Source organism: Salmo trutta, unplaced genomic scaffold (assembly GCF_901001165.1).
Source record: "Salmo trutta unplaced genomic scaffold, fSalTru1.1, whole genome shotgun sequence".
NCBI lineage: Eukaryota > Metazoa > Chordata > Actinopteri > Salmoniformes > Salmonidae > Salmo > Salmo trutta.
The window spans coordinates 5,566,932-5,639,020 of record NW_021822911.1 but is presented as its reverse complement, the minus strand read 5'-3'; the positions used below and the strand labels follow the sequence as shown (position 1 = coordinate 5,639,020).

Sequence of the window (72,089 nt, the reverse complement as noted above, 5' to 3'; positions counted from 1 at the left end):
AACAGAGTGTTCTACTCCGCTAGCCAGCACCTCTCCTAAACAGGTGTTCTACTCCGCTAGCCAGCACCTCTCCTAAACAGGTGTTCTACTCCGCTAGCCAGCACCTCTCCTAAACAGGTGTTCTACTCCTGCTAGCCAGCACCTCTCCTAACAGGTGTTCTACTCTGCTAGCCAGCGCCTCTCCTAAACAGGTGTTCTACTCTGCTAGCCAGCAGCCTCTCCTAAACAGGTGTTCTACTCTGCTAGCCAGCACCTCTCCTAAACAGGTGTTCTACTCCTGCTAGGCCAGCACCTCTCCTAAACAGGTGTTCTACTCCTGCTAGCCAGCACCTCTCCTAAACAGGTGTTCTACTCCTGCTAGGCCAGCACCTCTCCTAACAGGTGTTCTACTCTGCTAGCCAGCACCTCTCCTAAACAGGTGTTCTACTCCGCTAGCCAGCACCTCTCCTAAACAGGTGTTCTACTCTGCTAGCACCTCTCCTAAACAGGTGTTCTACTCCGCTAGCCAGCACCTCTCCTAAACAGGTGTTTCTACTCCGCTAGCCAGCACCTCTCCTAAACAGGTGTTACTACTCCGCTGGCCAGCACCTCTCCTAAACAGGTGTTCTACTCCGCTGGCCAGCACCTCTCCTAAACAGGTGTTCTACTCCGCTAGCCAGCACCTCTCCTAAACAGGTGTTCTACTCCGCTAGCCAGCACCTCTCCTAAACAGGTGTTCTACTCCGCTGGCCAGCACCTCTCCTAAACAGGTGTTCTACTCCGCTGGCCAGCACCTCTCCTAAACAGGTGTTCTACTCCGCTGGCCAGCACCTCTCCTAAACAGGTGTTTCTACTCCGCTGGCCAGCACCTCTCCTAAAAAGGTGTTCTACTCAACTGGCCAGCACCTCTCCTAAACAGGTGTTCTACTCAACTGGCCAGCACCTCTCCTAAACAGGTGTTCTACTCAACTGGCCAGCACCTCTCCTAAACAGGTGTTCTACTCCGCTGGCCAGCACCTCTCCTAAACAGGTGTTCTACTCAACTGGCCAGCACCTCTCCTAAACAGGTGTTCTACTCCGCTGGCCAGCACCTCTCCTAAACAGGTGTTCTACTCCGCTGGCCAGCACCTCTCCTAAACAGGTGTTCTACTCCGCTGGCCAGCACCTCTCCTAAACAGGTGTTCTACTCTGCTAGCCAGCACCTCACCTAAACAGGTGTTCTACTCTGCTAGCCAGCACCTCTCCTAAACAGGTGTTCTACTCCGCTGGCCAGCACCTCTCCTAAACAGGTGTTCTACTCTGCTAGCCAACACCTCTCCTAAACAGGTGTTCTACTCTGCTAGCCAGCACCTCTCCTAAACAGGTGTGCGTTACTTTCGCCTCTAGATTGGATGCATTGATCCATTGTTAACGTTCTGTTTAAGACTGTACTTACTGGTGTTAATCCGATCTTCAGTCTCCTCTTTCACTCCAAAAACTGCATCCTCCTCCTCCTCTTTCACTCTGAACGCGTCTTTCTCAGTAACAGCCTCACCATCTACTTCTTGTTTTACAGTAACATCCTCCTCTTCCTTCTCCTCTTTCACGACAATGTTCAGCCCCAGAGCTTCTTTCTCCGTCCAGCAGACCTCCTCTTCTTTAACAGGAGGGGAGTAGTTTAGGGAGCTGATGTTAGCTAGCTAGTTAGCATTAGCTCAGGGCTAGGTTAATTTAGCTGACTAACAACGTAAATATTACATTAAATGGGTAACTAGTAGATACGACAGAAGTGTGTTCAAAACACAGTGGCAAATAGACACCAAAACATTGTAAAGAGCGTGAATGTTGTAGCTATGTTTGCTAGAAAGCTACCGAGGTGTCTGACTAGCTGTTGTTGTTGAAGGAGCGTCCCGTCCACTAGATTATACGTCACACTGGCAGCATCACATGGGCTGCGTTCAATACATACAAACGTAATACAACGTTCAATCGAACAAAAACGGTACTGTACTGAACGACCAGTTGTAACAACGGGGAGGGGTTGGGTTGTGTGTTAAAAATGCACAGCTCCTTTTAAATACATCACTCATTGATTAAAGTCACACCCTGGCACACCCACCGAACGGTGCAAGCGTATCTCAAAGTCTGTTCAATAATGTTTTGGCAAAATATGAATGGCGTCTTTTTGTAGGCACTAACTCCGCCATCGTTCGTTGGAAAAAGCCTATTGGGAAATTAAACGTTTTTTGTAGGGTTTTTGGATAAACGCGGAAAATAAGGTCTGACCCCATTTAGTAGACTGTACTGGGACTGACCCCATTTAGTGGACTGTACTGGGACTGACCCCATTTAGTAGACTGTACTGGGACTGACCCCATTTAGTGGACTGTACTAGGACTGACCCCATTTAGTGGACTGTACTAGGACTGACCCCATTTAGTAGACTGTACTGGGACTGACCCCATTTAGTGGACTGTACTAGGACTGACCCCATTTAGTGGACTGTACTAGGACTGACCCCATTTAGTAGACTGTTCTAGGACTGACCCCATATAGTAGACTGTACTGGGACTGACCCCATTTAGTAGACTGTACTAGGACTGACCCCATTTAGTAGACTGTACTAGGACTGACCCCATTTAGTAGACTGTACTAGGACTGACCCCCATTTAGTAGACTGTACTAGGACTGACCCCATTAGTGGACTGTACTGGGACTGACCCCATTTAGTAGACTGTACTAGGACTGACCCCATTTAGTAGACTGTACTAGGACTGACCCCATTTAGTAGACTGTACTGGGACTGACCCCATTTAGTAGACTGTACTGGGACTGACCCCATTTAGTAGACTGTACTAGGACTGACCCCATTTAGTAGACTGTACTAAGACTGACCCCATTTAGTAGACTGTACTGGGACTGACCCCATTTAGTAGACTGTACTAGGACTGGGACTGATCCATTGCGGAGGCCTGCCTGAGTGGACTGATCCATTGCGGAGGCCTGCCTGAGTGGACTGATCCATTGCGGAGGCCTGTCTGAGTGGACTGATCCATTGTGGAGGCCTGTCTGAGTGGACTGATCCATTGCGGAGGCCGTGGGGATGGCACAGTCCATCACTTTAAGACATTATAGTGATGGTTATATTACATAAGAACAATGGTGCTAGTGAATGTAGCCAGTAAATGCAGCCAAAAAAACAAAAAACAGATATCTTATTTACATAAGTATTCAGACCTTTGCAATGCGACTCGAAACTGAGCTCAGGTGCATCCTGTTTCCATTGGTCATCCTTGAGATATTTCTACAACTTGATTGGAGTCCACTTGTGCTAAATTCAATTGATTGGACATTATTTGGAAAGGCCTCCATCATTCTTAAATGGAAGAAGTTTGGAACCACCAAGACTCTTCCTAGAGCTGGCCAACCGACCAAACTGAGATCTCGGGGGGGAAGGGGGGGTGGCCTTGGTTAGGGAGGTGACCAAGAAACCGATGGTCACTCTGACAGAACTCTAGAGTTCATCTGTGGAGATGGGAGAACCTTAAAGAAGGACAACCATCTATGCAGCACCATCTATGCAGGCCTTTATGGTAGAGTGGTGGCAGCATCATGCTGTGGGGATGTTTTTCAGCGGCAGGGACTAGGAGACTAAGATGAATGGAGCAAAGAACAAAGAGATCCTTGATAAAAAACCTACTCCACAGCACTCAGTACCTCAGACTGGGGCAAAGGTGCACCTTCCAACTCGATAACAACCCTAAGCACACAGACAAGACAACGCGGGAGTGGTTCGGGACAAATCTCTGAATGTTCTTGAGTGGCCCAACCAGAGCCCAGACTTGACCCGATTGAACATCTCTGCAGAGACCTCAAAATAGCTGTGCAGCAACGCTCCCCCATCCAATCTGACAGAGCTTGAGAGGATCTGCAGAGAAGAATGGGAGAAACTCCCCAAATACAGGAGCGCCAAGCTTGTAGCGTCATACCCAAGGAGAATGAAGGCTGTAATCATTGCCCAATGTTGGCATGTGGACTAATATGTTGTTGAGTTGTGTTCTTACACTGGTACAGTCATGCCCTATGAGAGATGTATGACTGCGCATGTGCGAAAATAAATAAAGTGCATTTTCCCCCGTTCTGGTTAAAACACCAATGATGAACATGTGTGTTTATTCCTCCGTTAAGTAAACCGGTATTCCTGTCCTGAAGATGTCAGCACCAACAGGTTATGGGCCCAGGAGGGAACATGGAAGCCGATGGAATAGATTATATTTCGACGGAGATGAAAAAAACTACGAGTTATGGGAGACAAAGTTTTTGGGGCACTTGCGTTTGCTTGGGCTAAAGGCCGCCATATTGAGCGTGGATGAAGATGAAGAAGACAGAGAGAAAAATGAAGAAGCCTACGCCGAATTGATACAGGTTTTGGATGATAAAAGTCTTTCCCTGATAATGAGAGAAGCAGCAGATGATGGGAGAAAAGCGTTGAAGATATTGAGGGAACATTATGCAGGTAAAGGGAAGCCACGTGTGATTAGCCTCTACACTGAACTAACTTCTCTTCAGAAAGCTGACGAAAGTGTTACGGACTATATCATTCGTGCTGAGACGGCTATTACAGCACTGAGAAATGCTGAAGAGACTTTAAGTGACGGGCTGTTGATTGCAATGATTCTGAAAGGTTTGCCCGAATCATTTAAGCCGTTTGCCATCCACATAACCCAGAGTGACGAGCCGATAACTTTTGGCAAGTTCAAAACCAAGTTGAGGATCTATGAAAGCACCGAGAAGTTTAGCGCCATTTCCACTGACGACAACGTGATGAACGCAAGTAACATTAAAGTTAGCTGGCCAAGAGGGAGAGATAAAGGGACCGAGAGAACCTGCTTCAACTGTGGCCAGAAAGGGCACAAGGCCCGGGAATGTACCGTTACTGGAGAGCGCAAAGAACGGAGACAGTGGTGTAGTTTTTGCAAGAGCTCCACTCATGCTGACGCAAATTGCAGACGAAAAAGAAGAGACAATGTGAAACAAGCAACAGATGCTGAAAGCCACACATTTGCATTCAGAATAAGTGACTGTCAGGTTAGTGGACTGAAACAGAAAGGGCTGATGGTTGATACGGGAGCAACGTCACATATAGTCACGGACATCGGGAAGTTTAAGGAGTTTGACGAGACTTTCAAACCGGAAAAACATTCCGTGGAGCTGGCTGACGGAACAAGAACGAATGGTGTCGCGGAGAGGAGAGGTGCAGCGGAGGTTTACCTGAGAGACAACACGGGTCGTCGGGTAAAAACAACGCTGGCGAAGGCGCTGGACGTGCCGTCGTTTCCACAGGACATTTTCTCTATTAAAGCAGCGACAGCCAACGGAGCTTCAGTCAACTTTCGACAGGGGTGTAACAAGCTCATCCACAAGAACGGTACCATTTTTGACATCGAGGAGTGCGATAGACTTTACTATCTTAACACTGTAAGCGATGAAAATGATGATGGATGTCATGGGTGCTATGATATTCACACATGGCACAAAATTCTTGGCCACTGTAATTTTGAGGATGTGTCAACGTTAGAAAATGTGACAGAGGGAATGAAAATCACAGGTAAGATTGACAAATCTACCCTCAACTGTGAAATCTGCACTCAGGGAAAATTTGTTCAGAGCAGAAACAGAGAGCCTGATGAAAAGGCAAAAGCGGCTCTTGAGCTTGTGCACACTGATTTGGTTGGCCCTATTGAGCCAGAGGCGAAAGATGGGTTCAGATATACTCTAGCATTTACGGATGATTATTCAGGGGCAGTTTTTGTGTTTTTCCTAAAAGCAAAGAGTGATACTGTAAAAGCTACTGAGAAGTTTATTGCTGATGTGGCCCCTTATGGGAAAATAAAGTGTGTCAGGTCAGATAATGGCACAGAGTTCACAGCCAAAGAGTTCCAGTCACTGCTCAGTAAGAACGCCATAAGACATGAAACTTCAGCCCCTTACTCACCCCATCAAAATTGGACCGCTGAGAGAAATTGGAGAACACTGTTCGAAATGGCAAGATGCATGCTACTTGAAAGCAACCTACCAAAGAACTTGTGGACATATGCTGTAATGACTGCTGCAGTAATTCGCAATAGGTGTTACAATAAGCGTGTAGGACAGACTCCACACTACATGTTTACTGGGAGAAAGCCTGATCTTTCAAAGATGAAAGAATTTGGATCTGTTTGCTACGCATATAGACAGAACAAGAAAAAGTTAGACTCAAGATGTGAAAAGGGTATTTTTGTCGGGTATGATAAAAATAGTCCAGCATACCTAGTCTACTACCCAGACACTGGGAAAGTTCTTAAAAACAGATTAGTCAAGTGTGTTACAAAAGGTGTAGTCGAACACCAAACTCAGACAGATTTGGAAATCAGTGATGATCTTCATGGGGAGAGATTTGAAAACCCCATGCCGAAAGCCAAGATGGCAGATCAAAACTCAGAAGAGACACAAGATGTGCAAATTGAGACTTCAGATGGTCAGAGTCCACGCTATCCAGACAGAGCGAGGAAGAAACCCCAGTACTTAAAAGACTATGAGTGTAAAGTGAAATGTGATGACCAGATACCACCTAGTGTTGACTACTGCTACAGAGTAATGTGCAATGCACCACAAACCTTCAAAGAAGCAATGATTTCACCAAAATCAGAGATTTGGGCTACTGCTATGAAGGAGGAGATGGATTCCCTTCGGGATAATGATACATTCACATTAACCACACTGCCAGAGGGTAAAAATGCAGTGGGGGGCAGGTGGGTCTATGCGGTCAAAAACAATTCAGATGAGACTGAGACATACAAGGCAAGCTATGTTGCAAAGGGGTATAGTCAAGTGGCAGGAATAGACTATAAGGAGACTTTTTCTCCAACTGCAAATATGACATCAGTACGCTGTTTGATGCAGTTAGCAGCTCAGTATGACTTAGAGTTACATCAGATGGATGTCAAAACAGCATATCTACATGCTCCTATTGACTGTGAAGTGTACATGGAGCAACCAGAGGGTTTTGAAGTCAGGTCAGATACAGGTGAGCAACTAGTCTGCAAACTGAACAAGTCACTGTACGGCCTGAAACAGTCAGGAAGGAACTGGAACAAAATGTTGCATGATCACCTTAGTGAAAATGGTTTTACACAGAACCCAGCTGATCACTGTGTTTATAACAAACAAACTGCAACAGAAAGGATCATTTTGATAATTTGGGTCGATGATCTAATTATCGCTGCTAGTGACAGTGACTCACTCACAAGTGTAAAAGAAATGTTAAGTGAAAAATTTAAGATGAAAGATCTTGGGAGGCTTGGACATTTCCTAGGCATTGATTTTACACAAAGTGAAGGGAAAATAACGATGAACCAAACAAGGTACATAACCAAGATACTGGAAAGGTTTGGTATGTCAGACTGTAAAACAAGGTCAACACCATGTGAACAAAAACCAAACTTTGATGGTGATGGTGAACTTATTGATTCAAAAAGGCATCGTGAAGTGATAGGCAGCTTGATATATGTGATGACATGTACAAGACCGGATATCAGTTGGATTGTCAGCAAGCTGTCACAATACCTATCAGAACCAAAAGAGCAACACTGGATAACAGCTAAACATGTGTTGAGGTACTTGAAGGGAACAATGAATCAGGTTTTAGTTTAACTAAATGTGGACCTGTCATTTCATGGAGGTCTAAGAAGCAGCCAACAGTAGCTTTATCTACATGTGAAGCAGAGTACATGGCACTGGCACAGAAAGTTTGTACCTTGTACAGTTATTGGGCGAGATGGATAGTGAGTGCCAATATACACCAGTAACAATCTTTGAAGATAACCAAGGTGCAATTGCTCTGTCAAAGAACCCAGTATGTCGTCAGAGATGTAAACATGTCGACATCAGATATCGTTTCATTCGATCTGCACTCAGTGATGGTAAAATAAGTATTGAATATTGTCCAACGGCAGACATGGCTGCAGATGTTTTGACTAAACCTGTAACGAAGTTCAAAAATGAAAAAATCTTGGGTTACATGTTTGGAATATAAACTGCCATTTGTGAGATGAATAACTGTAAGCTAAATGTGTTGATAAAGTTAGGTTGAATACGACTTGTACAGTATAAGAGCAAGTGGGGGTGTTGGCATGTGGACTAATATGTTGTTGAGTTGTGTTCTTACGCTGGTACAGTCATGCCCTATGAGAGATGTATGACTGCGCATGTGCGAAAATAAATAAAGTGCATTTTCCCCCGTTCTGGTTAAAACACCAATGATGAACATGTGTGTTTATTCCTCCGTTAAGTAAACCGGTATTCCTGTCCTGAAGATGTCAGCACCAACATATTTAATACAACCATTGTTGAGAGACTTCCTTTCTTTCTTTGGATACTGTTTACACTCCGTTGCTCAGCAACTCTACAAACATTTAGCGGTGTGCCTCAGCCCATGCTTTTTAAGGGACTGCTGCTCTGACAGCTTGGTTACTGGGGCATTGAACTGGCAACATCTAGTTTGTGTGTGTTAGTGTGTAGTGTGTGTGTAGCATATATGTTGATGGGTAGTTCAGAGTGGGTCTATGTTAACATATATGTTGATGGGTAGTTCAGAGTGGGTCTATGTTAACATATATGTTGATGGGGAGTTCAGAGTGAGTTTATCTGTGGTAGTTGTCCAAAATGATTGTATGCTGCTGGTACAGACATTGCACATTTAGGTGCATTAATGTTTCCCTGCACTGCATATTTCAGAAGTGAATAGACTATCTCCTATTTCAGAAGTGAATAGAGTATCTCCCATTTCAGAAGTGAAAATAGAGTATCTCCTATTTCAGAAGTGAATAGAGTATCTCCTATTTCAGAAGTGAATAGAGTATCTCCTATTTCAGAAGTGAATATAGAGTATCTCCTATTTCAGAAGTGAATAGACTATCTCCCATTTCAGAAGTGAAAATAGAGTATCTCCTATTTCAGAAGTGAATAGAGTATCTCCTATTTCAGACGTGAATAGACTATCTCCCATTTCAGAAGTGAAAATAGAGTATCTCCTATTTCAGAAGTGAATAGAGTATCTCCTATTTCAGAAGTGAATACAGAGTATCTCCTATTTCAGAAGTGAATATAGAGTATCTCCCATTTCAGAAGTGAATAGAGTATCTCCTATTTCAGAAGTGAATATAGAGTATCTCCTATTTCAGAAGTGAATATAGAGTATCTCCTATTTCAGAAGTGAATAGAGTATCTCCTATTTCAGAAGTGAATATAGAGTATCTCCTATTTCAGAAGTGAATATAGAGTATCTCCTATTTCAGAAGTGAATATAGGTATCTCCTATTTCAGAAGTGAATATAGAGTATCTCCTATTTCAGAAGTGAATATAGAGTATCTCCTATTTCAGAAGTGAATATAGAGTATCTCCTATTTCAGAAGTGAATATAGAGTATCTCCTATTTCAGAAGTGAATATAGAGTATCTCCTATTTCAGAAGTGAATATAGAGTATCTCCTATTTCAGAAGTGAATATAGAGTATCTCCCATTTCAGAAGTGAATATAGAGTATCTCCTATTTCAGAAGTGAATATAAAGTATCTCCTATTTCAGAAGTGAATATAGAGTATCTCCCATTTCAGAAATGTCACCTATGTATTTATTTACCCAAGTTATCTTTAGATTGTAAACAAACTTGGAGCTTGACATCACCCTTCGAGAGAGTCACACTAACAATGTACCGGCAAAGTAACTTTCAAACACACACATCTGTATACTAATTGTATATATATATATATATATATGTATGTATGTATGTACCTGGTACAGAGCACATCCTCATGGAGAGAGCCTTGACATCGATAGAAGCGCTCCTCCAGCGTACTTAAGTGGAAGATCTTCACGACCTAGACAGTCCTGAAGAGGAAAATATTTGGTATGGGTCCTCAGATCCTCAAAAGGTTTTACAGCTGCACCATCAAGAGCATCCTGACGGGTTGCATCATTGCCTGGTATGGCAACTGTTCGGACCTCCGACCGCAAGGCACTACAGAGGGTAGTGCGTACGGCCCAGTACATCTTCCTGCCATCCAGGAACTCTATACCAGGCAGTGTCAGAGGAAGGTCCTAAAAATGGTCAAAGACTCCAGGCACCCTATTCAGACTGTTCTCTCTGCTACCGCACGGCAAGCGGTACCAGAGCGCCAAGTCTAGATCCGAGAGGCTTCTAAACAGCTTCTACCCCCAAGCCATAAGACTCCTGTACATCTAATCAAATGGCTACCCAGACTATTTGCATTGCCCCCACCCCCACCACCCTCTTTCAAATCAAATCAAAGTTTATTTGTCACGTGTGCCGAATACAATAGGTGTAGACCTTACAGGGAAATGCTGACTTACAGGATCTAACCAATAGTGCGAAAAAAAAGGTGTGTGTGTGTGTGTGTGTGTGTGTGTGTGTGTGTGTGGGTAGGTAAGTAAAGAAATAAAACAACAGTAAAAATACATTTGAAAATAAAAGTAGCGAGGCTATATACAGACACCGGTTCGTCAGGCTGATTGAGGTAGTATGTACATGTAGATATGGTTAAAGTGACTATGCATATATGATGAACAGAGAGTAGCAGCAGCATAAAAAGAGGGGTTAGCGGGTGGTGGGACACAATGCAGATAGCCCAGTTAGCCAATGTGTAGGAGCACTGGTTGGTCGGGCCAATTGAGGTAGTATGTACATTAATGTATAGTTAAAGTGACTATGCATATAAGATAAACAGAGAGTAGCAGCAGCATAAAAGAGGGGTTGGGGGGGTTTACGCTGCTGCTCTCTGTTATTATCTATGCATAGTCACTTTAATAACGCTACCTACATGTACATATTACCTCAATTACCTCGACTAACCGGTGCCCCCGCACATTGACTCTGTACCGGTACCCCCTGTATATAGCCTCCACATTGACTCTGTACCGATACCCCCTGTATATAGCCTCCACATTGACTCTGTACCGGTACCCCCTGTATATAGCCTCCACATTGACTCTGTACCGGTACCCCTGTATATAGCCTCCACATTGACTCTGTACCGGTACCCCTGTATATAGCCTCCACATTGACTCTGTACCGGTACCCCCTGTATATAGCCTCCACATTGACTCTGTACTGGTACCCCCTGTATATAGCCTCCACATTGACTCTGTACTGGTACCCCCTGTATATAGCCTCCACATTGACTCTGTACCGGTACCCCCCTGTATATAGCCTCCACATTGACTCTGTACTGGTACCCCCTGTATATAGCCTCCACATTGACTCTGTACTGGTACCCCCTGTATATAGCCTCCACATTGACTCTGTACCGGTACCCCCTGTATATAGCCTCCACATTGACTCTGTACCGGTACCCCCTGTATATAGCCTCCACATTGACTCTGTACCGGTACCCCCTGTATATAGCCTCCACATTGACTCTGTACCGGTACCCCCTGTATATAGTCTCCACATTGACTCTGTACCGGTACCACCTGTATATAGCCTCCACATTGACTCTGTACCGGTACCCCCTGTATATAGCCTCCACATTGACTCTGTACCGGTACCACCTGTATATAGTCTCCACATTGACTCTGTACCGGTACCCCTGTATATAGCCTCCACATTGACTCTGTACCGGTACCCCCTGTATATAGCCTCCACATTGACTCTGTACCGGTACCCCCTGTATATAGCCTCCACATTGACTCTGTACCGGTACCCCCTGTATATAGCCTCCACATTGACTCTGTACTGGTACCCCCTGTATATAGCCTCCACATTGACTCTGTACCGGTACCCCCTGTATATAGCCTCCACATTGACTCTGTACTGGTACCCCCTGTATATAGCCTCCACATTGACTCTGTACCGGTACCCCTGTATATAGCCTCCACATTGACTCTGTACCGGTACCCCCTGTATATAGCCTCCACATTGACTCTGTACCGGTACCCCCTGTATATAGCCTCCACATTGACTCTGTACTGGTACCCCCTGTATATAGCCTCCACATTGACTCTGTACTGGTACCCCCTGTATATAGCCTCCACATTGACTCTGTACCGGTACCCCCTGTATATAGCCTCCACATTGACTCTGTACTGGTACCCCCTGTATATAGCCTCCACATTGACTCTGTACTGGTACCCCCTGTATATAGCCTCCACATTGACTCTGTACCGGTACCCCCTGTATATAGCCTCCACATTGACTCTGTACCGGTACCCCTGTATATAGCCTCCACATTGACTCTGTACCGGTACCCCCTGTATATAGCCTCCACATTGACTCTGTACCGGTACCCCCCTGTATATAGTCTCCACATTGACTCTGTACCGGTACCACCTGTATATAGCCTCCACATTGACTCTGTACCGGTACCCCCCTGTATATAGCCTCCACATTGACTCTGTACCGGTACCACCTGTATATAGTCTCCACATTGACTCTGTACCGGTACCCCCTGTATATAGCCTCCACATTGACTCTGTACCGGTACCCCCTGTATATAGCCTCCACATTGACTCTGTACCGGTACCCCCTGTATATAGCCTCCACATTGACTCTGTACCGGTACCCCCTGTATATAGCCTCCACATTGACTCTGTACTGGTACCCCCTGTATATAGCCTCCACATTGACTCTGTACCGGTACCCCCTGTATATAGCCTCCACATTGACTCTGTACTGGTACCCCCTGTATATAGCCTCCACATTGACTCTGTACCGGTACCCCTGTATATAGCCTCCACATTGACTCTGTACCGGTACCCCCTGTATATAGTCTCCACATTGACTCTGTACCGGTACCCCTGTATATAGCCTCCACATTGACTCTGTACCGGTACCCCCTGTATATAGCCTCCACATTGACTCTGTACCGGTACCCCCTGTATATAGCCTCCACATTGACTCTGTACCGGTACCCCCTGTATATAGCCTCCACATTGACTCTGTACCGGTACCCCCTGTATATAGCCTCCACATTGACTCTGTACTGGTACCCCCTGTATATAGCCTCTACATTGACTCTGTACCGGTACCCCTGTATATAGCCTCCACATTGACTCTGTACCGGTACCCCCTGTATATAGCCTCCACATTGACTCTGTACCGGTACCCCCTGTATATAGCCTCCACATTGACTCTGTACTGGTACCCCCTGTATATAGCCTCCACATTGACTCTGTACCGGTACCCCCTGTATATAGCCTCCACATTGACTCTGTACCGGTACCCCCTGTATATAGCCTCCACATTGACTCTGTACCGGTACCCCCTGTATATAGCCTCCACATTGACTCTGTACCGGTACCCCCTGTATATAGCCTCCACATTGACTCTGTACCGGTACCCCCTGTATATAGTCTCCACATTGACTCTGTACCGGTACCCCCTGTATATAGTCTCCACATTGACTCTGTACCGGTACCCCCTGTATATAGCCTCCACATTGACTCTGTACCGGTACCCCCCTGTATATAGCCTCCACATTGACTCTGTACCGGTACCCCCTGTACATAGCCTCCACATTGACTCTGTACCGGTACCCCCTGTATATAGCCTCCACATTGACTCTGTACCGGTACCCCCTGTACATAGCCTCCACATTGACTCTGTACCGGTACCCCCTGTATATAGCCTCCACATTGACTCTGTACCGGTACCCCCTGTATATAGCCTCCACATTGACTCTGTACCGGTACCCCCTGTATATAGCCTCCACATTGACTCTGTACCGGTACCCCCTGTATATAGCCTCCACATTGACTCTGTACCGGTACCCCCTGTATATAGCCTCCACATGACTCTGTACCGGTACCCCCTGTATATAGCCTCCACATTGACTCTGTACTGGTACCCCCTGTATATAGCCTCCACATTGACTCTGTACCGGTACCCATGTATATAGCCTCCACATTGACTCTGTACGGTACCCCCTGTATATAGCCTCCACATTGACTCTGTACCGGTACCCCCTGTATATAGCCTCCACATTGACTCTGTACCGGTACCCCCTGTATATAGCCTCCACATTGACTCTGTACCGGTACCCCCTGTATATAGCCTCCACATTGACTCTGTACCGGTACCCCTGTATATAGCCTCCACATTGACTCTGTACGGTACCCCCTGTATATAGCCTCCACATTGACTCTGTACCGGTACCCCCTGTATATAGCCTCCACATTGACTCTGTACTGGTACCCCCTGTATATAGCCTTTACATTGACTCTGTACCGGTACCCCTGTATATAGCCTCCACATTGACTCTGTACCGGTACCCCCTGTATATAGCCTCCACATTGACTCTGTACTGGTACCCCCTGTATATAGCCTTTACATTGACTCTGTACCGGTACCCCTGTATATAGCCTCCACATTGACTCTGTACTGGTACCCCCTGTATATAGCCTTTACATTGACTCTGTACCGGTACCCCCTGTATATAGCCTCCACATTGACTCTGTACTGGTACCCCCTGTATATAGCCTTTACATTGACTCTGTACCGGTACCCCTGTATATAGCCTCCACATTGACTCTGTACCGGTACCCCCTGTATATAGCCTCCACATTGACTCTGTACTGGTACCCCCTGTATATAGCCTTTACATTGACTCTGTACCGGTACCCCTGTATATAGCCTCCACATTGACTCTGTACTGGTACCCCCTGTATATAGCCTTTACATTGACTCTGTACCGGTACCCCCTGTATATAGCCTCCACATTGACTCTGTACTGGTACCCCCTGTATATAGCCTCCACATTGACTCTGTACCGGTACCCCCTGTATATAGTCTCCACATTGACTCTGTACCGGTACCCCCTGTATATAGTCTCCACATTGACTCTGTACCGGTACCCCCTGTATATAGCCTCCACATTGACTCTGTACCGGTAACCCCTGTATATAGCCTCCACATTGACTCTGTACCGTAATACTCTGTATATAGCCTCCACATTGACTCTGTACCCCTGTATATAGCCTCCACATTGACTCTGTACCCCTGTATATAGCCTCCACATTGACTCTGTACCGGTACCCCCTGTATATAGCCTCCACATTTACTCTGTACCGGTACCCCCTGTATATAGTCTCCACATTGACTCTGTACCGGTACCCCCTGTATATAGTCTCCACATTGACTCTGTACCGGTACCCCCTGTATATAGCCTCCACATTGACTCTGTACCGGTACCCCCTGTATATAGCCTCCACATTGACTCTGTACCGGTACCCCCTTTATATAGTCTCCACATTGACTCTGTACCGGTACCCCCTGTATATAGTCTCCACATTGACTCTGTACCGGTACCCCCTGTATATAGCCTCCACATTGACTCTGTACCGGTAACCCCTGTATATAGCCTCCACATTGACTCTGTACCGTAATACTCTGTATATAGCCTCCACATTGACTCTGTACCCCTGTATATAGTCTCGCTATTGTTATTTTACTGCTGCTCTTTAATTATTTGTTACTTTTTTTTTTTTTTTTCTTCTTCTTAAAACTGCATTGTTGGTTCAGGGCTTGTAAGTCAGCATTTCCCTGTAAGGGCTACACCTGTTGTATTCGACGCAGGTGACAAATACCATTTGATTTGATTTGAGTCATTTCAGTTTTCATCAACAGTCTCGGCTTGGAGGGAGAGACTGTGTCAACACCATGTACAACGAGTGACTGGAGGCCCATCTCTTTAACTTCATGCCTTGGAAAAATGCAGAAGAGCTTCATTATAAAAAAAGTCATGCCAACAGTTTTATCTGAGTGCACAAATCAGTATGCCTACCTCCCAAAGTCCAGCAAATCAAATCAAATGTATTTATAAAGCCCTTCTTACATCAGCTGATATCTCAAAGTGCTGTACAGAAACCCAGCCTAAAACCCCAAACAGCAAGCAATGCAGGTGTAGAAGCACGGTGGCTAGGAAAAACTCCCTAGAAAGGCCAAAACCTAGGAAGAAACCTAGAGAGGAACCAGGCTCTGAGGGGTGGCCAGTCCTCTTCTGGCTGTGCCGGGTGGAGATTATAACAGAACATGGTCAAGATGTTAAAATGTTCATAAATGACCAACATGGTCAAATAATAATAATCACAGTAGTTGTCGAGGGTGCAACAAGTCAGCACCTCAAGAGTAAATGTCAGCACTACTACCGCCCTTGTGAAACACAAACACTCCAATGGTGAGGGTGTTACTTGCTGATATGTCCAAAGCCTTTGATGGAGTAGATCACGCAAAGCTCCTGCAACATCTGTCTGACATTGAACTGTGTCCAAGGTTACTAGCCTGGTTCCACAGCTACACCACAGGAAGAAGGCAGAGGGTGATGGTTACTAGCCTGGCTCCACAGCTACACCACAGGAAGAAGGCAGAGGGTGATGGTTACTAGCCTGGCTCCACAGCTACACCACAGGTAGAAGACAGAGGGTGATGGTTACTAGCCTGGCTCCACAGCTACACCACAGGAAGAAGGCAGAGGGTGATGGTTACTAGCCTGGCTCCACAGATACACCACAGGAAGAAGGCAGAGGGTGATGGTTACTAGCCTGGCTCCACAGCTACACCACAGGAAGAAGGCAGAGGGTGATGGTTACTAGCCTGGCTCCACAGCTACACCACAGGAAGAAGGCAGAGGGTGATGGTTACTAGCCTGGCTCCACAGCTACACCACAGGAAGAAGGCAGAGGGTGATGGTTACTAGCCTGGCTCCACAGCTACACCACAGGAAGAAGGCAGAGGGTGATGGTTACTAGCCTGGCTCCACAGCTACACCACAGGAAGAAGGCAGAGGGTGATGGTTACTAGTCTGGCTCCACAGCTACACCACAGGAAGAAGGCAGAGGGTGATGGTTACTAGCCTGGCTCCACAGCTACACCACAGGAAGAAGGCAGAGGGTGATGGTTACTAGCCTGGCTCCACAGCTACACCACAGGAAGAAGGCAGAGGGTGATGGTTACTAGTCTGGCTCCACAGCTACACCACAGGAAGAAGGCAGAGGGTGATGGTTACTAGCCTGGCTCCACAGCTACACCACAGGAAGAAGGCAGAGGGTGATGGTTACTAGCCTGGCTCCACAGCTAAACCACAGGAAGAAGGCAGAGGGTGATGGTTACTAGCCTGGCTCCACAGCTACACCACAGGAAGAAGAAGACAGAGGGTGATGGTTACTAGTCTGGCTCCACAGCTACACCACAGGAAGAAGGCAGAGGGTGATGGTTACTAGCCTGGCTCCACAGCTACACCACAGGAAGAAGGCAGAGGGTGATGGTTACTAGCCTGGCTCCACAGCTACACCACAGGAAGAAGGCAGAGGGTGATGGTTACTAGCCTGGCTCCACAGCCACACCACAGGAAGAAGGCAGAGGGTGATGGTTACTAGTCTGGCTCCACAGCTACACCACAGGAAGAAGGCAGAGGGGGATGGTTACTAGCCTGGCTCCACAGCTACACCACAGGAAGAAGGCAGAGGGTGATGGTTACTAGCCTGGCTCCACAGCTACACCACAGGAAGAAGGCAGAGGGTGATGGTTACTAGCCTGGCTCCACAGCTACACCACAGGAAGAAGGCAGAGGGTGATGGTTACTAGCCTGGCTCCACAGCTACACCACAGGAAGAAGGCAGAGGGTGATGGTTACTAGCCTGGCTCCACAGCTACACCACAGGAAGAAGGCAGAGGGTGATGGTTACTAGCCTGATCATTGAGAGTATCTCTAGTAGCTCAATTACTTGTTCATTATTTAACCCTCTGTTCCCCCATGTTGGTTTGTGAGTGATTGTTTGTTTGTAAAACGGTCCGTTATTGTGGGCTCGTTTCTTGTGTTTGTGATGATTTTGAGTGAATTACGTTTATTACTCACATCTGCTGTCCTGCGCCTGACTCCTCTACACCTGCTACACACAGGCCATATTACAAGGAGCCAGGCAGCATCAGCTGCAGAAGTTATTAATTTATTTAAAGATGACAATGGTGATCTAGATATTCACATGACAATATTTACACAATAATCTACATTGATGATGGTGATCTAGATATTCACATGACAATATTTACACAATAATCTACATTGATGATGGTGATCTAGATATTCACATGACAATATTTACACACTAATCTACATTGATGATGGTGATCTAGATATTCACATGACAATATTTACACAATAATCTAAATGGACTTGCCTAGTTAAATAAAGGTTAAATAAAATATATTTACAAAATCCACAACTAACAGGTCAATAAAAAGACAATACTTTAGAGGAAGCAAACCTGTCTATTCCATTAGACTCTTGGGGAATATCAGGCTCAAGTCAGGTTCTCCTCACCATGACATCAATAGTAAATGACATGCAACACTGGCCTGTATCACATCTAACAATTAAACAGAAATGTGCTTCTTTCAACCCCAAAAGAGCAATAAAACATACCATTATAAACAAAGGGCAGGAATACAATGACATCAATTAAAAAGCAATGGACATGTTAAAAACAACACACCATCAGCCTCATTCATCTGTTCCTCCATCAATATCACCATCGTTGTTGTAGTCATCACCCTCAGCCTCATTCATCTGTTCCTCCATCAATATCACCATCGTTGTTGTAGTCATCACCCTCAGCCTCATTCATCTGTTCCTCCATCAATATCACCATCAGCCTCATTCATCTGTTCCTCCATCAATATCACCATCAGCCTCATTCATCTGTTCCTCCATCAATATCACCATCGTTGTTGTAGTCATCACCCTCAGCCTCATTCATCTGTTCCTCCATCAATATCACCATCGTTGTTGTAGTCATCACCATCAGCCTCATTCATCTGTTCCTCCATCAATATCACCATCGTTGTTGTAGTCATCACCCTCAGCCTCATTAATCTATTCCTCCATCAATATCACCATCGTTGTTGTAGTCATCACCATCAGCCTCATTCATCTGTTCCTCCATCAATATCACCATCGTTGTTGTAGTCATCACCCTCAGCCTCATTCATCTGTTCCTCCATCAATATCACCATCGTTGTTGTAGTCATCAGCCTCATTCATCTGTTCCTCCATCAATATCACCATCGTTGTTGTAGTCATCACCATCAGCCTCATTCATCTATTCCTCCATCAATATCACCATCGTTGTTGTAGTCATCACCATCAGCCTCATTCATCTATTCCTCCATCAATATCACCATCGTTGTTGTAGTCATCACCCTCAGCCTCCTTCATCTGTTCCTCCATCAATATCACCATCAGCCTCATTCATCTGTTCCTCCATCAATATCACCATCGTTGTTGTAGTCATCACCATCAGCCTCATTAATCTGTTCCTCCATCAATATCACCATCGTTGTTGTAGTCATCACCATCAGCCTCATTAATCTGTTCCTCCATCAATATCACCATCGTTGTTGTAGTCATCACCCTCAGCCTCATTCATCTGTTCCTCCATCAATATCACCATCGTTGTTGTAGTCATCACCCTCAGCCTCATTCATCTGTTCCTCCATCAATATCACCATCGTTGCTCTAGTCATCACCCTCAGCCTCATTCATCTGTTCCTCCATCAATATCACCATCGTTGTTGTAGTCATCACCCTCAGCCTCATTAATCTGTTCCTCCATCAATATCACCATCGTTGTTGTAGTCATCACCCTCAGCCTCATTCATCTGTTCCTCCATCAATATCACCATCGTTGTTGTAGTCATCACCATCAGCCTCATTCATCTGTTCCTCCATCAATATCACCATCGTTGTTGTAGTCATCACCCTCAGCCTCATTAATCTGTTCCTCCATCAATATCACCATCGTTGTTGTAGTCATCACCCTCAGCCTCATTCATCTGTTCCTCCATCAATATCACCATCGTTGTTGTAGTCATCACCCTCAGCCTCATTCATCTGTTCCTCCATCAATATCACCATCGTTGTTGTAGTCATCACCCTCAGCCTCATTCATCTGTTCCTCCATCAATATCACCATCGTTGTTGTAGTCTTCACCCTCAGCCTCATTCATCTATTCCTCCATCAATATCACCATCGTTGTTGTAGTCATCACCCTCAGCCTCATTCATCTGTTCCTCCATCAATATCACCATCGTTGTTGTAGTCATCACCCTCAGCCTCATTAATCTGTTCCTCCATCAATATCACCATCGTTGTTGTAGTCATCACCCTCAGCCTCATTCATCTGTTCCTCCATCAATATCACCATCGTTGTTGTAGTCATCACCATCAGCCTCATTCATCTGTTCCTCCATCAATATCACCATCGTTGTTGTAGTCATCACCATCAGCCTCATTCATCTGTTCCTCCATCAATATCACCATCGTTGTTGTAGTCATCACCCTCAGCCTCATTCATCTGTTCCTCCATCAATATCACCATCGTTGTTGTAGTCATCACCCTCAGCCTCATTCATCTGTTCCTCCATCAATATCACCATCGTTGTTGTAGTCATCACCCTCAGCCTCATTCATCTATTCCTCCATCAATATCACCATTGTTGTTGTAGTCATCACCCTCATTCTCATTCATCTATTCCTCCATCAATATCACCATCGTTGTTGTAGTCATCACCATCAGCCTCATTCATCTATTCCTCCATCAATATCACCATCGTTGTTGTAGTCATCACCATCAGCCTCATTCATCTATTCCTCCATCAATATCACCATCGTTGTTGTAGTCATCACCATCAGCCTCATTCATCTATTCCTCCATCAATATCACCATCGTTGTTGTAGTCATCACCATCAGCCTCATTAATCTGTTCCTCCATCAATATCACCATCGTTGTTGTAGTCATCACCCTCAGCCTCATTCATCTATTCCTCCATCAATATCACCATCGTTGTCGTCGTCATCGTCGACATCATAATAGTCATCCTCCTCCTCTTCATAGTTTCTGCCCTCAATAAAAGCCCTTCTGAACGATTCACATTGTCCTTCTGCATGCTGGAGCTCATCAAGCTTTCCAGCAAGGACAGCTCTTTCCCCAAGACAACATCCATCTTGCTCTGTGTAATGTTGTAAGGCCTCCACGATCAGTTCCTGCTCTGTGTAATGTTGAAAGGCCTCCACGATCAGTTCCTGCTCTGTGTAATGTTGTAAGGCCTCCACGATCAGTTCCTGCTCTGTGTAATGTTGTAAGGCCTCCACGATCAGTTCGTGCTCTGTGTAATGTTGTAAGGCCTCCACGATCAGTTCCTGCTCTGTGTAATGTTGTAAGGCCTCCACGATCAGTTCCTGCTCTGTGTAATGTTGTTAGGCCTCCACGATCAGTTCCTGCTCTGTGTAATGTTGTAAGGCCTCCACGATCAGTTCCTGCTCTGTGTAATGTTGTAAGGCCTCCACGATCAGTTCCTGCTCTGTGTAATGTTGTAAGGCCTCCACGATCAGTTCCTGCTCTGTGTAATGTTGTAAGGCCTCCACGATCAGTTCCTGCTCTGTGTAATGTTGTAAGGCCTCCACGATCAGTTCCTGCTCTGTGTAATGTTGTTAGGCCTCCATGATCAGTTCCTGCTCTGTGTAATGTTGTAAGGCCTCCACGATCAGTTCCTGCTCTGTGTAATGTTGTAAGGCCTCCACGATCAGTTCCTGCTCTGTGTAATGTTGTAAGGCCTCCACGATCAGTTCCTGCCCTGTGTAATGTTGTAAGGCCTCCACGATCAGTTCCTGCTCTGTGTAATGTTGTAAGGCCTCCACGATCAGTTCCTGCTCTGTGTAATGTTGTAAGGCCTTCACGATCAGTTCCTGCTCTGTGTAATGTTGTAAGGCCTCCACGATCAGTTCCTGCTCATGTGAGTAGAACATCTTGGCAGTGAAGACATCATCCTCAATCTACCGCTTCTCTTCACAAAGAGCACCAAGAGCCTTAGCTTGAGGTGCACCTCCCCATCATCCTCTGCTCCTCCTGCTCTCCAGGACCAATCAGTGCTGTCCACCTGCACTGCATCCTCATACACCAGGGCCTGTAGGAGCTGTGAGGACAAACCTCGTCTCCTCAGGTTGTAGTCCTTCACATGTGTTTTTATGCTACTACCGACCGTGGCCTTTTGGACAGGCAGTTGGCAATACCTTGACCATCTATTGATAACAGATAATCAATACCTTGACCATCTATTAATAACAGATAATCAATACCTTGACCATCTATTGATAACAGATAATCAATACCTTGACCATCAATTAATAACAGATAATCAATACCTTGACCATCTATTGATAACAGATAATCAATACCTTGACCATCAATTGATAACAGATAATCAATACCTTGACCATCGATTGATAACAGATAATCAATACCTTGAGCATCTATTGATAACAGATAATCAATACCTTGACCATCTATTGATAACAGATAATCAATACCTTGTCCATCTATTGATAACAGATAATCAATACCTTGACCATCAATTAATAACAGATAATCAATACCTTGACCATCTATTGATAACAGATAATCAATACCTTGACCATCAATTGATAACAGATAATCAATACCTTGACCATCGATTGATAACAGATAATCTGTCACAGCTGTCGAAAGGAGTAGACCAAGGTGCAGCGTGGAAGATGTTCATCTTGTATTTATTTTACTCAGAACACTCTGACAATCAAACAAAACGACAGCAAAACAGTTCTGTCAGGTTCCACGAACTAAACAGAAAATAACTACCCACAAGGACAAAGGAAAAACAGGCTGCCTAAGTATGGCTTCCAATCAGAGACAACGAAAGACACCTGCCTCTGATTGGAAACCATACCCGGCCAAAACATAGAAAAAAAACATAGATTGCCCACCCACCTATCACAACCCTGGCCTAGCTAAACAGAGAAAACACAGCTCTCCTAGGTCAGAGTGTGACATAATCAATACCTTGACCATCTATTGATAACAGATAATACAGACAGAAAATATGTTAAAGGTAATCCAATCTAAACAAAAAATTAATAAAAAATGACCTAAAGCTGCTATAAAATTACTCCATCCAACAATAGATCATTAGCAACAGAAACCAAGTTCAGAAACAGATACAAATAAACATTATTATTGTGTTTGTCCACCCAGAATTATCATAGAACTGATATGAGTTGACTTGTTCCTATTGTTGAATATATATCTATAACCTGCATATTTTCAGGCCACAGAGGAACCTCCGTTCTAGCAGCAGACTGAAGGTTCCCTCCAGATTGGTCCTCAATCTGTTACTCTGCAGTCTGTGGAGTGCAGTCTGGAAGAGACTGCTGGTGGGGGACCATCAATCTGTTACTCTGCAGTCTGTGGAGTGCAGTCTGGAAGAGACTGCTGGTGGGGGACCATCAATCTGTTACTCTGCAGTCTGTGGAGTGCAGTCTGGAAGAGACTGCTGGTGGGGGACCATCAATCTGTTACTCTGCAGTCTGTGGAGTGCAGTCTGGAAGAGACTGCTGGTGGGGGACCATCAATCTGTTACTCTGCAGTCTGTGGAGTGCAGTCTGGAAGAGACTGCTGGTGGGGGACCATCAATCTGTTACTCTGCAGTCTGTGGAGTGCAGTCTGGAACAGACTGCTGGTGGGGGACCATCAATCTGTTCCTCTGCAGTCTGTGGAGTGCAGTCTGGAAGAGACTGCTGGTGGGGGACCATCAATCTGTTACTCTGCAGTCTGTGGAGTGCAGTCTGGAAGAGACTGCTGGTGGGGGACCATCAATCTGTTCCTCTGCAGTCTGTGGAGTGCAGTCTGGAAGAGACTGCTGGTGGGGGACCATCAATCTGTTACTCTGCAGTCTGTGGAGTGCAGTCTGGAAGAGACTGCTGGTGGGGGACCATCAATCTGTTACTCTGCAGTCTGTGGAGTGCAGTCTGGAAGAGATTGCTGGTGGGGGACCATCAATCTGTTACTCTGCAGTCTGTGGAGTGCAGTCTGGAAGAGACTGCTGGTGGGGGACCATCAATCTGTTACTCTGCAGTCTGTGGAGTGCAGTCTGGAAGAGACTGCTGGTGGGGGACCATCAATCTGTTACTCTGCAGTCTGTGGAGTGGAGTCTGGAAGAGACTGCTGGTGGGGGACCATCAATCTGTTACTCTGCAGTCTGTGGAGTGCAGTCTGGAAGAGACTGCTGGTGGGGGACCATCGATGGAGGATGCTGTTCTTCCTCTCCATCGTCTTCAGTTTTCTGTCATCAGAAAGGTTCTAAATACTTTGATAATATAAATGATCCTGTTCAAGTACCTGACATGGCAAGTCATGGAACAACCAATTTGGTCCCATGCTTCAATTCAGGAAAGTTTCTCTAAAAAGTTATGGACAAAATGTTCATGTTAAAACTATTGTTGGAGAAACTGCTTTTCAAATGTTAAAGTCAATGAGATCTTGAATAAAAAAGGTTAATTACTTGCACATGTAGCTGAATCTGGAATCAATGTTCTCCATGAAGATGAGGTTGATGTTCTGGCCTCTCATCCCCTCCTTCATCTCTCAGCAGGTTCACTGCATCTGGCATCAATGTCCTCCATGAAGATGAGACTGATGTTCTGGCCTCTCATCCATCTCTCAGCAGGTTCACTGCATCTGGCATCAATGTCCTCCATGAAGATGAGACTGATCTTCTGGCCTCTCATCCATCTCTCAGCAGGTTCACTGCATCTGGCATCAATGTCCTCCATGAAGATGAGATTGATGTTCTGGCCTCTCATTTTACATTTACATTTTAGTCATTTAGCAGACACTCTTATCCAGAGCAACTTACAGTAGTGAATGCATACATTTCATACATTTTTTTACATTGTTTTTAGTTTTTCTGTGCTGGCCCCCCGTGGGAATCGGACCCTCAACCCTGGCGTTGCAAACACCAGCTGAGCTACAGGGCTACAACTGAGCTACAGGGAAGGCTCTCATCCCCTCCTTCATCTCTCAGCAGGTTCACTGCATTTGACAAACTACAGAAGAAGTACATCATTATCTGCACTAAATAACTAAATACAATTTACTAAATTAACTAAATTAATCAACACTGAAATAAAATACTGAAAAAGGAACTGAAAAAAACTCCATATTACTGTTATATTATTACTGCATCCCACCTTTCACCCTTTTTCATGTTCAGGAAGTGAAGCGGGTGGTCATGCTGGCAGGAAACCCCAACACGCCTGTCTCCTACAATTTCCTTGTTTTGGGTTTGGACCTGATGGCATTGCCTGCTTGAAATCCATGGCAACCCTAAAATATCTATAATAATATAAAGTACAATACAAGTATTATGTACTGAAATGCTTCCTTGCAGGTTAACCTCTTGACAATGCAACAACAATAGAACAAGTCAGTAGCTAAGTTAATAAAAAGAGTACGACAATAGTAATAAACCCTTCATTCATCAGTACCCTGAACATAGCTGGGTGTTTCTGGGATAGAGGGTTGATATTAAAGTCAGTACTACAATAGTAATAAACCCTTCGTTCATCAGTATCCTGAACATAGCTGGGTGTTTCTGGGATAGAGGGTTGATATTAAAGTCAGTACTACAATAGTAATAAACCCTTCATTCATCAGTATCCTGAACATAGCTGGGTGTTTCTGGGATAGAGGGTTGATATTAAAGTCAGTACTACAATAGTAATAAACCCTTCATTCATCAGTACCCTGAACATAGCTGGGTGTTTCTGGGATAGAGGGGTGATATTAAAGTCAGTACTACAATAGTAATAAACCCTTCATTCATCAGTACCCTGAACATAGCTGGGTGTTTCTGGGATAGAGGGTTGATATTAAAGTCAGTACTACAATAGTAATAAACCCTTCATTCATCAGTATCCTGAACATAGCTGGGTGTTTCTGGGATAGAGGGTTGATATTAAAGTCAGAACTACAATAGTAATAAACCCTTCATTCATCAGTATCCTGAACATAGCTGGGTGTTTCTGGGATAGAGGGTTGATATTAAAGTCAGTAATACAATAGTAATAAACCCTTCATTCATCAGTACCCTGAACATAGCTGGGTGTTTCTGGGATAGAGGGTTGATATTAAAGTCAGTACTACAATAGTAATAAACCCTTCATTCATCAGTATCCTGAACATAGCTGGGTGTTTCTGGGATAGAGGGTTGATATTAAAGTCAGTACTACAATAGTAATAAACCCTTCATTCATCAGTATCCTGAACATAGCTGGGTGTTTCTGGGATAGAGGGTTGATATTAAAGTCAGTACTACAATAGTAATAAACCCTTCATTCATCAGTATCCTGAACATAGCTGGGTGTTTCTGGGATAGAGGGTTGATATTAAAGTCAGTACTACAATAGTAATAAACCCTTCATTCATCAGTATCCTGAACATAGCTGGGTGTTTCTGGGATAGAGGGTTGATATTAAAGTCAGTACTACAATAGTAATAAACCCTTCATTCATCAGTACCCTGAACATAGCTGGGTGTTTCTGGGATAGAGGGTTGATATTAAAGTCAGTACTACAATAGTAATAAACCCTTCATTCATCAGTATCCTGAACATAGCTGGGTGTTTCTGGGATAGAGGGTTGATATTAAAGTCAGTACTACAATAGTAATAAACCCTTCATTCATCAGTATCCCGAACATAGCTGGGTGTTTCTGGGATAGAGGGTTGATATTAAAGTCAGTACTACAATAGTAATAAACCCTTCATTCATCAGTATCCTGAACATAGCTGGGTGTTTCTGGGATAGAGGGTTGATATTGAAGTCAGTACTACAATAGTAATAAACCCTTCATTCATCAGTATCCTGAACATAGCTGGGTGTTTCTGGGATAGAGGGTTGATATTAAAGTCAGTACTACAGTAGTAATAAACCCTTCATTCATCAGTATCCTGAACATAGCTGGGTGTTTCTGGGATAGAGGGTTGATATTAAAGTCAGTACTACAATAGTAATAAACCCTTCATTCATCAGTATCCTGAACATAGCTGGGTGTTTCTGGGATAGAGGGTTGATATTAAAGTCAGTAATACAATAGTAATAAACCCTTCATTCATCAGTACCCTGAACATAGCTGGGTGTTTCTGGGATAGAGGGTTGATATTAAAGTCAGTACTACAATAGTAATAAACCCTTCATTCATCAATATCCTGAACATAGCTGGGTGTTTCTGGGATAGAGGGTTGATATTAAAGTCAGTACTACAATAGTAATAAACCCTTCATTCATCAGTACCCTGAACATAGCTGGGTGTTTCTGGGATAGAGGGTTGATATACAAGTCTATATATTCAGCAATAAAAGTCTATATATTCAGCAATACAGTAAGATTCTGAGACACAATCACTTCCTATTGGTCAGCCGCAGGGAACCGCCCACTTCTCTGAGACACAATCACTTCCTATTGGTCAGCTGCAGGGAACCGCCCACGTCTCTGAGACACAATCACTTCCTATTGGTCAGCTGCAGGGAACCGCCCACGTCTCTGAGACACAATCACTTCCTATTGGTCAGCTGCAGGGAACCGCCCACGTCTCTTAGACACAATCACTTACTATTGGTCAGCTGCAGGGAACCGCCCACGTCTCTGAGACACAATCACTTCCTATTGGTCAGATGCAGGGAACCGCCCACGTCTCAGGAGATATGTATTTTAGGCAGTAAGTAAAACTGCCTAGGCCTTGGAGAATCTGGCCCAAAAAGACAGACCATCTGTTTATCTGTAATGTACTTATGCTCATACAGTTTATCTCCTGGATTAATCTTTGTGTTTTCTGGTTGTGTTGAGTGGGACAATGGAACATAGTGTTTAACATGATCCTATTGTCTATTGGCTTCAAGAAGATATTCACTTTATCCATTACAACAATCTGAGACCCTTATCTGCTGGTTTAATCACTATATTTCTAGAGCTTGATTTTTAACCATTTGTAAGGTTAAGCTGATAAAAAAGGTCTGGTTCTGAATTGTGAAAAGGAAGCCACATCCCTACGTATCAGAGTCTGTATAGTTTCTGACTCCAACTGAGGTTCCCAATGTGAGGGGTTTGGAAATAGTATCTGAGGAAAATCTGTTTCATATTCACAATGATCTGATAACTTCAATCTTCTATGATAGACGTGTAGATCCCCTCCGGAGCTCCTCCCAGTCCACCTGTTTAGGAGTTGGTATGAAAGTCAGTCCACCTGTTTAGGAGTTGGTATGAAAGTCAGTCCACCTGTTTAGGAGTTGGTATGAAAGTCAGTCCACCTGTTTAGGAGTTGGTATGAAAGTCAGTCCACCTGTTTAGGAGTTGGTATGAATGTCAGTCCACCTGTATATGAGTTGGTATGAAAGCCAGTCCACCTGTTTAGGAGTTGGTATGAAAGTCAGTCCACCTGTTTAGGAGTTGGTATGAAAGCCAGTCCACCTGTTTAGGAGTTGGTATGAAAGCCAGTCCACCTGTTTAGGAGTTGGTATGAAAGTCAGTCCACCTGTTTAGGAGTTGGTATGAAAGTCAGTCCACCTGTTTAGGAGTTGGTATGAAAGTCAGTCCACCTGTTTAGGAGTTGGTATGAAAGTCAGTCCACCTGTTTAGGAGTTGGTATGAAAGTCAGTCCACCTGTTTAGGAGTTGGTATGGAAGTCAGTCCACCTGTTTAGGAGTTGGTATGAAAGTCAGTCCACCTGTTTAGGAGTTGGTATGAAAGTCAGTCCACCTGTTTAGGAGTTGGTATGAAAGTCAGTCCACCTGTTTAGGAGTTGGTATGAAAGTCAGTCCTCTTTCTAGAACCTCACTCTTGGCTTGGTTGAGCCCAATGGGACATTGCTGGTCAAGACCTCAAATGGGTTGTGAAGTAGTATGGACATATTGATGGAACAAGGTCACTAAACTGGTGGATAGACAGGGTAGATCCAAGAGCCTCTGCTGTCATCTAGAGGGGGTTTCTCTGTACTGCTTGACACATGGATACTCAATGGAGGCCCAGTGCAAGTGCTCAAAGTAGACTAGTTGTTAGAGCGTTGGGTCAGTACCTGGTATGGTCAGATAGACTAGTGGTTAGAGTGGTGGGTCAGTAACTGGTATGGTCAGATAGACTAGTGGTTAGAGTGGTGGGTCAGTAACTGGTATGGTCAGATAGACTAGTGGTTAGAGTGGTGGGTCAGTAACTGGTATGGTCAGATAGACTAGTGCTTAGAGTGGTGGGTCAGTAACTGGTATGGTCAGGTAGACTAGTGGTTAGAGTGGTGGGTCAGTAACTGGTATGGTCAGATAGACTAGTGCTTAGAGTGGTGGGTCAGTACATTTACATTTTAGTCATTTAGCAGACGCTCTTATCCAGAGCGACTTACAGTAGTGAATGCATACATTTCATACATTATTATTTTTTATTTTTTTTTGTTCCTGTGCTGGCCCCCCGTGGGAATCGAACCCACAACCCTGGTGTTGCAAACACCATGCTCTACCAACTGAGCTACAGGGAAGGCTGTAACTGGTATGGTCAGGTAGACTAGTGGTTAGAGTGGTGGGTCAGTAACTGGTATGGTCAGATAGACTAGTGGTTAGAGTGGTGGGTCAGTAACTGGTATGGTCAGGTAGACTAGTGGTTAGAGTGGTGGGTCAGTAACTGGTATGGATTGGTCAGATAGACTAGTGGTTCGAGTGGTGGGTCAGTAACTGGTATAGTCAGATAGACTAGTGGTTAGAGTGGTGGGTCAGTAACTGGTATGGTCAGATAGACTAGTGTTTAGAGTGGTGGGTCAGTAACTGGTATGGTCAGATAGACTAGTGGTTAGAGTGGTGGGTCAGTAACTGGTATGGTCAGATAGACTAGTGGTTAGAGTGGTGGGTCAGTAACTGGCATGGTCAGGTAGACTAGTGGTTAGAGTGGTGGGTCAGTAACTGGTATGAATTGGTCAGATAGACTAGTGGTTAGAGTGGTGGGTCAGTAACTGGTATGGTCAGATAGACTAGTGGTTAGAGTGGTGAGTAAGTAACTGGTATGGTCAGATAGACTAGTGGTTAGAGTGGTGGGTCAGTAACTGGCATGGTCAGATAGACTAGTGGTTAGAGTGGTGGGTCAGTAACTGGCATGGTCAGGTAGACTAGTGGTTAGAGTGGTGGGTCAGTAACTGGTATGAATTGGTCAGATAGACTAGTGGTTAGAGTGGTGGGTCAGTAACTGGTATGGTCAGATAGACTAGTGGTTAGAGTGGTGAGTAAGTAACTGGTATGGTCAGATAGACTAGTGGTTAGAGTGGTGGGTCAGTAACTGGCATGGTCAGGTAGACTAGTGGTTAGAGTGGTGGGTCAGTAACTGGTATGAATTGGTCAGATAGACTAGTGGTTAGAGTGGTGGGTCAGTAACTGGTATGGTCAGATAGACTAGTGGTTAGAGTGGTGAGTAAGTAACTGGTATGGTCAGATAGACTAGTGGTTAGAGTGGTGGGTCAGTAACTGGTATGGTCAGATAGACTAGTGGTTAGAGTGGTGGGTCAGTAACTGGTATGGTCAGATAGACTAGTGGTTAGAGTGGTGGGTCAGTAACTGGTATGGTCAGATAGACTAGTGGTTAGAGTGGTGGGTCAGTAACTGGTATGGTCAGATAGACTAGTGGTTAGAGTGGTGGGTCAGTAACTGGTATGGTCAGATAGACTAGTGGTTAGAGTGGTGGGTCAGTAACTGGTATGGTCAGATAGACTAGTGGTTAGAGTGGTGGGTCAGTAACTGGTATGGTCAGGTAGACTAGTGGTTAGAGTGGTGGGTCAGTAACTGGTATGGTCAGATAGACTAGTGGTTAGAGTGGTGGGTCAGTAACTGGTATGGTCAGATAGACTAGTGGTTAGAGTGGTGGGTCAGTAACTGGTATGAATTGGTCAGATAGACTAGTGGTTAGAGTGGTGGGTCAGTAACTGGTATGGTCAGATAGACTAGTGGTTAGAGTGGTGAGTAAGTAACTGGTATGGTCAGATAGACTAGTGGTTAGAGTGGTGGGTCAGTAACTGGTATGGTCAGATAGACTAGTGGTTAGAGTGGTGGGTCAGTAACTGGTATGGTCAGATAGACTAGTGGTTAGAGTGGTGGGTCAGTAACTGGTATGGTCAGATAGACTAGTGGTTAGAGTGGTGGGTCAGTAACTGGTATGGTCAGATAGACTAGTGGTTAGAGTGGTGGGTCAGTAACTGGTATGGTCAGATAGACTAGTGGTTAGAGTGGTGGGTCAGTAACTGGTATGGTCAGATAGACTAGTGGTTAGAGTGGTGGGTCAGTAACTTGTATGGTCAGATAGACTAGTGGTTAGAGTGGTGGATCAGTAACTGGTATGGTCAGATAGACTAGTGGTTCGAGTGGTGGGTCAGTAACTGAAATGTTGCTGGTTTGAATACCTGAGCCGTCAAGGTAAAAATCTGTTGGTGCCCTTAAGCAAGGCACTTACACCTAATTTGCTCCAGGGGCGCCGTACTACTATGGCTGACCCTGTAAAACAACACATTTCTTTGCATCTATCTGGTGTCTGTGACAATCAAACGTTTTAAAATCTAACCAACATAAAGAAAATGACATTCATCCAGGGACACCTTGACTTGCATTACACTCTCACTGCAGAAAAATATTCTCATGAAATCACATGACTTCTAGTTAGAGAAAAGGATTCCTGTTAACACGGCCTGCTACAAGCAGGAAACAAGTTATGGACCAACCAGAAATGTAACATATATGTTTGATAGTTACCCTGGATGATGAATGTGTGAACTATCTTGTCATCTCTTTGGGTAACCACATTGGAACATTCTAGTCTTTAAGGACATGAACTGGCAGAACAGGTTTCAGCAAAGTATGGAGTCATTGTTTTCAGGAAGGTGTACCCATGGCCAGTGGTGTAAAGTACTTCAGTAAAAATACTATAAAGTACTACTTAAGTAGTTTTTTTGGGGGTATCTGTACTTTACTTTTGAATTTATATTGTTGATAATTTTACTTCACTACATTCCCAAAGGGTAATCACCTGAACTACTGCCCTACAAAGACAAACAGCATCTACACAAACAGCCACCTGAACTACTGTCCCACAAAGACAAACAGCATCTACACAAACAGCCACCTGAACTACTGCCCTACAAATACAAGGAGCAGTCTACACACACAGCCACCTGAACTACTGCCCTAGAAAGACAAACAGCATCTACACACACAGCCACCTGAACTACTGCCCTAGAAAGACAAACAGCATCTATACAAACAGCCACCTGAACTACTGTCCTACAAAGACAAGGAGCAGTCTACACACACAGCTACCCGAACTACTGTCCTACAAAGACAAACAGCATCTACACAAACAGCCACCTGAACTACTGTCCCACAAATACAAACAGCATCTACACAAACAGCCACCTGAACTACTGTCCTACAAAGACAAACAGCATCTACACAAACAGCCACCTGAACTACTGTCCTACAAAGACAAGGAGCATCTACACAAACAGCCACCTGAACTACTGTCCTACAAAGACAAACAGCATCTACACAAACAGCCACCTGAACTACTGTCCTACAAAGACAAACAGCATCTACACAAACAGCCACCTGAACTACTGCCCTACAAAGACAAACAGCATCTACACAAACAGCCACCTGAACTACTGCCCTACAAAGACAAGGAGCAGTCTACACAAACAGCCACCTGAACTACTGTACTACAAAGACAAACAGCATCTACACACACAGCCACCTGAACTACTGTCCTAGAAAGACAAACAGCATCTACACAAACAGCCACCTGATCTACTGTCCTACAAAGACAAACAGCATCTACACACACAGCCACCTGAACTACTGTCCTACAAAGACAAACAGCATCTACACAAACAGCCACCTGAACTACTGTACTACAAAGACAAACAGCATCTACACACACAGCCACCTGAACTACTGCCCTACAAAGACAAACAGCAGTCTACACAAACAGCCACCTGAACTACTGTCCTACAAAGACAAACAGCATCTACACACACAGCCACCTATGTAGAAATCTAAAGGTGTTGATCCAGCTTTCTGGTTGTTCTTCTGTTTGATGGAAACAGTTTGAGTATTCTAACTACATTCCAACTGTATTTAATGGTGTTGTGTAGTTGTGTTGTCATGTTGTGGATGTTGTATTGTAGTAACCAACTGTATTTAATGGTGTTTTGTAGTTGTGTTGTTATGTTGTGAATGTTGTAATTATAGTAGGCCTAACCCCCACCAACAGAGACAGCAACAGACGACACAGAGAAAGTGATGGAGAGAGGCAGAGGAGGGGAGTGTACAGTAGACTGGGATTCTAATTACTGCACTGCGCATGTGTGTGTGTGTGTGTGTGTGTGTGTGTGTGTGTGTGTGTGTGTGTGAGAGAGAGAGAGGGTGTTTAAGTACTGTAGGATTCTTTAATTAGTCTGGCTCATTGGACAGGTCAGAGTCTCAACACAATTGAAAACTTACCATCAAAAAAACACCAAATGATGTAATTTCTTATGGAAGAATGGGGTCACATCCCTCCAATAGACTTCTAGACAGTTGTAGAATGTTTGCCAAGGCACATTGTAAGAGCTGTAAAGAGAGAGGGACTCGGAGAGAGAACAGGCAGAACCTGATATGTAAATGAGCAGAAACGAAAGTAACTTTCGACGACCGAATGATCATTCAGACTGTTTCTATTGAGAGATAAAAGGTAAGACGACGATTGTTGTGTGTATTAATATAGTTGATGATATTGTTATGTGTATTCATATAGTTGATGATATTGTTATGTGTATTAATATAGTTGATGATATTGTTATGTGTATTAATATAGTTGATGATATTGTTATGTGTATTAATATAGTTGATGATATTGTTATGTGTATTAATATAGTTGATGATATTGTTGTGTGTATTCATATAGTTGATGATATTTTTGGTGGACAGTGTTATAATAGTCCTACTCTCCTTAAAATGTTTTGGATATAAATTAGATGCGTGGGGTGAATTCGTTCTGTGCCCATCTGTGTGCCCCAGGGTGATCGCTCCTACACTATCTACAATCTGAAAGGGTTCTTTGGCTGTCCCCATAGGAGAACCCTTTGTAGAACCCTTTTTTTGGTACTAGGTAGAACACTTCTGGGTTCCGTGAAGAACCCTTTCCACCGAGGGTTCTACATGGAAGCCAGAAGGGTTCTACCTGGAACCCAAAAGCGTTCTCCTATGGGGACGGCCGGAGGACCCGTTTGGAACCCTTTATTCTAAGAGTGTACTGTATCATAGGTCTATAGACTTGTCCTCTCAAAACAGGCTTAAAAAACAACAAGCAACAAACAAACATGTTCTCTTTCTAATCTACAGTTAACTATTTTCACTCAGGAAGGTATGTTGTGTGAAAGAGAGACTAATAAATATTGTTCGAGAGACTAACAACTTACACTTCCTCAAAACAGTTTGTGTGTATTCATTAGTGCCCACCGTAGCAAAACGTTTGGCAACAGAAACCGTTTAGTCCACGTTGTACAGTGTTTGGAGTAAACTGTTTATGCAATGTTTCAAAACTGTTGGCTGTGGAGTAAACTGATGAATACAACCCAGATTGTCGCCTACGACTCGGCATGTTGATACCTGCCTGATGCTGAAACCTGAACGTAGCCTGAGGGGTAAACTATGATACAGGCTTGATATACTGGTTTTCTAAAGCTAGCCAGCTTCAGTTAGCTTCACATTCCAGCTCAGGCCTCACCCATCAGAATATACACAACAGAACAGAAAAAAATCGCAATGAAGTCAGGTTACAAGGTGAGAATCCTGCCAGGGATTATTGTAAAATGTGTAGATAAATTTAATGTAATGTTAGTATAGTGAATGACAGTAAAACCCTCCTAACAGTCTACTACTACTGAGACAGGTTGGTGTAATGTTAGTATAGTGAATGACAGTAAAACACTCCTAACAGTCTACTACTACTGAGACAGAGAACTCAAAGTGGAAAATTACAAACTTCAGAAGCTTTTTTAAACCTCAAATACACTACAAGTTTTACATTTCCTGCATTGCTGGAAAGTTTTTCTGCAGTGGGGGTGATCAAATTAAGATCCTACATCTGTACACATAATTGTACATGGGGATATGTATGGGGGTCTATAACATCCAATCACATAGGTTTACATCAGCTGACAGTTGCAATGTTATTGCTAATAATTCAAACTGCCCTTTTCAGATAAAGACAAACTCTGTACAGATGTAGGATCTTAATTTGATCACCCTGATGCAGAAAAACTAAACTTGTAGTGTATTTGAGTGTAATTAAACTTTAGAAAATGTTTCTGAAGATGATACATTTCACTTTTCCATTTTAAAACTGTTCATTAATTATAATCCACACAATAATTAAAATGTCCTGTTTCTGCAGGATTATTTTCCTGGTGTAGCAAACTGGCTCAAATTAAGATCCAACATCTGCAGAATATACCCCTCTCTAATGTATATGGCTCTATTGAGATTCACTTTTGACCATTTGACATCTTGTATTTACTGTTGTTTAGGCTGGTTGAATGAGTTGCCTGTGAAAGCTGCTTCATCTGCAAGAAAACAGGCGGCTGCACCAGTGACTGTCAGAAGTTTTGTGATTTCCTCATATGAACGTGAAAGTAAGTGTGTTGTCTACGCAGTTACAAAAATGGCTGTTGAAACTGTGGCACATATTTCTCGGTAACATTGAATAGATGTGTTGGTATGTAGGAAAGACGGGCAGACTCTCGTACTGTTGGTCTAGACTACCTACAAACTATTATAAGGCTATGATCACTTATCATGCCGACAAACCTGATGGTCTCTGTGAACTGATCTGAACAGGTTTAGACTGGTCATCTATGATATGTAGGTTATATACAGTACATTCTCTGTCCTGCTACTGGTAGGACTATAACATTATGTTGATCTGAACAGGTTTAGGCTGGTCATCTATGATATGTAGGTTATATACAGTACATTCTCTGTCCTGCTACTGGTAGGACTATAACATTATTATTATTGTTATTATTATTGTTGCTGTACTGTCTATAACTACCTTAACAAACAGTGACTTATTATTATTATTAATATTATTATTATTGTTATTATTATTGTTGTTGTACTGTCTATAACTACCTTAACAAACAGTGACTTATTATTATTATTATTGTTATTGTTATTGTTATTGTTGCTGTACTGTCTATAACTACCTTAACAAACAGTGACTTATTATTATTGTTTATTATTATTATTATTATTATTATTGTTGCTGTACTGTCTATAACTACCTTAACAAACAGTGACATTATTATTATTATTATTATTATTATTATTATTATTATTGTTGCTGTACTGTCTATAACTACCTTAACAAACAGTGACTTTATTATTGTTGTTGTTCTGTCTATAACTACCTTAACAAATAGTGACTTATTATTATTATTATTATTATTATTATTATTATCATTATTATTGTTGTTGTTGTTCTGTCTATAACTACCTTAACAAAGTGACTTATTATTATTATTATTATTATTATTATTATTGTTGCTGTACTGTCTATAATTACCTTAACAAACAGTGACTTATTATTATTATTATTATTGTTGTTGTTGTTCTGTCTAACTACCTTAACAAACAGTGACTTATTATTATTATTGTTATTGTTATTATTATTATTGTTGTTGTTCTGTCTAACTACCTTAACAAACAGTGACTTATTATTATTATTGACAGTTACCATGGAGATGAAATGTCACAACAACATGTTCATGTGATGCTTTAAATCACCTGACTGTTTCTATGTCTGTTAGTTAATGTTTTATTTCTCTAAGAGATGATTAATACATGAGAACAATTGACCTTCAATAATTAGTTGTCACTGTGTTAACCACAACCAACATGCTGGATCTCTGTTTAGTTGTCACTGTGTTAACCACAACCAACATGTTGGATCTCTGTTTAGTTGTCACTGTGTTAACCACAACCAACATGCTGGATCTCTGTTTAGTTGTTACTGTGTTAACCACAACCAACATGCTGGATCTCTGTTTAGTTGTCTCTGTGTTAACCACAACCAACATGCTGGATCTCTGTTTAGTTGTCACTGTGTTAACCACAAGCAACATGCTGGATCTCTGTTTAGTTGTCACTGTGTTAACCACAACCAACATGCTGGATCTCTGTTTAGTTGTTACTGTGTTAACCACAACCAACATGCTGGATCTCTGTTTAGTTGTCACTGTGTTAACCACAACCAACATGCTGGATCTCTGTTTAGTTGTCACTGTGTTAACCACAACCAACATGCTGGATCTCTGTTTAGTTGTCACTGGGTTAACCACAACCAACATGCTGGATCTCTGTTTAGTTGTCACTGTGTTGACCACAACCAACATGCTGGATCTCTGTTTAGTTGTCACTGTGTTGACCACAACCAACATGCTGGATCTCTGTTTAGTTGTCACTGTGTTGACCACAACCAACATGCTGGATCTCTGTTTAGTTGTCACTGTGTTAACCACAACCAACATGTTGGATCTCTGTTTAGGACGTCACTGTGTTAACCACAACCAACATGCTGGATCTCTGTTTAGGACGTCACTGTGTTAACCACAACCAACATGCTGGATCTCTGTTTAGTTGTCACTGTGTTAACCACAACCAACATGCTGGATCTCTGTTTAGGGGACAGTTCTCTAAAATGAGTCTCTCTGGGGAGAGAAAGGAGAGGGGCCCTGCCTCTAAAGGGAGTCTCTCTGGGGAGAGAGAGGAGGGGGGCCCTGCCTCTAAAATGAGTCTCTCTGGGGAGAGAGAGGAGGGGGGCCCTGCCTCTAAAATGAGTCTCTCTGGGGAGAGAGAGGAGGGGGGCCCTGCCTCTAAAACGGATCTCTCTGGGGGACATGACACCAAAGCTAAGAGGTAAGATGACAATTTTATGAAGAATGAATTATGTTTATTTCAATAATTAATAGCTATCTTAAGATGAATGCAGTTACTGTAAATCTCTCTGGATAAGAGCATCTGCTAAATCAGGGGTTCTCAATCCGGGGTCTGTGGAGGTACTGCAGGGGCTCCACGGCACCCTGACTGTACTCGTTGCAATGTAACACATTTGATAGAATTTTCACATGACACGACCACTTTGCCTACTCTTAATTATTGCCTAATATAATGGAATGCATATTTTTATTTACCAATTCTGATCGTTGTTACAATAAGAATTTTGACAATATTCCCGTGATATCAACACACTCTTCACACCCGTTTAACAACTCTAAATAGCTTTAGCATAGTAGGCATCAAGTCCCTTGCCAATAATGTTGCCTACAACGTTGCATACAATGTTCGTTTTCATCGAACACATATTATGCCCGAGATGCCTTCAATTTGCCTAATTTATAGCCACGCCCAATTTAGGATTGTTTTTTAACAACGTGATGTTGCGCTCCAAAGGGAGAACTTGAAATAACATGATGTAGATAATTAAATAATCAAAAGAAAAACGTGTTTATTTTACACTCTTAGAAAAGAAGGTTCCTTATAGAACCAAAAAGGCTTCTATCACTTCCTTAATAAAAGTGATATATATTTTTGGGTTCAGTGAAGAAGAACCTCTAGAGTTCTGATCAATGAAAGGTGAATGTTTTGAGGATGTGAACCCAGCAGCCCTCCAGTGGTCAGATCAATTCCTCCTGTTTTTACCAGCGCCCGGCCCGGGATATAAACCAGCCACCTTTCAGCCACAGGTCCAACTCCTGCTACAGCTCCAACTCCTTAGCCAATGGGTGAAAACCTGAGTTAATCTTCAGAAATTAGCATATATTAATCTGCCAAAATGAAGACAAAATGCTTTGGAGACATACATGGTATCACTTGTTATACATAAGTATTATACATAAATCATTGCCAAAAGCACAAGACATATATTATTAATGGATTAATCATATAGAAATATAAAACATTATTTTTAACTACTACAAAGCAATTACATGTGGCTCAGGAACCACTGACTCACTGCATTATTCTATAGTATTATCAAGACACCTGCTGTTAACTCTTAACTACTTAGGACAGCTCACGATGTGTCCTAAATATCTGCCGACTAGGTGGGACTAGAGACTTCAAAGGCAAAAACCTGAGGAAAATCCATCCGGAAACTTTTTGTTGTTGTTGAGATCCCTGGCTCTTCTGATGCAAAGCTATTGAAAGATCTAATTTCCGCCTCCCAGATTGCAGTTCCTATGGCTTCCCACTAGATGTCAACAGTCTTTATACAAGGTTTCAGGCTTGTTTTATGAAAAATGTTGTCGCAGGTGGACCGCTAGCGGCACAACCCTAAAAGGTTCTATTAAGGACAGCTCATGATGTGTCCTAAATATCTTCCCACTTGGTGGGACTAGTGACATCATGCATAGCTTTTAATTTATACCCATAAGTGTCAAATGTCTTTATTCTCAGCACTTATACGACCAATTTTCTACTCTGAGACGCTTTGTGGATATGGGCCCAGATCTCAAAATATTGTTATAAAAAAAGTTGAATGCTTGTTTAACATAATAATAATTTAAAAAAAAATGAATATTACTAATGTAACCCACTGTAAAGACTGGTTTTAGTTGATTGTGTTGCACTGCTCATTTCCGCGTTCTGGACCTTCCTGCGTCCGGTGTGGCGCCAAGCATATTGTCCGGTTACGCGCAGAGTGGGCTGAGGTAATCTTGGGGAACAACGACAGATTTCACTACAGTGTTGAGACGTCAAAGTTTATTGTTCAGTTTGCTTTTTGCTTTACGGTCAGGGACAGTATGAGTGTAGCCAGATCCTTTTCACTCTCTATCCTTGTTTCATTTTGTGGTTCACCTGATTCATCATCGAGATGAGGGAAGGACGAACAAACTGCTAGTTATCCTAGCTAGTCAGTAAAGCTCGGTAAGCTAGCTAGCTACTCTACCAGCAGCAGCCTAGTTATCCTAGCTAGTCGGTACAGCTAGGTAAGCTAGCTACTCTACCAGCAGCAGCCTAGTTATCCTAGCTAGTCGGTACAGCTAGGTAAGCTAGCTAGTTACTCTACCAGCAGCATCCTAGTTATCCTAGCTAGTCGGTACAGCTAGGTAAGCTAGCTAGCTACTCTACCAGCAGCATCCTAGTTATCCTAGCTAGTCGGTACAGCTAGGTAAGCTAGCTAGCTTCTCTACCAGCAGCATCCTAGTTATCCTATCCTCCCTCTCTCGTTGACGGATGCTGGCTACCTCTGTCAGGTTCTCCTCTCTTCACTAGATGGACGGTAACTTTAGTGTTTAACCCCTCTGTGTCCAAGGACCAAACTTTAGAATATTATTTTTGGGGCTCCTCAGTAGGCTGGACACATTCCATATTTGTTTTATTCTCAGCTGCCTCACCAATGTCTGTAAGTAAATTAATAACTTTTAATTGTTAAATATTTCCAATAGATGGCAGCATAAGACCACGAAGCATCATATATATGCTAACGTTACATGCAGCTATATGATTGACATAAAATAGCATGCAACCACAGACTATATGTCCCATGATTTTCTGAAATGGTCACTCATTACTTTAGTTAGTTATATATCTCCTATTAGGGCTGTGTTGCTTTAGGGAGAGAAACAAAAATAGTGAGGTATTGAATAGTGAGGTATTGAATAGTGAGGTATTGAATAGTGAGGTATTGAATAGTGAGGTATTGAATAGTGAGGTATTGAATAGTGAGGTATTGAATAGTAAGGTATTGAATAGTGAGGTATTGAATAGTGAGGTATTGAATAGTGAGGTATTGAAAAGTGAGGTGTAAATAGTGAGGTATTGAATAGTGAGGTATTGAATAGTGAGGTATTGAATAGTGAGGTATTGAATAGTGAGGTATTGAATAGTGAGGTGTAAATAGTGAGGTGTTGAATAGTGAGGTATAAATAGTGAGGTGTTGAATAGTGAGGTATTGAATAGTGAGGTATTGAATAGTGAGGTATTGAATAGTGAGGTATTGAATAGTGAGGTGTAAATAGTGAGGTATTGAATAGTGAGGTATTGAATAGTGAGGTATTGAATAGTGAGGTATTGAATAGTGAGGTATTGAATAGTGAGGTGTAAATAGTGAGGTGTTGAATAGTGAGGTATAAATAGTGAGGTGTTGAATAGTGAGGTGTTGAATAGTGAGGTATTGAATAGTGAGGTATTGAATAGTGAGGTATTGAATAGTGAGGTATTGAATAATGAGGTATTGAATAGTGAGGTGTAAATAGTGAGGTGTTGAATAGTGAGGTATAAATAGTGAGGTGTTGAATAGTGAGGTATTGAATAGTGAGGTATTGAATAGTGAGGTATTGAATAGTGAGGTATTGAATAGTGAGGTATTGAATAGTGAGGTGTAAATAGTGAGGTATTGAATAGTGAGGTATTGAATAGTGAGGTGTAAATAGTGAGGTGTTGAATAGTGAGGTATTGAATAGTGAGGTATTGAATAGTGAGGTATTGAATAGTGAGGTGTTGAATAGTGAGGTATTGAATAGTGAGGTATTGAATAGTGAGGTGTAAATAGTGAGGTGTAAATAGTGAGGTATTGAATAGTGAGGTGTAAATAGTGAGGTATTGAATAGTGAGGTATTGAATAGTGAGGTATTGAATAGTGAGGTGTAAATAGTGAGGTGTAAATAGTGAGGTATTGAATAGTGAGGTGTAAATAGTGAGGTATTGAATAGTGAGGTATTGAATAGTGAGGTATTGAATAGTGAGGTATTGAATAGTGAGGTATTGAATAGTGAGGTATTGAATAGTGAGGTATTGAATAGTGAGGTATTGAATAGTGAGGTGTAAATAGTGAGGTGTAAATAGTGAGGTGTTGAATAGTGAGGTGTTGAATAGTGAGGTATTGAATAGTGAGGTATTGAATAGTGAGGTATTGAATAGTGAGGTATTGAATAGTGAGGTATTGAATAATGAGGTATTGAATAGTGAGGTGTAAATAGTGAGGTGTTGAATAGTGAGGTATAAATAGTGAGGTATAAATAGTGAGGTGTTGAATAGTGAGGTATTGAATAGTGAGGTATTGAATAGTGAGGTATTGAATAGTGAGGTATTGAATAGTGAGGTATTGAATAGTGAGGTGTAAATAGTGAGGTATTGAATAGTGAGGTATTGAATAGTGAGGTGTAAATAGTGAGGTGTTGAATAGTGAGGTATTGAATAGTGAGGTATTGAATAGTGAGGTATTGAATAGTGAGGTGTTGAATAGTGAGGTATTGAATAGTGAGGTATTGAATAGTGAGGTGTAAATAGTGAGGTGTAAATAGTGAGGTGTAAATAGTGAGGTATTGAATAGTGAGGTGTAAATAGTGAGGTATTGAATAGTGAGGTATTGAATAGTGAGGTATTGAATAGTGAGGTGTAAATAGTGAGGTGTAAATAGTGAGGTATTGAATAGTGAGGTGTAAATAGTGAGGTATTGAATAGTGAGGTATTGAATAGTGAGGTATTGAATAGTGAGGTATTGAATAGTGAGGTGTAAATAGTGAGGTATTGAATAGTGAGGTATTGAATAGTGAGGTATTGAATAGTGAGGTATTGAATAGTGAGGTATTGAATAGTGAGGTGTAAATAGTGAGGTATTGAATAGTGAGGTATTGAATAGTGAGGTATTGAATAGTGAGGTATTGAATAGTGAGGTATTGAATAGTGAGGTATTGAATAGTGAGGTGTAAATAGTGAGGTATTGAAAAGTGAGGTATTGAATAGTGAGGTGTAAATAGTGAGGTATTGAATAGTGAGGTGTAAATAGTGAGGTGTAAATAGTGAGGTGTAAATAGTGAGGTATTGAATAGTGAGGTATTGAATAGTGAGGTATTGAATAGTGAGGTGTAAATAGTGAGGTATTGAATAGTGAGGTGTAAATAGTGAGGTATTGAATAGTGAGGTATTGAATAGTGAGGTGTAAATAGTGAGGTATTGAATAGTGAGGTATTGAATAGTGAGGTGTAAATAGTGAGGTATTGAATAGTGAGGTATTGAATAGTGAGGTATTGAATAGTGAGGTATTGAATAGTGAGGTATTGAATAGTGAGGTGTAAATAGTGAGGTGTTGAATAGTGAGGTATAAATAGTGAGGTGTTGAATAGTGAGGTATAAATAGTGAGGTGTTGAATAGTGAGGTATTGAATAGTGAGGTATTGAATAGTGAGGTATTGAATAGTGAGGTATTGAATAGTGAGGTATTGAATAGTGAGGTATTGAATAGTGAGGTATTGAATAGTGAGGTGTAAATAGTGAGGTATTGAATAGTGAGGTGTAAATAGTGAGGTATTGAATAGTGAGGTATTGAATAGTGAGGTATTGAATAGTGAGGTATTGAATAGTGAGGTATTGAATAGTGAGGTATTGAATAGTGAGGTGTAAATAGTGAGGTATTGAATAGTGAGGTGTAAATAGTGAGGTATTGAATAGTGAGGTATTGAATAGTGAGGTATTGAATAGTGAGGTATTGAATAGTGAGGTATTGAATAGTGAGGTGTAAATAGTGAGGTATTGAATAGTGAGGTATTGAATAGTGAGGTATTGAATAGTGAGGTATTGAATAGTGAGGTGTAAATAGTGAGGTGTAAATAGTGAGGTATTGAATAGTGAGGTATTGAATAGTGAGGTATTGAATAGTGAGGTGTAAATAGTGAGGTATTGAATAGTGAGGTATTGAATAGTGAGGTGTAAATAGTGAGGTATTGAATAGTGAGGTATTGAATAGTGAGGTATTGAATAGTGAGGTATTGAATAGTGAGGTATTGAATAGTGAGGTGTAGAATAGTGAGGTATTGAATAGTGAGGTGTAAATAGTGAGGTGTTGAATAGTGAGGTGTAAATAGTGAGGTATTGAATAGTGAGGTGTAAATAGTGAGGTATTGAATAGTGAGGTATTGAATAGTGAGGTATTGAATAGTGAGGTGTAAATAGTGAGGTATTGAATAGTGAGGTATTGAATAGTGAGGTATTAAATAGTGAGGTATTGAATAGTGAGGTGTAAATAGTGAGGTATTGAATAGTGAGGTATTGAATAGTGAGGTATTGAATAGTGAGGTATTGAATAGTGAGGTGTAAATAGTGAGGTATTGAATAGTGAGGTATTGAATAGTGAGGTGTAAATAGTGAGGTGTAAATAGTGAGGTGTAAATAGTGAGGTGTAAATAGTGAGGTATTGAATAGTGAGGTATTGAATAGTGAGGTATTGAATAGTGAGGTATTGAATAGTGAGGTATTGAATAGTGAGGTGTAAATAGTGAGGTGTAAATAGTGAGGTGTAAATAGTGAGGTATTGAATAGTGAGGTGTAAATAGTGAGGTGTAAATAGTGAGGTATTGAATAGTGAGGTATTGAATAGTGAGGTGTAAATAGTGAGGTGTAAATAGTGAGGTATTGAATAGTGAGGTGTAAATAGTGAGGTATTGAATAGTGAGGTATTGAATAGTGAGGTATGAATAGTGAGGTATGAATAGTGAGGTATTGAATAGTGAGGTGTAAATAGTGAGGTATTGAATAGTGAGGTATTGAATAGTGAGGTATTGAATAGTGAGGTATTGAATAGTGAGGTATTGAATAGTGAGGTATGAATAGTGAGGTGTTAAATAGTGAGGTATTGAATAGTGAGGTATTGAATAGTGAGGTATTGAATAGTGAGGTATTGAATAGTGAGGTATTGAATAGTGAGGTGTAAATAGTGAGGTATTGAATAGTGAGGTATTGAATAGTGAGGTGTAAATAGTGACGTATTGAATAGTGAGGTGTAAATAGTGAGGTGTAAATAGTGAGGTATTGAATAGTGAGGTATTGAATAGTGAGGTATTGAATAGTGAGGTATTGAATAGTGAGGTGTAAATAGTGAGGTATTGAATAGTGAGGTGTAAATAGTGAGGTATTGAATAGTGAGGTATTGAATAGTGAGGTGTAAATAGTGAGGTATTGAATAGTGAGGTATTGAATAGTGAGGTATTGAATAGTGAGGTGTAAATAGTGAGGTATTGAATAGTGAGGTATTGAATAGTGAGGTATTGAATAGTGAGGTATTGAATAGTGAGGTATTGAATAGTGAGGTGTAAATAGTGAGGTGTTGAATAGTGAGGTATAAATAGTGAGGTGTTGAATAGTGAGGTATTGAATAGTGAGGTATTGAATAGTGAGGTATTGAATAGTGAGGTATTGAATAGTGAGGTATTGAATAGTGAGGTGTAAATAGTGAGGTATTGAATAGTGAGGTATTGAATAGTGAGGTGTAAATAGTGAGGTATTGAATAGTGAGGTATTGAATAGTGAGGTATTGAATAGTGAGGTATTGAATAGTGAGGTATTGAATAGTGAGGTATTGAATAGTGAGGTGTAAATAGTGAGGTATTGAATAGTGAGGTATTGAATAGTGAGGTATTGAATAGTGAGGTATTAAATAGTGAGGTATTGAATAGTGAGGTGTAAATAGTGAGGTATTGAATAGTGAGGTATTGAATAGTGAGGTATTGAATAGTGAGGTGTAAATAGTGAGGTGTAAATAGTGAGGTATTGAATAGTGAGGTATTGAATAGTGAGGTATTGAATAGTGAGGTATTGAATAGTGAGGTATTGAATAGTGAGGTGTTGAATAGTGAGGTAAAAATAGTGAGGTATTGAATAGTGAGGTATTGAATAGTGAGGTATTGAATAGTGAGGTATTGAATAGTGAGGTATTGAATAGTGAGGTATTGAATAGTGAGGTATTGAATAGTGAGGTATTGAATAGTGAGGTGTAGAATAGTGAGGTATTGAATAGTGAGGTGTAAATAGTGAGGTGTTGAATAGTGAGGTGTAAATAGTGAGGTATTGAATAGTGAGGTGTAAATAGTGAGGTGTAAATAGTGAGGTATTGAATAGTGAGGTATTGAATAGTGAGGTATTGAATAGTGAGGTGTAAATAGTGAGGTATTGAATAGTGAGGTATTGAATAGTGAGGTATTGAATAGTGAGGTATTAAATAGTGAGGTATTGAATAGTGAGGTGTAAATAGTGAGGTATTGAATAGTGAGGTATTGAATAGTGAGGTATTGAATAGTGAGGTGTAAATAGTGAGGTATTGAATAGTGAGGTATTGAATAGTGAGGTATTAAATAGTGAGGTATTGAATAGTGAGGTGTAAATAGTGAGGTATTGAATAGTGAGGTATTGAATAGTGAGGTATTGAATAGTGAGGTATTGAATAGTGAGGTGTAAATAGTGAGGTATTGAATAGTGAGGTATTGAATAGTGAGGTGTAAATAGTGAGGTATTGAATAGTGAGGTGTAAATAGTGAGGTTTAAATAGTGAGGTGTAAATAGTGAGGTGTAAATAGTGAGGTATTGAATAGTGAGGTATTGAATAGTGAGGTATTGAATAGTGAGGTATTGAATAGTGAGGTGTAAATAGTGAGGTGTTGAATAGTGAGGTATAAATAGTGAGGTGTTGAATAGTGAGGTATTGAATAGTGAGGTATTGAATAGTGAGGTATTGAATAGTGAGGTATTGAATAGTGAGGTATTGAATAGTGAGGTATTGAATAGTGAGGTGTAAATAGTGAGGTGTAAATAGTGAGGTGTAAATAGTGAGGTATTGAATAGTGAGGTGTAAATAGTGAGGTATTGAATAGTGAGGTATTGAATAGTGAGGTATTGAATAGTGAGGTGTAAATAGTGAGGTGTAAATAGTGAGGTATTGAATAGTGAGGTGTAAATAGTGAGGTATTGAATAGTGAGGTATTGAATAGTGAGGTATTGAATAGTGAGGTATTGAATAGTGAGGTATTGAATAGTGAGGTATTGAATAGTGAGGTGTAAATAGTGAGGTATTGAATAGTGAGGTATTGAATAGTGAGGTATTGAATAGTGAGGTATTGAATAGTGAGGTATTGAATAGTGAGGTATTGAATAGTGAGGTGTAAATAGTGAGGTATTGAATAGTGAGGTATTGAATAGTGAGGTGTAAATAGTGAGGTGTAAATAGTGAGGTATTGAATAGTGAGGTGTAAATAGTGAGGTATTGAATAGTGAGGTATTGAATAGCGAGGTATTGAATAGTGAGGTATTGAATAGTGAGGTATTGAATAGTGAGGTATTGAATAGTGAGGTGTAAATAGTGAGGTGTTGAATAGTGAGGTGTTGAATAGTGAGGTATTGAATAGTGAGGTATTGAATAGTGAGGTATTGAATAGTGAGGTATTGAATAGTGAGGTATTGAATAGTGAGGTATTGAATAGTGAGGTATTGAATAGTGAGGTATTGAATAGTGAGGTGTAAATAGTGAGGTATTGAATAGTGAGGTATTGAATAGTGAGGTATTGAATAGTGAGGTATGAATAGTGAGGTATTGAATAGTGAGGTGTAAATAGTGAGGTATTGAATAGTGAGGTATTGAATAGTGAGGTAATAGTGAGGTAATAGTGAGGTATTGAATAGTGAGGTATTGAATAGTGAGGTATTGAATAGTGAGGTATTGAATAGTGAGGTGTAAATAGTGAGGTATTGAATAGTGAGGTATTGAATAGTGAGGTATTGAATAGTGAGGTATTGAATAGTGAGGTGTAAATAGTGAGGTGTAAATAGTGAGGTGTAAATAGTGAGGTATTGAATAGTGAGGTATTGAATAGTGAGGTATTGAATAGTGAGGTATTGAATAGTGAGGGTTGAATAGTGAGGTATAAAATAGTGAGGTATTGAATAGTGAGGTATTGAATAGTGAGGTATGAATAGTAATGAGGTATTGAATAGTGAGGTGAATAGTGAGGTATTGAATAGTGAGGTATTAAATAGTGAGGTATTGACTAGTGAGGTGTAAATAGTGAGGTATGAATAGTGAGTCTGAATAGTGAGGTATTGAATAGTGAGGTGTAAATAGTGAGGTATTGAATAGTGAGGTATTGAATAGTGAGGTATTAAATAGTGAGGTATTGAATAGTGAGGTGTAAATAGTGAGGTATTGAATAGTGAGGTATTGAATAGTGAGGTATTGAATAGTGAGGTATTGAATAGTGAGGTGTAAATAGTGAAGTATTGAATAGTGAGGTATTGAATAGTGAGGTGTAAATAGTGAGGTATTGAATAGTGAGGTGTAAATAGTGAGGTGTAAATAGTGAGGTGTAAATAGTGAGGTATTGAATAGTGAGGTATTGAATAGTGAGGTATTGAATAGTGAGGTATTGAATAGTGAGGTGTAAATAGTGAGGTATTGAATAGTGAGGTATTGAATAGTGAGGTATTGAATAGTGAGGTATTGAATAGTGAGGTGTAAATAGTGAGGTATTGAATAGTGAGGTATTGAATAGTGAGGTGTAAATAGTGAGGTATTGAATAGTGAGGTATTGAATAGTGAGGTATTGAATAGTGAGGTATTGAATAGTGAGGTGTTGAATAGTGAGGTAAAAATAGTGAGGTATTGAATAGTGAGGTATTGAATAGTGAGGTATTGAATAGTGAGGTGTAAATAGTGAGGTGTAAATAGTGAGGTATTGAATAGTGAGGTTTTGAATAGTGAGGTATTGAATAGTGAGGTGTAAATAGTGAGGTATTGAATAGTGAGGTATTGAATAGTGAGGTATTGAATAGTGAGGTATTGAATAGTGAGGTATTGAATAGTGAGGTATTGAATAGTGAGGTAGTAAATAGTGAGGTGTAAATAGTGAGGTGTTGAATAGTGAGGTATTGAATAGTGAGGTATTGAATAGTGAGGTATTGAATAGTGAGGTATTGAATAGTGAGGTGTAAATAGTGAGGTGTAAATAGTGAGGTATTGAATAGTGAGGTATTGAATAGTGAGGTATTGAATAGTGAGGTATTGAATAGTGAGGTATTGAATAATGAGGTGTAAATAGTGAGGTGTAAATAGTGAGGTATTGATTAGTGAGGTATTGAATAGTGAGGTATTGAACCCCGGTTAGATAATCAGTAGTACATACATTGTAAAAAATCATGTTAATATTTGATATTGTGAGTAAACAACCTCGGAATAGAAAAGACAAGAGGGCGTCTTCCAGCCCACCAATAAATGACATAATTCACCCCTCCCGGTTAGTAAATTTACCTCGACATGGCCCTTGAGAAGGCGAGTGAGAGTGAAGTGAAGACACCAGCTGTTTAGCGGGGCTGAGTTGACTTCATGTGCCAGAAGGCAGAGCAGGTGGATGCTGGTTGATGAATGTACTGGGAAAATACGTTTTTCTAGACCAGAGATGACTGAATTAATGTTCAGGCTTATTGATAATCGTTATATTAATGAAGTGTAAAACATGAGCATAAAAACAGGTAATAATAAACATGAATCATCGTTATATTACTTCACAGTAATCTGTTAAATGCTTTTTCAGTTATTCCTCTTGCGGTAGCAGTGTGGAAAGGGACAGAAAGAAGCGCGGGGAGTGGTGGTGTATCCAGGGAGAAAACTAAACTAATATTCTGAAATGTCATTGTGGTCTTATGTTCCCATCTATTGGAATTATTTAGCAACTGCAGTAGGGCTGAAAAAATGTGTTATTCCTTACTAAAGTAGTAATTACTGAGAATTACTAGTTAATTTTATCACTTACAATCATAAAATAAGAACTTATACCATAACAAACAATTAAACTGACATAAACCAAAATCATTATATATGTAGTTATTTCGTTAATTACCAAATTGAGCCAGTCGGTCACATTTGAGAGTGAGGGAGATATATAGCATTTTGCATAAAAAAACATGATTTTTGTCTCTCTGAAATGAAACCATGTAGCGATAGATTTTAAACAAATCCTTGTCTGTGAGAGATGTAATAATTAATACATAATTTCTTTAAACAATAAAAGCTCATTTCTGTAAAGTGATATGAAGCGTTTTGGAACTCTTCTTATGTTTCCCATCTGAGATCAGAGTAGATGAGAGATGTAATGTTTGTCTCTGTTGTGTTGAAGACCAATCAAGCAGGAGAGACCAGCCTCCCCTGTACCCAGCTGTGTGTCCATGAAGAGTGACAAGTCTATGGGTGAACCTATATACTTTAGAGAGGGAGTCTTTTCTACTGAACAAAGGTAAGAAGAACTCATGGGTCATGGTCAGTGAGTTAAACAACACTGTCTCTAGTCATTTCTCCTCTCCCATTTTCACATTTCTTTTTGTTGTTTTCATAATCCATAGGCTAATCCTTCAGTCCATTTTCAATGTCCTAAAACAATATTAAACAAACACAACGTTCCCTCCCTGTGTGTGTGTGTGTGTGTGCACTCCCTGCACGAGGAGATGTAATCTCATGTATTTACCACAGAGATCTTAACCTACAGGACGATAGTATGTTTAGTCCCCGAGGTCTTAACCTATAGAAGGACTATAGTATGTTTAGTCCCAGAGGTCTTAACCTATAGAAGGAATATAGTATGTTTAGTCTCCAAAGGTCTTAACCTACAGAAAAAATATAGTATGTTTAGTCTCCAGAGGTCTTAACCTATAGAAGGACTATAGTATGTTATAGATACTTCAGTCTCCAGAGGTCTTAACCTATAGAAGGACTATAGTATGTTTAGTCTCCAGAGGTCTTAACCTACAGAAGGAATATAGTATGTTTAGTCCCAGAGGTCTTAACCTAGAGGACTATAGTATGTTATGGATACTTCAGTCCCCAGAGGTCTTAACCTATAGAAGGACTATAGTATGTTTAGTCTCCAGAGGTCTTAACCTACAGAAGGAATATAGTATGTTTAGTCTCCAGAGGTCTTAACCTATAGAAGGACTATAGTATGTTATAGATACTTCAGTCTCCAGAGGTCTTAACCTATAGAAGGACTATAGTATGTTTAGTCCCAGAGGTCTTAACCTAGAGGACTATAGTATGTTATGGATACTTCAGTCCCCAGAGGTCTTAACCTATAGAAGGAATATTGTATGTTTAGTCCCAGAGGTCTTAACCTAGAGGACTATAGTATGTTTAGTCCCAGAGGTCTTAACCTATAGAAGGACTATAGTATGTTATAGATACTTCAGTCCCCAGAGGTCTTAACCTATAGAAGGACTATAGTATGTTTAGTCCCAGAGGTCTTAACCTATAGAAGGACTATAGTATGTTATAGATACTTCAGTCCCCAGAGGTCTTAACCTATAGAAGGACTATAGTATGTTTAGTCCCCAGAGGTCTTAACCTATAGAAGGACTATAGTATGTTTAGTCCCAGAGGTCTTAACCTATAGAAGGACTATAGTATGTTTAGTCCCAGAGGTCTTAACCTATAGAAGGACTATAGTATGTTTAGTCCCCAGAGGTCTTAACCTACAGGACTATAGTATGTTTAGTCCCAGAGGTCTTAACCTATAGAAGGACTATAGTATGTTATGGATACTTCAGTCCCCAGAGGTCTTAACCTATAGAAGGACTATAGTATGTTTGGTCCCAGAGGTCTTAACCTATAGGAGGACTACAGTATGTTTAGTCCCAGAGGTCTTAACCTATAGAAGGACTATAGTATGTTTAGTCCCAGAGGTCTTAACCTATAGAAGGACTATAGTATGTTTAGTCCCAGAGGTCTTAACCTACAGAAGGACAATAGTATGTTTAGTCCCCAGAGGTCTTAACCTACAGAAGGACTATAGTATGTTTAGTCCCAGAGGTCTTAACCTATAGAAGGACTATAGTATGTTTAGTCCCCAGAGGTCTTAACCTATAGAAGGACTATAGTATGTTATAGATACTTCAGTCCCCAGAGGTCAACCTATCGAAGGACTATAGTATGTTTAGTCCCCAGAGGTCTTAACCTACAGGACTATAGTATGTTTAGTCCCAGAGGTCTTAACCTATAGAAGGACTATAGTATGTTATAGATACTTCAGTCCCCAGAGGTCTTAACCTATAGAAGGACTATAGTATGTTTAGTCCCAGAGGTCTTAACCTATAGAAGGACTATAGTATGTTTAGTCTCCAGAGGTCTTAACCTACAGAAGGACTATAGTATGTTATAGATACTTCAGTCCCCAGAGGTCTTAACCTATAGAAGGACTATAGTATGTTTAGTCCCAGAGGTCTTAACCTATAGAAGGACTATAGTATGTTTATTCCCCAGAGGTCTTAACCTACAGAAGGACTATTGTATGTTTAGTCCCAGAGGTCTTAACCTATAGAAGGACTATAGTATGTTCAGTCCCCAGAGGTCTTAACCTATAGAAGGACTATAGTATGTTATAGATACTTCAGTCCCCAGAGGTCTTAACCTATAGAAGGACTATAGTATGTTTAGTCCCAGAGGTCTTAACCTTTAGAAGGACTATAGTAAGTTTAGTCTCCAGAGGTCTTAACCTACAGAAGGACTATAGTATGTTATAGAGACTTCAGTCCCCAGAGGTCTTAACCTATAGAAGGACTATAGTATGTTTAGTCCCAAAGGTCTTAACCTATCGAAGGACTATAGTATGTTTAGTCCCCAGAGGTCTTAACCTACAGAAGGACTATAGTATGTTATGGATACTTCAGTCCCCAGAGGTCTTAACCTATAGAAGGACTATAGTATGTTTAGTCCCAGAGGTCTTAACCTATAGAAGGACTATAGTATGTTTAGTCCCAGAGGTCTTAACCTATAGAAGGACTATAGTATGTTTAGTCTCCAGAGGTCTTAACCTATAGAAGGACTATAGTATGTTTAGTCCCAGAGGTCTTAACCTATAGAAGGACTATAGTATGTTTAGTACCAGAGGTCTTAACCTATAGAAGGACTATAGTATGTTTAGTCCCAGAGGTCTTAACCTATAGAAGGACTATAGTATGTTTAGTCCAAAGAGGTCTTAACCTATAGAAGGACTATAGTATGTTTAGTCCCAGAGGTCTTAACCTATAGAAGGACTATAGTATGTTATAGATACTTCAGTCCCCAGAGGTCTTAACCTATAGAAGGACTATAGTATGTTGTGGATACTTCAGTCCCCAGAGGTCTTAACCTATAGAAGGACTATAGTATGTTTAGTCCCAGAGGTCTTAACCTATAGAGGGACTATAGTATGTTTAGTCCCAGAGGTCTTAACCTATAGAAGGACTATAGTATGTTATAGATACTTCAGTCCCCAGAGGTCTTAACCTATAGAAGGACTATAGTATGTTTTTGTTAAAGGTCATACTTTGGCTATTGGAGCCAAATGTACTTCTTGTTCACTGACAGAAAAGGTTCCTAGCTCACTATTGTCCAAACCAGTTGTGTTAGACCTGTTTATTATATAGTAATGGTTTTAAATCAGTTATATCTACTGCACTTGAAATATCCACCCCTCCGAACTTGTTGTTTATTTTCCAATACCTAATATATTGGACATGTGTTACATAGCAATGTTTTACAATAATTATATCTACTGCAGTTGAGTTATGCTTGCCCTGTCTCCCAAATAGTTGTACAGGTTCCATTACTGTATTTGACCACTAGGTGGAGACATTGACCACAGTAGCCCTCACCCTGAGGACCAACCTGTATAGCCTACCACACCCTCTCTCATTAGCACCACCAGCTGAAGAGAGTTTCTTCCTAATTGTCTTCCCCATGCCCTTTGTGTGATTATTCTGAGGAAGGCCATTGAAAGCTGAAACATTCATCTTTCTAAACTTTTTCTTTTCAACGATAGATTTTGTTTGGTTGCACCTCTATTTACGTTGGTTGAGCCAAATTAGACGGTAGCCGACATGTAGCAAAACACAACTCAATTGATTGAACATGAAATGTATTTCAATATGTTTGAAAGAGGCTTATATCTGCTGTTTAATGCAGTCATCTCGGGTTTTCATTTTAAGCATAATTTTATATGTCGCTTGTTTGTATCAATTGCAAAGACATTGACAACTGTGTATTTGTAGTCAACTTTGTTGTGAATTTATCGGTGGTCAGAGAGACTGATAAACCATGTGATTCTATGTTTAGTTGAGATCTTCTGTGTATAAAGTCACGCGGAAGGGTAAAAAAGCATCTAACGACTCACTCACAAGCATTTTCCAAGTGCAACGTTATTGATGGTTTTGAGAAACAGCTCTTCTACGAAATCCATGCGGGTGACTGTTATCAGCACCTCACAACCCCAAGCTGAACATCCCCCACAACCCCAAGCTGAACATCCCCCACAACCCCAAGCTGAACATCCCCCACAACCCCAAGCTGAACATTCCCCACAACCCCAAGCTGAATATCCCCCACAACCCCAAGCTGAACATCCCCCACAACCCCAAGCTGAACATCCCCCACAACCCCAAGCTGTACATCCCCCACAACCCCAAGCTGAACATCCCCCACAACCCCAAGCTGAACATCCCCCACAACCCCAAGCTGAACATCCCCCACAACCCCAAGCTGAACATCCCCCACAACCCCAAGCTGAACATTCCCCACAACCCCAAGCTGAATATCCCCCACAACCCCAAGCTGAACATCCCCCACAACCCCAAGCTGAACATCCCCCACAACCCCAAGCTGTACATCCCCCACAACCCCAAGCTGAACATCCCCCACAACCCCAAGCTGAACATCCCCCACAACCCCAAGCTGAACATTCCCCACAACCCCAAGCTGAACATCCCCCACAACCCCAAGCTGAGCATTCCCCACAACCCCAAGCTGAACATCCCCCACAACCCCAAGCTGAACATCCCTCACAACCCCAAGCTGAACATCCCCCACAACCCCAAGCTGAACATCCCCCACAACCCCAAGCTGAACATTCCCCACAACCCCAAGCTGAACATTCCCCACAACCCCAAGCTGAACATTCCCCACAACCCCAAGCTGAACATCCCCCACAACCCCAAGCTGAACATCCCCCACAACCCCAAGCTGAACATCCCCCACAACCCCAAGCTGAACATCCCCCACAACCCCAAGCTGAACATCCCCATCCCCCACAACCCCAAGCTGAACATCCCCCATCCCCCACAACCCCAAGCTGAACATCCCCCACAACCCCAAGCTGAACATCCCCCACAACCCCAAGCTGAACATCCCCCACAACCCCAAGCTGAACATCCCCCACAACCCCAAGCTGAACATTCCCCACAACCCCAAGCTGAATATCCCCCACAACCCCAAGCTGAACATCCCCCACAACCCCAAGCTGAACATCCCCCACAACCCCAAGCTGTACATCCCCCACAATCCCAAGCTGTACATCCCCCACAACCCCAAGCTGAACATCCCCCACAACCCCAAGCTGAACATCCCCCACAACCCCAAGCTGAACATTCCCCACAACCCCAAGCTGAACATCCCCCACAACCCCAAGCTGAGCATTCCCCACAACCCCAAGCTGAACATCCCCCACAACCCCAAGCTGAACATCCCCCACAACCCCAAGCTGAACATCCCCCACAACCCCAAGCTGAACATCCCCCATCCCCCACAACCCCAAGCTGAACATCCCCCACAACCCCAAGCTGAACATTCCCCACAACCCCAATCTGAACATCCCCCACAACCCCAAGCTGAACATCCCCCACAACCCCAAACTGAACATCCCCCACAACCCCAAGCTGAACATCCCCCACAACCCCAAGCTGAACATCCCCCATCCCACACAACCCCAAGCTGAACATCCCCCATCCCCCACAACCCCAAGCTGAACATCCCCCACAACCCCAAGCTGAACATCCCCCACAACCCCAAGCTGAACATCCCCCACAACCCCAAGCTGAACATCCCCCACAACCCCAAGCTGAACATCCCCCACAACCAGAGCCTGAGAGTCTAGGGGAACCATAAACCTGCCTCTCCAACTCTCCCTGACCTGAGTGTGTTAACTCCTGAGAGTCTAGGGGGGAACCATAAACCTGCCTCTCCATCTCTCCCTGACCTGAGTGTGTTAACTCCTGATAGTCTAGGGGGGGAACCATAAACCTGCCTCTCCAACTCTCCCTGACCTGAGTGTGTTAACTCCTGAGAGTCTAGGGGGGAACCATAAACCTGCCCCTCCAACTCTCCCTGACCTGAGTGTGTTAACTCCTGAGAGTCTAGGGGGGGAACCATAAACCTGCCTCTCCAACTCTCCCTGACCTGAGTGTGTTAACTCCTGAGAGTCTAGGGGGGAACCATAAACCTGCCTCTCCAACTCTCCCTGACCTGAGTGTGTTAACTCCTGAGAGTCTAGGGGGGAACCATAAACCTGCCTCTCCATCTCTCCCTGACCTGAGTGTGTTAACTCTGAGTCACCATGCCATGATTAGATAGTGAAAAAACACACCAATCTCTTTCATAATTACTTTAAACAATAAAGGCAAATTTACGAACATTTCTGTAAAGTGATATGTTGCGTTTTGGAACTCTTCTTATGTTTCCCCATCTGAGCTCAGAGCAGATGAGAGATGTAATGTTTGTCTCTGTTGTGTTGAAGTCCAATCAAGCAGGAGAGACCAGCCTCCCCTGTACCCAGCTGTGTGTCCATGAAGAGTGACCGGTCTATGGGTACACCTATATCCTTTAGAGAGGGAGACTTTTCTACTGAACAAAGGTAAGAAGAACTCATCGGTCATAGTCAGTGAGTTAAACAACACTGTCTCTAGTCATTTCTCCTCTCCCATTTTCACATTTCTTTTGTTGTTTTCATAATCCATAGGCTAATCCTTTAGTCCATTTATATAGTCCTAAAACAATATTAAACAAACACAACGTTCCACGTGTGTGTGTGTGTGTGTGTGTGTGTGTGTGTGTGTGTGTGTTTGTACTGTAATCTCATGTTTTGTCCACAGAAACCAACAGGAGAGATCAGAGTCAGAGATTATCAGTGGTCAGTCTTCCCAGAGTCATCAAACAGACCTGGACTCTATATTCAGTGTATGTGGTCCTGTTATGAACATTTGTTTTTGTTTTCCTCAAGTATAGTTGATCTGTCAATTATTCATTATTGTGTTAATGAGAAACCATTTCTTCTCTTGCTTAACTTATTTACTTTATTTATTTCAGTTGCTTGAAGAGAAAATGATGACATTTGTGAAGAACGAGCTGAAGATGTTCAAGAGGATTCTTAGTCCAGAACTCCCAGAAGGCTTTGAGAGTCAGAAGCAGGATAAGGAAGTGGTGGATGCTGAAGATGAGAAGCAGGAGAGCAGTGCCAGAGAGGGGGCTCTGAAGATCACACTGCACGTCCTGAGGAAAATGAACCAGAAGGAGCTTGCTGACACACTGGAGAACTGTAAGATCCTCATGTTGAATGCTGTTTTATACATTTAAAATCTGTAGCTAAAGTAGCTGTGTAACTCAATGATATTGTAGCAGCCTTAACACAACACCTAGTGACCTCATCAAGTAGCAGCAGGGATGTGTTGTGTTGATTAATTTAGAGAGAGAGAGAGACAACATTAATAATACCATCAATAATACCAATAATAATATAATCAGTCACACCTGTCTGTAATGATTCATGAAAATATTTACACATTTACACAGTTAATTATAGTTAGTTAGTTAAATTATTATAATTTAAAACTTTATAACAGTCCTACAATACTGTAGGCATTAAAACAGACGTAATATTAATATCCTCTGTGTTATTTCGAGATTCAGATGAGCTTGCTGTGATTTGCCAACGTGAACTCAAATCTAATCTAAAGAAGAAGTTTCAATGTGTATTTGAGGGGATCGCTAAACAAGGAAACCCAACACTTCTCAATAAGATCTACACAGAGCTCTACATCACAGAGGGTGGAACAGGAGAGGTCAATAATGAACATGAGCTGAGACAGATTGAGACAACAACCAGGAAACAAGCAAGACCAGAGACTGCAGTCAAATGTAATGACATCTTCAAACCCTTAACTGGACAAGACAAACGTATCAGAACTGTGCTGACAAAGGGAGTCGCTGGCATTGGAAAAACAGTCTCTGTGCAGAAGTTCATTCTGGACTGGGCTGAAGGAAAAGCAAATCAGGATGTCCAATTTGTGTTTTCACTCCCTTTTCGGGAGCTGAATTTGATGAAAGGGGACAAACACACTTTGATTGAACTTCTCTATCACTTCTCAATGGAAATCAAACAATCAAGAATCTCCAACTACGACAAGTACAAAGTTGTGTTCATCTTTGATGGTCTGGATGAGTGCCGACTGCCCCTAGACTTCCAGAAGAACAAGATCTGTTGTGACGTCACAAAGTCAACCTCAGTGGATGTTCTGCTGACAAATCTCATCAAGGGAAATCTGCTTCCCTCTGCTCTCCTCTGGATAACTACCCGACCTGCAGCAGCCAATAAGATCCCTTCAGGGTGCGTTGACCAGGTGACAGAGGTACGAGGGTTCAATGACCCACAGAAGGAGGAGTACTTCAGGAAGAGATTCAGTGATGAGGACCTGGCCAACAGAATCGTCTCACACATAAAGACATCAAGGAGCCTCCACATCATGTGCCACATTCCAGTCTTCTGTTGGATTTCTGCAACAGTCCTCGAACACATGCTGAAACATAAGACAGAAGAGATGCCCAAGACTCTGACTGAGATGTACACACACCTTGTGGTGTTTCATACCAAACAGAAGAATGAAAAGTATCTTGGGAAAGAAGAGACAGGTCCACACTGGAATAACGAGAGCATTCTGTCACTGGGAAAACTGGCTTTTCAACAGCTAGTGAAGGGCAATCTGATTTTCTATAAAAAAGACCTGAAAGAGGCTGGCATTGATGTCAATGAAGCCTCTGTGTACTCAGGATTGTGCACACAGATCTTTAAAGAGGAATGTGGGCTGTACCAGGACAAGGTGTACTGCTTTGTACATCTGAGCATTCAGGAGTTTCTGGCTGCTGTGTATGTGTTCCTCTCATTCATCAACAACAATGAGAATCTCATGGACAAACAGCAAACAAAGTCCAGTATATTTTCTCTGCTGTACAGAGACAAGTCTGAAGTTACTGTCTACAAGAGTGCTGTGGATAAAGCCTTACAAAGTGAGATGGGAAACCTGGACCTTTTCCTCCGCTTCCTTCTGGGCCTCTCACTGGAGTCCAATCAGAAGCACTTACGAGGTCTACTGACAAAGACAAGAAGCAGCTCACAGAGCCATGAAGAGACAGTCATTTACATCAAGAAGAAGATCAGGGAGAATCCCTCTCCAGAGAGGTGCATCAATCTGTTCCACTGTCTGAATGAACTGAATGACCATTCTCTAGTGGAGGAGATCCAAAGCTTCCTGAGCTCAGGAAGTCTCTCAAAACCCAACCTGTCACCTGCACAGTGGTCAGCTCTGGTCTTTGTGTTGCTGACTTCAGAAAAGGAGCTGGATGTGTTTGACCTGAAGAAATACTCCAGATCAGAGGAAGGTCTTCTGAGGCTGCTGCCAGTGGTCAAAGCCTCCAGAGCAGCTCTGTGAGTACATCAAATTACATATAAGAACTAATCATCAGGAAGAAATATTACGTTTAGATAAAAATATGTATTATAATATGTATATAATATTATGTTGAATAACATATTGAATAAATGCTTTGATTTTCACATTAGTATAACAATATGACCATACAATTCTAGGAGACGGAAGATGAATCTATATGCTGTTTGAGAGAATAAACCAAATGAATCTGCCATTGTCCTTCTACACTACTGGTGTTAAATTAACAGTGTGTTTGCGATGATCTCGTTGCAGGCTGTCAGGCTGTGGAGTCACAGAGAAAGCCTGTGCTTCTCTGGTCTCAGCTCTGAGGTCAAACCCCTCACACCTGAGAGAGCTGGACCTGAGTAACAATGACCTGAAGGATTCAGGAGTGAAGCTGCTCTCTGCTGGACTGGGGAATCCCCACTGCAGACTGGAGACTCTGAGGTCAGTATTCCTGTAGTTGGTCAACAAGTGATAATTGTTCACCAGATCCACATGTGTTTACCAGACACACATAGTCCACACCATATGTGTTTGGACAGTGAAGCCTACAGTTTTAAATGTGGTGCTATGCTCCAGAATTTTGGATTTGAGATCGAATGTTTCATATTAGTTGACAGTACAGAATGTCACCATTTATTGGTTGTGTTTTGGATTATGTTTTTCCTAATAGAAACTGAATGGTGAATAATGTCCTGTCATTTTGGAGTCACTTCACTTGTATTGTCAGTAAGAAGAGAACATGTTTCTGAACACTCTGAATATGTGGACAACTACAAATACCTAGGTGTCTGGTTAGACTGTAAACTCTCCTTCCAGACTCACTATAAGCATCTCCAATCCAAAATTAAATCTAGAATTGGCTTCCTATTTCGCAACATAGCATCCTTCACTCATGCTGCCAAACATACCCTTATAAAACTGACCATCCTACCGATCCTCGACTTCGGCGATGTCATTTACAAAATAGCCTCCAATACCCTACTCAATAAATTGAATGCAGTCTATCACAGTGCCATCCGTTTTGTCACCAAAGCCCCATATACAGTGGGGGGAAAAAGTATTTGATCCCCTGCTGATTTTGTACGTTTGCCCGCTGACAAAGAAAGGATCAGTCTATAATTTTAATGGTAGGTTTATTTGAACAGTGAGAGACAGAATAACAACATAAACATCCAGAAAAACTCATGTCAGAAATGTTATAAATTGATTTGCATTTTAATGAGGGAAATAAGTATTTGACCCCCTCTCAATCAGAAAGATTTCTGGCTCCCAGGTGTCTATTATACAGGTAACGAGCTGAGATTAGGAGCACACTCTTAAGTAAAGGGAGTGCTCCTAACCGCAACTTGTTACCTGTAAAAAAAGACACCTGTCCACAGAAGCAATCAATCAGATTCCAAACTCTCCACCATGGCCAAGACCAAAGAGCTCTCCAAGGATGTCAGGGACAAGATTGTAGACCTACACAAGGCTGGAATGGGCTACACGACCATCGCCAACAGCTTGGTGAGAAGGTGACAACATTTGGTGCGATTATTCGCAAATGGAAGAAACACAAAAGAACTGTCAATATCCCTCGGCCTGGGGCTCCATGCAAGATCTCACCTCGTGGAGTTGCAATGATCATGAGAACGGTGAGGAATCAGCCCAGAACTCCACAGGGGGATCTTGTCAATGATCTCAAGGCAGCTGGGACCATAGTCACCAAGAAAACAATTGGTAACACACTACGCCGTGAAGGACTGAAATCCTGCAGCGCCCGCAAGGTCCCCCTGCTCAAGAAAGCACATATACATGCCCATCTGAAGTTTGCCAATGAACATCTGAAGGACTCAGAGGACAACTGGTGAAAGTGTTGTGGTCAGATGAGACCAAAATGGAGCTCTTTGACATCAACTCAACGCGCCGTGTTTGAAGGAGGAGGAATGCTGCCTATGACCACAAGAACACCATCTCCACCGTCAAACATGGAGGTGGAAACATGCTTTGGGGGTGTTTTTCTGCTAAGGGGACAGGACAACTTCACTGCATCAAAGGGACGATAGACGGGGCCATGTACCGTCAAATCTTGGGTGAGAACCTTCTTCCCTCAGCCAGGGCATTGAAAATGGATTGTGGATGGGTATTCCAGCATGACAGAGACCCAAAACACACGGCCAAGGCAACAAAGGAGTGGCTCAAGAAGAAGCACATTAAGTTCCTGGAATGGCCTAGCCAGTCTCCAGACCTTAATCCCATAGAAAATATGTGGAGGGAGATGAAGTTTCAAGTTGCCAAACGTCAGCCTTGAAACCTTAATGACTTGGAGAAGATCTGCAAAGAGGAGTGGGACAAAATCCCTCCTGAGATGTGTGCAAACCTGGTGGCCAACTACAAGAAACGTCTGACCTCTGTGATTGCCAACAAGGGTTTTGCCACCAAGTACTAAGTAATGTTTTGCAGAGGGATCAAATACTTATTTCCCACATTAAAATGCAAATAATTGTATAACATTTTTGACATGTGTTTTTTCTGGATTTTTTGCTGTTATTCTGTCTCTCACTGTTCAAATAAACCTACCATTCAAATTATAGACTGATCATTTATTTGTAAGTGGGCAAACATACAAAATCAGCAGGGGATCAAATGCTTCATACTCGTCGCTAAACCCACTGGCTCCAAGTCCCCCCTTATCTCAGCTCGCTGGTCACCATAGCAGCACCCACCTGTAGCACGCGCTCCAGCAGGTATATCTCCCTGGTCACTCCCAAAGCCAATTCCTCCTTCGGCCGCCTCTTCTTCCAGTTCTCTGCTGCCTATGACTGGAACGAACTACAAAAATCTCTAAAACTGGAAACACTTATCTCCCTCACTAGCTTTAAGCACCAGCTGTCAGAGCAGCTCACAGATCACTGCACCTGTACATAGCCCATCTATAATTTAGCCCAACTACCTCTTCCCCTACTGTATTTATTTATTTATTTAGCTCCTTTGCACCCCATTATTTCTACTTTGCACTTTCTTCCACTGCATATCTGCCATTCCAGTGTTTTACTTGCTATATTGTATTTACTTTGCCACCATGGACTTTTTTTGCCTTTACCTCCCTTATTTCACTTCATTTGCTCACATTGTATATAGACTTATTTTTCTACTGTATTATTGACTGTATGTTTGTGTAATACCCTTGTTTGAACCAAGTATTGAGTTTATTTGTTATAATTAATTGGTATTATATTTAAAAGATGATTGAATTGCTCCTAAACTGTAATGTTGTTAATGCATTATGCTTTTTGAAGAAATATTTATTTAATGTATAAGTGAATAGTTTGTTTTACTTTGAATTTGAAGTTTTGACCAATAAGGTCGCTTGTTAAGTTGTGGCCAATGGGAGTTGACCTGGTTAACGGGAGGGAAAAAGACGTTGATGAAAGGATGGACGTTTTACCTCAGGACGGTTGGTGAAGAAAAATTATAAAAGAAGACGACAGAACTACAACAAAACCCATAGCTACTAAGACATGAAGGGAAATACATGTTTATTTAATAAAAGAGTTGTTATAATTTAGTTAAAACTTAGTAAAGACTGAAGCTACCGTCTCGTCGTGGAGGTATTAGCCAGCCTAGAGGTTAGCCTAGCATCGTGTGACACCGGGAGATAATTGCTTGGGAAGCTTAACGAGTTCGTGTTGCCATGGGGATATCGGTTACTAAGGAGGACTGTCTGCATGGGTAGCTGTGTTGCCATGGGGATATCGGTTACTAAGGAGGACTGTCTGCATGGGGAGCTGTGCTGCCTTGGACTTGGTGAGGAAACCTGCATGGAACTGCCATACTTCGCTGAGGGAATATCTACCAAGTCGTGAGTAACCACAATGTGAGGTGCTTATAAATAAATAGGTAATGGTGAGAGGTTAGCATGTTTTGTTGTATCCTCTGTTATTGGTAATGGTGAGAGGTTAGCATGTTTTGTTGTATCCTCTGTTATTGGTAATGGTGAGAGGTTAGCATGTTTTGTTGTAGCCTCTGTTATTGGTAATGGTGAGAGGTTAGCATGTTTTGTTGTAGCCTCTGTTATTGGTAATGGTGAGAGGTTAGCATGTTTTGTTGTATCCTCTGTTATTGGTAATGGTAAGAGGTTAGCATGTTTTGTTGTAGCCTCTGTTATTGGTAATGGTGAGAGGTTAGCATGTTTTGTTGTAGTCTCTGTTATTGGTAATGGTGAGAGGTTAGCATGTTTTGTTGTAGCCTCTGTTATTGGTAATGGTGAGAGGTTAGCATGTTTTGTTGTAGTCTCTGTTATTGGTAATGGTGAGAGGTTAGCATGTTTTGTTGTAGCCTCTGTTATAGGTAATGGTGAGAGGTTAGCATGTTTTGTTGTAGCCTCTGTTATTGGTAATGGTGAGAGGTTAGCATGTTTTGTTGTAGCTTCTGTAACTTTCTCACTCATTATTATTCATGATTCATTCATGATTTTTCTTAATCATGGCATCATCAGGATTAATTTAATAGTGTTTAGAAACATGTTATCTACTCACTTGTAAATAAAATGACTCCAGTCACCATCTGTAATGAACACGATGGGAGACAGAGAGCTGGTTTCAAGCGCAGGGCTCAGCAGGTGTTTATTGTAAAGGACCACAGGAGGAGGCAGGTAGCTGGGTCCAGGGGCAGGCAGAAGGTCATACACAGGGGGTCCAAAAAGGCAACAGTGCAGGCAGGGAAACGGCAAAAGGCATCATTAGTGAGGCAGGCAAAAACTATCATTCACGGGAGGAGTAAATTACGGGAAATGCAGCACTCCGAATAGCCTTGTGTCACAAAACAAACAACACTTCACATACAGGTGTGTGAACAGGTGATCAGAATTCAGGTGACTGGGATCTGGAGAGGGAGCTGCGTTCAGTGGGATCTATGTGTTTGAGAGTGTGAGCTGGAAGCAGACGTTACACCATCCACCATTTTAATATTGGGCAAAACACAACCCAAAACACAACCAAAACAAACTGCAAAATCAATCAACAATTTTGAGTCACAAGCTTGATGTAGTCGCTGCGTTCAAGGAATATCGGATCAAATACTCAACTTGTGACTACTTTAAGCCACTATGAGTGAATTGGTCAGAATACTTATGACTTCTTTAAATAGGGGGACTAGATACATAAAGTGCTTTTATTTTTCTAAATGGTGAAACAGAAATGTATGAAAATATCCTCAAATAAAAGGTGACATTATATACTGTCACCTCATATGAAACATTTGATCTGAAATCCAAAATGTTGGAGTTTAGAGACACATTTAAAATGTTATCTTCACTGTCAAAATAGATATGGTGTGGACTGTATACTCAATACAATCTAAATCTGATACCTCACTGTCTGTCTTTTGACTGATACTGCTTTTAAACTGGTCTGGTCAGTCTACTCAAATATTTGTACTATACATGTTTCTATCTGCAGGCAAAACTTTGATCATTTGTAATTTATAATATGATACATTAATTTCTGAATAGATATCGCAGGTATCATTTTAATACAACCTGTCGGTCATTGTATTTCTTCTGTGTTGGCAGACTCACTGGCTGTAAACTCACAGACACATCCTGTAAAGTGTTGGCCTCAGTTCTCAGTTCAAACCCCTCACACCTGAGAGAGCTGGACCTGAGTAACAATGACCTGAAGGATTCAGGAGTGAAGCTGCTCTCTGCTGGACTGGGGAATCCCCACAGTAAACTGGAGACTCTGAGGTCAGTATTCCTGTAGTTGGTCAACAAGTGTTTTGTTGTAGCCTCTGTTATTGGTAATGGTGAGAGGTTAGCATGTTTTGTTGTAGCCTCTGTTATTGGTAATGGTGGGAGGTTAGCATGTTTTGTTGTAGCCTCTGTTATTGGTAATGGTGAGAGGTTAGCATGTTTTGTTGTAGTCTCTGTTATTGGTAATGGTGGGAGGTTAGCATGTTTTGTTGTAGTCTCTGTTTTTGGTAATGGTGAGAGGTTAGCATGTTTTGTTGTAGCCTCTGTTATTGGTAATGGTGAGAGGTTAGCATGTTTTGTTGTAGCCTCTGTTATTGGTAATGATGAGAGTTTAGCATGTTTTGTTGTAGTCTCTGTTATTGGTAATGGTGAGAGGTTAGCATGTTTTGTTGTAGTCTCTGTTATTGGTAATGGTGAGAGGTTAGCATGTTTTGTTTGTATTTTTCTAAATGGTGAAACAAATGTGTATGAAAATATTCTCAAATAAAAGGTGACATTATATACTGTCACCTCATATGAAACATTTGATCTGAAATCCAAAATGTTGGAGTTTAGAGCCACATTTAAAATGTTATCTTCACTGTCAAAATAGATATGGTGTGGACTGTATACTCAATACAATCTAAATCTGATACCTCACTGTCTGTCTTTTGACTGATAATGATTTTAAACTGGTCTGGTCAGTCTACTCAAATATTTGTATTATACATGTTTCTATCTGCAGGCAAAACTTTGATCATTTGTCATTTAAAATAAAGATTCATTAATTGATGAATAGATATGGAAGGTTTCAGGACACTGATATATCTGAATATGTTGAAGAAATATACTGCCACTATTTTCACCACCAAAGAATAGCAGTGTGATTTTAATATGATTTGACTCTTTGCAGGCTGTCACGCTGTCTAGTCACAGAGGAAGGCTGTGTTTCTCTGGTCTCAGCTCTGAGGTCAAACCCCTCACACCTGAGAGAGCTGGACCTGAGCTACAATCACCTAGGAGACTCAGGAGTCAGACTGCTCTTTGCTGGACTGGAGGATCCACACTGCAGACTGGAGAAACTCAAGTATGTAGAGGGTTTATGTCAATGTTCATGTCAGACATGTTTGACTTAAGATGAAGAAGATATGAATCTATATGTTGTTTGAGAGAATAAACCAAATGCATCTACCGTTGTCCTTCTATACTACTGGTGTTAAATTAACAGTGTGTTTGTGAAGTCATGATGATCTCTTTGATAGGCTGTCAGGCTGTGGAGTCACAGAGGAAGGCTGTGCTTCTCTGGTCTCAGCTCTGAGGTCAAACCCCTCACACCTGAGAGAGCTGGACCTGAGTAACAATGACCTGAACGATTCAGGAGTGAAGCTGCTCTCTGCTGGACTGGGGAATCCCCACTGTAAACTGGAGACTCTGAGGTCAGTATTCCTGTAGTTGGTCAACAAGGGATAACTGTTCAACAGATCCACATGTGTTTACCAGGCACACATAGTCCACAGCATATGTGTTTGGACAGTGAAGCTTACAGTTTTAAATTTGGTGCTATGCTCCAGCATTTTGGATTTGAGATAGAATGTTTCATATTAGGTGACAGTACAGAACGTCACCTTTTATTTGAGGGTATTTTCATACATAGCTGTGTTACTGATAAGAAAGGAAAGCACTTTATGCATGTAGTTCTCCCATTTGAAAAAGTTTTAAATATTCGGACAAATTCACTTATATTGTATTAAAGTAGTCATAAGTTGAGTATTTGGTCCCATATTCCATGCCTGCAGTGATTACATCAAGCTTGTGATTCTACAAACTTGTTGAATGCATTTGCAGTTTGTCTTGGTTGTGTTTTGGATGTTTTTCCTAATAGAAACTGAATGGTGATTAATGTCCTGTCATTTTGGAGTCACTTCACTTGTATTGTCAGTAAGAATAGAAGATGTTTCTGAACACTTCTACATTCATGTGGATGCTACCATGATTATGAATAATCATGAATGAATCGTGAATGATGATGAATGAGAAAGTTACAGAGGCACAAAGATCAGACCCCCTCTGTTATTGGTGTTATTCTGTATACTTCTGGCCCTTCTTTGGACACTGTGTTAACTAACCTCCAGACGAGCTTCAATGCCATACAACTCTCCTTCCGTGGCCTCCAACTGCTCTTAAATACAAGTAAAACTAAATGCATGCTCTTCAACCGATTGCTGCCTGCACCTGCCCGCCTGTCCAGCATCACTACTCTGGACGGTTCTGACTTAGAATATGTGGACAACTACAAATACCTGGGTGTCTGGTTAGACTGTAAACTCTCCTTCCAGACTCACTATAAGCATCTCCAATCCAAAATTAAATCTAGAATTGGCTTCCTATTTCGCAACAAAGCATCCTTCACTCATGCTGCCAAACATACCCTTATAAAACTGACCATCCTACCGATACTCGACTTCGGCGATGTCATTTACAAAATAGCCTCCAATACCCTACTCAATAAATTGGATGCAGTCTATCACAGTGCCATCCGTTTTGTCACCAAAGCCCCATATACAGTGGGGGGGAAAAGTATTTGATCCCCTGCTGATTTTGTACGTTTGCCCACTGACAAAGAAAGGATCAGTCTATAATTTTAATGGAAGGTTTATTTGAACAGTGAGAGACAGAATAACAACAAAAACATCCAGAAAAACTCATGTCAGAAATGTTATAAATTGATTTGCATTTTAATGAGGGAAATAAGTATTTGACCCCCTCTCAATCAGAAAGATTTCTGGCTCCCAGGTGTCTTTTCTACAGGTAACGAGCTGAGATTAGGAGCACACTCTTAAAGGGAGAACCAAAGCCCCATATAGTACTACCCACCACTGCGACCTGTACGCTCTCGTTGTCTGGCCCTCGCTTCATACTCGTCGCCAAACCCACTGGCTCCGGGTCATCTACAAGACCCTGCTAGGTAAAGTCCCCCCTTATCTCCGCTCACTGGTCACCATAGCAGCACCCACCTGTAGCATGCGCTCCAGCAGTTTTATCTCTCTGGTCACCCCCAAAGCAAATTCCTCCTTTGGCCGCCTCTTCTTCCAGTTCTCTGCTGCCAATGACTGGAACGAACTACAAAAATCTCTAAAACTGGAAACACTTATCTCCCTCACTAGCTTTAAGCACCAGCTGTCAGAGCAGCTCACAGATCACTGCACCTGTACATAGCCCATCTATAATTTAGCCCAACTACTTCTTCCCCTGCTGTATTTATTTATTTAGCTCCTTTGCACCCCATTATTTCTACTTTGCACTTTCTTCCACTGCATATCTACCATTCCAGTGTTTTACTTGCTATATTGTATTTACTTTGCCACCATGGTCTTTTTTTGCCTTTACCTCCCTTATGTCACTTCATTTGCTCACATTGTATATAGACTTATTTTTCTGCTGTATTATTGACTGTATGTTTGTGTAATACCCTTGTTTGAACCAAGTATTGAGTTTATTTGTTATAATTAATTGGTATTATATTTAAAAGATGATTGAATTGCTCCTAAGCTGTAATGTTGTTAATGCATTATGCTTTTTGAAGAAATATTTATTTAATGTATAAGTGAATAGTTTGTTTTACTTTGAAGTTGAAGTTTTGACCAATAAGGTCGCTTGTTAAGTTGTGGCCAATGGGAGTTGACCTGGTTAACGGGAGGGTAAAAGACGTTGATGAAAGGATGGTCGTTTTACCTCAGGACGGTTGGTGAAGAAAAATTATAAAAGAAGACGACAGAACTACAACAAAACCCATAGCTACTAAGACATGAAGGGAAATACATGTTTTATTTAATAAAAGAGTTGTTATAATTTAGTTAAAACTTAGTAAAGACTGAAGCTACCGTCTCGTCGTGGAGGTTTTAGCCAAGCTAGAGGTTAGCCTAGCATCGTGTGACACCGGGAGATAATTGCTTGGGAAGCTTAACGAGTTCGTGTTGCCATGGGGATATCGGTTACTAAGGAGTACTGTCTGCATGGGTAGCTGTGTTGCCATGGGGATATCGGTTACTAAGGAGGACTGTCTGCATGGGTAGGTGTGCTGCCTTGGACTTGGTGAGGAAACCTGCATGGAACTGCCATACTTCGCTGAGGGAATATCTACCAAGTCGTGAGTAACCACAATGTGAGGTGCTTAATTTGGACACGGGTTGTGCACAACTCATTGGGGTTTATTATTATTTTATTTCTTTTAAAATAAAGGTGAAATAAATAAATAAATTGGTAATGGTGAGAGGTTAGCATGTTTTGTTGTAGCCTCTGTTATTGGTAATGGTGAGAGGTTAGCATGTTTGTTGTAGCCTCTGTTATTGGTAATGGTGAGAGGTTAGCATGTTTTGTTGTAGCCTCTGTTATTGGTAATGGTGAGAGGTTAGCATGTTTTGTTGTAGCCTCTGTTATTGGTAATGGTGAGAGGTTAGCATGTTTTGTTGTATCCTCTGTTATTGGTAATGGTGAGAGGTTAGCATGTTTTGTTGTAGCCTCTGTTATTGGTAATGGTGAGAGGTTAGCATGTTTTGTTGTAGCCTCTGTTATTGGTAATGGTGAGAGGTTAGCATGTTTTGTTGTAGCCTCTGTTATTGGTAATGGTGAGAGGTTAGCATGTTTGTTGTAGCCTCTGTTATTGGTAATGGTGAGAGGTTAGCATGTTTTGTTGTATCCTCTGTTATTGGTAATGGTGAGAGGTTAGCATGTTTTGTTGTAGCCTCTGTTATTGGTAATGGTTAGAGGTTAGCATGTTTTGTTGTAGTCTCTGTTATTGGTAATGATGAGAGGTTAGCATGTTTTGTTGTAGCCTCTGTTATTGGTAATGGTGAGAGGTTAACATGTTTTGTTGTAGCCTCTGTTATTGGTAATGGTGAGAGGTTAGCATGTTTTGTTGTAGCCTCTGTTATTGGTAATGGTGAGAGGTTAGCATGTTTTGTTGTAGCCTCTGTTATTGGTAATGGTGAGAGGTTAGCATGTTTTGTTGTAGCCTCTGTTATTGGTAATGGTGAGAGGTTAGCATGTTTTGTTGTAGCCTCTGTTATTGGTAATGGTGAGAGGTTAGCATGTTTTGTTGTATCCTCTGTTATTGGTAATGGTGAGAGGTTAGCATGTTTTGTTGTAGCCTCTGTTATTGGTAATGGTAAGAGGTTAGCATGTTTTGTTGTAGCCTCTGTTATTGGTAATGGTGAGAGGTTAGCATGTTTTGTTGTAGCCTCTGTTATTGGTAATGGTGAGAGGTTAGCATGTTTTGTTGTAGCCTCTGTTATTGGTAATGGTGAGAGGTTAGCATGTTTTGTTGTATCCTCTGTTATTGGTAATGGTGAGAGGTTAGCATGTTTTGTTTGTAGCCTCTGTTATTGGTAATGGTGAGAGGTTAGCATGTTTTGTTGTTGCCTCTGTTATTGGTAATGGTGAGAGGTTAGCATGTTTTGTTGTAGCCTCTGTTATTGGTAATGGTGAGAGGTTAGCATGTTTTGTTGTAGCCTCTGTTATTGGTAATGGTGAGAGGTTAGCATGTTTTGTTGTAGCCTCTGTTATTGGTAATGGTGAGAGGTTAGCATGTTTTGTTGTAGCCTCTGTTATTGGTAATGGTGAGAGGTTAGCATGTTTTGTTGTAGCCTCTGTTATTGGTAATGGTGAGAGGTTAGCATGTTTTGTTGTAGCCTCTGTTATTGGTAATGGTGAGAGGTTAGCATGTTTTGTTGTAGCCTCTGTTATTGGTAATGGTGAGAGGTTAGCATGTTTTGTTGTATCCTCTGTTATTGGTAATGGTGAGAGGTTAGCATGTTTTGTTGTAGCCTCTGTTATTGGTAATGGTGAGAGGTTAGCATGTTTTGTTGTAGTCTCTGTTATTGGTAATGGTGAGAGGTTAGCATGTTTTGTTGTAGTCTCTGTTATTGGTAATGGTGAGAGGTTAGCATGTTTTGTTGTAGCCTCTGTTATTGGTAATGGTGAGAGGTTAGCATGTTTTGTTGTAGCCTCTGTTATTGGTAATGGTGAGAGGTTAGCATGTTTTGTTGTAGCCTCTGTTATTGGTAATGGTGAGAGGTTAGCATGTTTGTTGTAGCCTCTGTTATTGGTAATGGTGAGAGGTTAGCATGTTTGTTGTATCCTCTGTTATTGGTAATGGTGAGAGGTTAGCATGTTTTGTTGTATCCTCTGTTATTGGTAATGGTGAGAGGTTAGCATGTTTTGTTGTAGCCTCTGTTATTGGTAATGGTGAGAGGTTAGCATGTTTTGTTGTAGTCTCTGTTATTGGTAATGGTGAGAGGTTAGCATGTTTTGTTGTAGTCTCTGTTATTGGTAATGGTGAGAGGTTAGCATGTTTTGTTGTAGCCTCTGTTATTGGTAATGGTGAGAGGTTAGCATGTTTTGTTGTAGCCTCTGTATTGGTAATGGTGAGAGGTTAGCATGTTTTGTTGTAGCCTCTGTTATTGGTAATGGTGAGAGGTTAGCATGTTTTGTTGTATCCTCTGTTATTGGTAATGGTGAGAGGTTAGCATGTTTTGTTGTAGTCTCTGTTATTGGTAATGGTGAGAGGTTAGCATGTTTTGTTGTAGCCTCTGTAACTTTCTCACTCACTATTATTCATGATTCATTCATGATTTGTATTAATGATGTTATCATCAGGATTCATTTAGTAGTGTTTAGAAACATGTTATCTACTCACTTAGAAAATTATCCAGTCATCATCCACCATTTTATTATTGGGCAAAACACAACCAAAACAAACTGCAAATGCAACCAACATGTTTACGACCAGATACTAAACTTTTGACTATTTTAATACACTATGAGTGAATTGGTCAGAAAACATATGACTTCTTTAAATAAGGGGACTAAATACATGAAGTGCTTTTATTTTACTAAATGGTGAAACAGATATGTATTAAAATATCCTCCAATAAAAGGTTACATTATATACTGTCACCTCATATGAAACATTTGATCTGAAATCCAAAATGTTGGATTATAGAGCCACATTTAAAATGTTAGCTTCACTGTCAAAATGGATATGGTGTGGACTGTATACTCAATACAATCTAAATCTGATACCTCACTGTCTGTCTTCTGACTGATACTGTTTTTTAAACTGGTTTGG

General features: G+C 41.7%; 1 protein-coding gene and 1 long non-coding RNA gene across 4 annotated transcripts; both read left to right on the top strand.

Moving 5' to 3' along the window:
* The first annotated feature begins 33,560 nt into the window (after positions 1-33,560).
* Positions 33,561-56,683, top strand: LOC115186614 (uncharacterized). 3 transcript variants are annotated; one of them, XR_003875801.1, is made up of 4 exons: positions 33,561-33,622; positions 35,460-35,564; positions 49,866-49,982; positions 56,638-56,683. It is a non-coding gene; the product is annotated as an uncharacterized LOC115186614 (long non-coding RNA). The 3 variants fall into 3 exon arrangements; XR_003875800.1 differs by lacking the exon at positions 56,638-56,683 and adding an exon at positions 56,283-56,328; XR_003875799.1 differs by lacking the exons at positions 49,866-49,982; positions 56,638-56,683 and adding an exon at positions 37,615-37,660.
* Positions 56,684-57,483: 800 nt separating this feature from the next.
* On the top strand, positions 57,484-59,301 carry LOC115186613 (NLR family CARD domain-containing protein 3-like; the record flags this gene model as incomplete). Its single annotated transcript, XM_029746191.1, has 1 exon — positions 57,484-59,301. A coding segment is annotated over one exon (1,764 nt), but the record flags the coding sequence as incomplete, so codon positions are not given.
* Between the last annotated feature and the right edge of the window lie 12,788 nt (positions 59,302-72,089).